The sequence below is a fragment of the Dermacentor variabilis genome, chromosome 5, assembly GCF_050947875.1.
Source record: "Dermacentor variabilis isolate Ectoservices chromosome 5, ASM5094787v1, whole genome shotgun sequence".
Classification (NCBI taxonomy): Eukaryota; Metazoa; Arthropoda; class Arachnida; order Ixodida; family Ixodidae; genus Dermacentor; species Dermacentor variabilis.
This window is the reverse complement of record NC_134572.1, coordinates 132,918,294-132,990,382: the sequence shown is the minus strand read 5'-3', so window position 1 is coordinate 132,990,382 and position 72,089 is coordinate 132,918,294. Positions and strand designations below refer to the sequence as shown.

Here is a 72,089-nt window from a genome sequence, read left to right as displayed (position 1 = left end):
GTAACCGGGCTTTCTTTAGGCGAAGACGGCGCCGAGACCAACCCCGCTGACGTCTGTATGTACCTCAGTTGCAGCAGACGGGTCGAAATGGCGAAGAATAGGTGGGGAGGTCAGAAGACGACGCAGCGTAGCAAAGGCGTAGTCACATGCAGGTGACCAGAAGGAGAGGGCGGCGTCACCGCGTAGAAACTGAGTCAATGGCGCCATGATTGATACGAAATTCCGAACAATGCGCCAGCAATATGAGCGTAGGCCCACAAAGCTTCGAAGTTCTTTGATGGTCTTAGCCTTCGGGAACTCGGTGCTGCTGGAAGTTTTGCAGGATCGGGTAAAATGCCATCTTGTACACAACGTGGCCTAAGATAGTGAGCTCTCGCACGCCGATGCGGCACTTTTTGATGTTGAGTTGGAGGACAGCGTTCGTTAGACAGGTCAAAACATGTCTGAGGCAGAGCAGGTGAATCGGAAAATTAGGCGAGAAAACCACGCCATCGTTGAGGTAACACAGACATACAGACCACTTGAGGCCACGCAGCGTGTTGTCCATGAGTCGTTCAAACATGACAGGGGCGTTAGAAAGCCCGAAAGGCATCACGTTAAATTCATATAAGCCCTCAGGCGTAATGAATGCGGTTTTCTGGCGATTCGCCGCCGCCATCGGGACCTGCCAGTAGCCTCAACGCAAGTGGAGGGACGAGAAGAATTCTGCTCCCTGAAGACTGTCGAGAGCGTCGTCGATGCGCGGCAAAAGATAGACGTCTTTGCGCGTTACCTTATTGAACCGAGGGTAGTTGATGCAAAAGCGAATAGACCCGTCCTTCTTGCGAAGGAGAACGACAGGAGATGCCCAGGGACTGTGCGATGGTTGAATAACATCACGGCGCAGCATATCTTCGACTTGGGTGGTATTGACACGACGCTCTTGGGCAGAGACGAGGTACGGTCGTTGACGTAACGGCTGATGCGAACCGGTGTCAATGTAGTGCTGCACTTCCGACGTGCGGCCCAGTTGAGGTTGTGAAACGTCGAATGAACTTCTAAAGTGGTGCAGGAGATCAAGAAGGTCGGTGCGTTCGGCAGGTGCGAGGGTAGCGGCGATGGCACTCGAGAACGCATCCCTGGACGTCTCCTCGAGCGCGGAAATCGAAGATGGTTGGCCGGAGTCGACATCAAAAAGAGTCACCGGGGACGTCAATCAAGGACGGAGAGTCGAGGAGTTCCACGAAGCCAAGGCATTCACGAACGAGCAACATAATATGCGCACTGAGGTGATTGTAGAAGTATATATTGCTGTAGCTCCCGGCGATTTCAAGCGTTGCGAAGGATAGTGGGAGATGTTTACGGCTCATGAAGACGTCGGACGGTGTGAAGAGGACCATTGCATCAGTGATGACATCGCGAGAGACGGGTACGAGGGCGAAGGAGCCAGACGGAATAGCTGTGTCCTCGCGCACGGTAAGTTTAGAAGGGCGATCACGATCTTCGTGCAATGGTGCGTCACACAGAGGGGAAAATTCAACTTCGGCGCGTGCGCCGTCGATCACGGCTCTATGACGGCATAAAAAGTCCCATTCGAGGATGACGTCATGTGAGCAGGCGGGGAGAACAATACACTCGACGATATACACTCCAGCGCAGAGTTGAGATTCGCGGCGCAGGCAGCTGATGGTGTGCGGAAGGGACAACTTGGGCGACATCTTCGGATATGAAGGTGCGGAGCGTGTTTGGAAGACGGAAGGTGGGCTCCTGTGTGAAGGGGTCTAAAGAAAGTTAGCGGGCAACTTCTTCACGTAGGAAGTCCTTGACCCGCTGAAAGAATCAGGATGGGTCGTACATGCTGTCAAGCCTCACCAACGAGTCGTCGCTTTCCGGAGCACGCCGAGTCGAAGCGCGTTGCTTCCTTAACTCATCATAACTTTGGTATAGGCTGAAGATTTCGGAAACGGTGCGCGGATTCCTGGCTAGGAGCATCTGGAACACGCCGTCATCGATGCGTTTCAGTATATGGTGAATTCGCTAAGCTTCGGGCATGACCGCGTTTACTCGTTTGCAAAGCTTCACGACGTCATCATAGTAGCTCGTGAACGTTTGTGCCGTCTGCTGTGCTCGGGCGCGCAAGCGTTGTTTAGCGCGCAGCTTGCGAACAGCGGGTCGACCGAACACTTCCGTAAAGGTTGTCTTGAAGACTGACCATGTGGGTACGTCACTTTCGTGGTTGTAAAACCAGAGTTGGCCAACACCAGCGAGATAAAAGATGACATGGGTTAACTTCGCTGGATCATCCCACTTGTGCGCGCTCACCCGTTCGTATGACGCAAACCAGACTTCTACGTCTTCGTCGTCTGCACCGCTGAAGATATTGGGATCCCGTTGTCGTGGAACGTCGGTGCAGGTGACGGACTGTGGCGTCGGCGCCGTTTCAGGGTTTCAAGCGACGGGGTTTGAATCCCAGCACCTCCACTAACTGAGAAGATATTTATTTGCGGCTCCTTATGCAAAGGCACAGCGACTGGGAACGGCTAGACAGCCCGAAGCGATGTCCAAAAAGCCGTCAGCAATCAACAGCGCGAGCCCAGCTGAACCGGGCGTTGGCGATGCGACTGTGCCGAGAGACGCGTCTTCTTTTTCACGCTCTCTTAAATATTTTGGTGGCGCTTCTGGGCTTCGCGCAAAACACTGCGACGGGCTTCCGAACAGGCGTCACGCTGTTGAAGAGTTTCTAAGCTATGCCATCTTGACTGATCCACCCACATTGTCGCAAGCCGCCTAGCGCATTTTCCGGGAATCTCGTGGGCACACCGAGCCCGCCCTGCGCCTTTTACCGCTCTTGTTCGGCTCGCACCCTGCGCTTGGCGACGACTTCGGGGTCGGTGGAGTCGCGCTCGGCCTGGCGCCGCCTGCATCGCTGCTCCGTCCTTTTCGCTCAGACTCTCAATCGAGAGACGAATAGGTACATCCATAGCGCACAAAGAACCTGTACCAACTGCCAGAGGAGGTCAACCCAGCGCACCTCCGCCTACCCTCTTCCTCCGCGACGCTTCGCCTCTTCTCTAATAACCCGCCTCGCACAGCGCCAGCTAGACTTTCCTCTAAGTGGTGTAGCTGTGCCGCGCGCGAGTCTCTTTTCCAGCTGCAGGCGCCTTCCTCCTCCGGTGCTCGCTTCTCTCGCGGCGAAGCACTCTCTAACCTTGGTGATTTCACGAACCGTGCATCTACGCTAGCGCGTAAAAATAATCCTCCATTCCACCCTGTAGAAACGGATGTACGGCGAAGCTGGTGCGGACGTCAGATAACTAACCCCACTTCCACTGACGTTAGACGACGTTAAACGACGTTACACAAGCACCACCACCATAAGCGACGTACGTCACGCACGCACGCAGGTGTGCGGAATCGCAGCATACATCTTCATTCTTCTAGGCCATCCGCCACGCGCAAGTGCCTTATTGAACAAACTAATATTTAAAAGTAAATTGCGTCAGAAAATGCATTAAGTGCGACTTACACACAAGCTGCCGACATGATACCTTCGGATTGTTATTCAAATATACGAAAAAACATAAACCTACTTTGCGGAAACTTAAAGACAAACCCTTTCCCAGCTGGCGTTCGAGGTTTCAGTTGGCCACGGCCGCTAGGTGGCGGTACCGTTAGCACAGCCAAAGCCCTCCTTCCTGTGGGCTCTCCGCCTAGCGCAAGTGCGCTATTAAAGGACTTCAATTTCTCAAAGTAGTGTTTGTCAGAAAATTCCTAAAGTATGACTTACACAAAACCTGCAGGCATGATAGCATCGGATTGTTATTCGAATATACGAGAAAACGCAATTCTGTTACCCGGGAACTCATACACAAACCTCTTTTACAGTTGGCAGTTTCTGGTTGAGCACGCCGCGAAAGATACCACCCAACTAGAGGCTAACAGTTTCGCTGTAGAAGAAGAGGAAAGCGACTCAGTATCTGCACTCACAGAAAAGTGTCTATATAAAAAATTTAAACGTAGGTGCTCGTGTCAGTTCAGCCATAACCATAAGACTTTGGTGAAGCTTAAGAAGCATACTAACGGATTCATTGCTTTCGGCTGCGACGATGTACAGAAGACGACAGCCGTTCAAAATAGGCTGCGCTAAAAACGGCCCCTCGTTAAGTTTAGGTAGAATGCGCGGTAGCGAGAGACTGCTTATAGACAATCGCAAAGGATATGTGCTAGCACATGGGCTCGTCATGACCACAATTGTCACGGCTACCGTTGGTCGTCGTACTGACATCTAACATGCCACAGACCAAGCAGACGCCAACGGCAATAAAGAGCCCAATGAAATAATCGGTGATCTCATAAGAACGGACAACAGACATTGATCATTCTGTCAAGGACGAAAAGTGCGAGTGCCTGCATGCGAACTCAGATTCTCCATGGTTACTTGACAGATTAACTTATATTCAAAGAACTTTTCCCTTATCCGTGCTGTCCCCTGCAAGTGAAAAAGGCTTCATCACGGACGACACCACCTGCCCCAACTGTCCCGGCTGTGGAGTTGCTCAGGCACTGGTAGATCACTGATAGTGGCCTCCATTGCTGTCCTCGTGTGGGCTACCTCCGAGCGAAGGGTTTGGTCTCCGCAGTGGCCGGCATGCTTACTTCAGTACGTGGGTTCAAGAGTATTGCAACCAGAGAGCATTATTAGTCTTCCTGTGCGGATTCCTGGCCGAAGCGGAGTGTTTTCAACAAGTGCATGCACTTACAGCGTATAGGCCCCTGTGATCATCTAGTGCCAAATTTATGTGATCTGCTTAAAGTGTCGAACTCAATTATTAGGTTTTAACCATAGCATTGTTCCAGATAACAGCGGCCCCAGGCCCCGCGTTTCCAGCCGTCTCTACCCATTCTACGTAGAATGAGTGAGTGATGTCGTTCAGGAGAGGAACCTGATGGTTTACCGCGTTACGTCACAAGGAATACTTGAAATATGCACCTCGAGTAAGCTTGTGTTTAACAGCATATGTGTACATAGTAATTTGTGGACATGTAACAATAAATACGCGCATGAAATAACTGTGAACGTTTCGACATGAACTCCGAGATAGCGGCAAATCAGTTCAGCGGAAGTGCGCAAGGGGGAAGAAAGTTCCTGAAAGGGAGGAATTGTCGTTCACCCGACTGTAGCATGAAACTACACAGGAAACAGGTAGGGCTTTTCAGAAACAAAGCTCCACGAAAAAAATCACCGACGATTACCATAGTCCTTAATGCGAAATTTGAGCGCAGCTGTATACGCGTGTTTTTATTTCGCGATATATTGGATGGCGCGGACAATCTATCTTGTGCGGCACGTTGCAAAAGAAGCGAAGTGTGGCGCGACTGCCTGGCTATCGGGAGGTGACGAGAGGCAGCACGTAGGGGACGCGTGGGCGCGATTCACAGCAGCCGCCTCAGACAGACCTGTACCAATGCAGCGCTTTGTTTCCATGCGGACGACACGCGCTACTATGGCGCCATCTCGTAGCCATCGTCGCCACAGAGCAATTCTTGCGCGGCACTACGCTTTTCTTCTCACGCTTTGGCCATACCCTCCACTTGCGCTTTCCGCCTCACGGTTCTCCTGTACCTTCCTCCTCCACTTTCCTTTTCGCTCTTCCTTCGCTATCGCAGTCTTTCAGCTGCATGCGCTTTCTTTCCTGCTCTATAGATGGTGACGTCTATCTGACATTTGTTCCTGCTCCTAGCGCCGCATGGAATGCTTGGATGATCCGGATGGATAGACGAATGTGTGGGAAAGCTGAGTTCGGACGTCCGGATCATCAATTTGTGGGAAGTGGCCGTAGCCACGGTTTATTTAATCCGACCAGCCTTGGTGCAGCGGGATCTCGAGAGCAGCTCACACCGCGGCCGCTCAGATCGGGCACGCTACCTGCCCGTGAACTCCTCTTTTTCACCTGATTTGGAGGAGACAGTCGCGCCGCTAGAAATGCTATAAGCGTCCCCTTTGAAACGGGGGTGTGGGTTGCCCCACCAAGCTCTTGCACTCCTCTAAATTCCACCTCTAGCCTAGCGCCCTTTCGCTTGATTTCCTTGTACTAAGCGCCCCTGCGGGGGCACACACAGTCCACTCGCAGATTTCGTCTCAGTCGGAGCGACGAGGTCCGTTGGTGATCCGGCCGAGCGCTCGCGATCTGCCATTGTAATTCAACCTGAGTCACTGACCTGAAAGTCGAGCGGGAGAAACTTCCTATCATAGATTACTTCTATTTTTTTACAGAAATGTAAATATATATTTTAAACAATTTTGGTCGGTGTCCGGACCTCTTCCTTTTAAGTTTCGTCTTATTGTGGTAGGCGAGCGAGTTCTTAACCGCAGTTTTCCTTGCTTCCTCAACAATTTCGGCTTATTCCTTCAATACGGCCGGATAAGATGGAATTATGTGCATCAGGTAGGAAGGTGCGCAACCATTAACCTTGTGAGGCGCCCTGTTGTCTTAGTCTGTGAGGCGCTTTGTCTAAAACTTCTGTGGCTCATCGTTGATCTTGCATTTAATTCTCGCGACTGCGGTTTAATTTGAACGCTCGTTCATATATGCCCTTGCATTATGGATCACAAGTTGATAGGAGCAGTTGGTGTATTGGGTTATGCTTTAGGAACTGCTTAAATTTTACTGCTGCGAAGCGTATTCCACGTTCTGAAAGGAACTTCCGCGGCTGTCCGGCAGCAAAAATACTTTTGAAGCACGATATCTAGGCGCCACAGTTTTCACTTTCGTGAGCCAGCCACCACGTATAGCGAGTGGTATGGTCGATAAACTAGTGGATGAATCTCTTTGCTGAACCATATACACATAATCCTCCAATAGTGTTTGTTCATCGCATGCAATGAAGTGAACGGTTCCTTCAGCTGGCGGGAGTGACTCAAGTCATCCTTACTTCTTTACATTGGTCTACTTGCATTTCTGGCATCTATCACAATGTCGAGTGAAGTTGGCGATTTCATTTATTTTATTAAGAATAGTATACTTTATTGAAACAGGAGTGATGATGTTTTCGCTGCGCCGACATGTCCAAAATGTCGATGAGCATTACTAAGAATGGTTAGACGCAGTTTATATGACATGTAGTACCTCTTCTCCAGTCTTTTCCTTTTAACGATGGCTATGTCGTCTTCTAGTGAGTACGTTAGTTTGGGGCGCTCGTTGTTCCATTCCTAAAGATCGGTAGGTAAGAGATGTTCAACTACTGGAACTCCAAAGAGTGCACCAGCTTCAACGTTGCTTATGGTCTTCTGGCGTTTGGTGTTCACCTCGTACATTTATAACTTTAACGACCACCTGAAGAGACAACTTTGAAGAGTCTTGACATTCTTCAGCCACTGTAGCGTAGAATGATTCGTTACAACAGTGAACGGTTTCCCATGGTGAGTAGTTTGCGAGAATAATAGGCAAAGGTGTGTTCACTGTCTTCATCACGTGGCTGCGTCAGCAGGGAACCAATCCCTTCGCCAGCGGAATCGCACTATGCAGCATGGACTGGTTCTTCAGTTATGCGATTCTTAATTCCAGAAAGGCTGATTCGCATGCTCTTGTATACATCCAATTATTGTCTTTGGGGAGCAGTTTTGTGAGAGGAAGAGTGACATCACTGAAATGAGGGATGCACTGTAGTGTTTACAGTGTCTAAGAGAAGCTGGAGGTCTGTCTCTCTTTCGTGCGCTGGGAAAGTGGGTATCGCAACAAGGTTGCTTTGCTTAAGTGTCACAGTTCCTTGTAAAATGTTGTGGCCCATACACTCAGTGCTAGAATTGACGAACTGACACCCACTGCATTTTAGTTTTATATTCTCGGCCTTAAAAGGTTTTTCAGCAGTGCCTCGAGGTGTCGCAGATGGTCATCAAATGTCTCTGAGTAAATAACTAGATCGCCAAATTATATGATTACATTACTAAGCTGATACTTTGCAGTCGGTCACTTCATGGCTCCTTCAAATGTAGCAGGCGCGTTCTTTAACCCGAATGGCATCACCATACCATTCATAATGGCCATTAGTCACGACAAATGCAGTTTTCTGAATGCTGTCGGGATGTATTCAGACATGCCAGTATCTGGGCGTTACTTCCTATGTTGTACAAATTTTTCCATTTCCCGATAGGTCAAAAACATCGTCAATATGTGGAATCGGTTGGTAGTCGGGCACCGTTACGGAATTCAGCTTGCGGCAGTCAATACACAAACAAGTTCATCCCTCACCTTTCCTTTCCTCCAGAATGACTGGTGCGGCATATAGGGGCCACTGAAAGCCTCACGACACCTTGTTTAACAAGGGTGTCACCTTGTTTGTTGATTTCTGCTTTGTCTGCTTGCGAACATGTGGATGGCGCTCGATGGATTAGAACAGTATTGGTGAGTGCGATGCCATTTGCTCAGCAGAACTGCATCCAATATCCGTTTGGGATTTGAAGAGGGTATCTTCATATTTACGTAAAACATATCCTAGCGCAGCTTCTTGCGGCTCTGCTATATCCTCCGTTTTCAGGGTCGGGATCAGAATGGTTTTAGAGCTTTCCTGGTGGTTCTGATCTTGTAAGCTCGACATCTCCTGTCCTTGTGTAACTGTCTTCCGCTTCAAGTTTGCGGAAAGGCTGAAGTATCAGACGCTCTCTATAGGCCAAAAATCAACTGTGTTCTCTTGCCTTGCAACACGTGCACGTCAATTTTCTTTGTGGTGTTCCCAATCTGCAACTGGATGATTACGCGACTGGAATTTTGGACGCTTAATGTCACTTGTCGAACTGTGATGTTGGATTTTCTCATCAACTGAACAGCTTTCTCTACACAGCCTCACTAATACAGGCGATCGTTGATTCTCTATCGAGAATTGCAGTGACTGGTCTCCAGTTGGTGAGAGCCCCAAAGCGTATGGAAACTCTGGGTCGCTCTCCTCGTTTCCCGATGCAGTATCAAGAGTAGACATGTTGCCGCGACGAGGACATTCACTGCATCGATTAAACTGTCGTGGGAAGCCAGCAGCAGAGCAGTAGCTACATTCATTCCGTGTAACGTGTGCTAGATGTCAAAGTTGACTGCTGCGGTATGCAGACTAGACGTGGAGCTCTTGTCATTCAAACGAGAGTTCGAGTAACGGAAAATCCTCTTGCCCGTTTTATACGATGCTGAACCTTACGGGCAGCGGCGAGCCACTCTGATTGTAGAGTTGAAAGACAGTCTGACTCTTATAACCCGGTTGTCGACGAGAAGCCGGAAGGCACCGCCATTGGACATCGCAAAGCGGTCCTCCATGCTGTGCTTTATGTCATCCCATGAGTCTCTATTACCAAATAGCTCTGTCAGGTACCACTTGAACGTGGCCCCTTTGACGTACTCATTGGCGCGGCTGACACGAACGCGCTGCGTGCATGATGCTTCAGCCGTTTTCATCTGGAAAAGACGGAAACGTCTTCGAGTGGCCCTTCGTGTATAGTGCTCCTGATGGTGATCAGCTCCGGACCACCGCCAGTTGCACTTCGCTCCTCGAACGAAGAGGCCGGACGTGTGTAGACTGAGTTCGTGAAGAACACTTAGCAATATGGTGAACGTGGCTGAAAATCATCAATGTAACGCTCACCTATTTTGCGAGCATTTACCGCTAAAGCGCCGCTGAATTTTCTTGGGCTTCAAAGAAATATGGTTCAAGGCCTCTTTAAGTGCGCCAGACCACTTGATGTCATGGAAATGAGCGAACCTAACTGGCTGGCGCATCTATGCAAATTGTGTTTGAGTTGGACAGAACATATTAACCTTGTTGTCCTTAGGTTGTCACCAAGAAGGTTCAGGTTGCCACCTTTTTGGTTGTCACCGACTGTTCGAAGGAAAAGAATAGGCTGCCTTTGATTCTTTTTTTAATTAGCTTTATTTGAAAAAAAATTATTACGTTGGCGATAGAGCGGGGCTATGTTAGCGTGCGAGTTGTGGTGGATGTGTATAGATAACTTGCGAGAAACTTACTATGTGCGAAGAGACGGCGTATACACAATTTGTCACCGTATAACGAGCGGTACTCATTAGTGCAGACGTTCCGGGGTGGAACGCCTTTCCTTGCAGATCAGCGCCAGAACGCCGGCGGATGAGTGAGCTTTTCTTTTTATCCTCGAGGGAAATCGTACGTCGCAAAGAGCCGGCCCCACAGGCAGTCCTGATCTAGCAGCAGTCCGTGAACTTGGTCACACGGATACATTACATTCCTTAATATGCCAGTCACTACTTTTGCAGCCAACTGCTGCGCACGTTCACTAAATCGTCGCATATCTTGCAGCCTGAATGGAGCACAGTGCGTTAACGAAAACCCAGTTGCATTTCCGGCAGCTGATCACATAGAAGCAAGGCAGAAGAGGCGAGGGTTTCGTGTCCGCGCGCTCTCGCAGAGACAACGTGTGGCGCACCTCCGAAAGCGCATCACGTTTCTCTAGAGCAAACTCTTTCGCGACAAGAGTAATACTTTACCTTACGTTTGGATATGTTAGCTTAAAAGATAAGAACGCAGCATAAATAAAGTATTCTTACATTGTTTTCATACGGATGCCATAATGTTAAGTATAGATACGCATACCAAATCTGCAGACTTACCCCGAGCAAGCACGGGGTCTTTTCAAGATAATATATCTTCGCCGTGTCCATACACATGGCTCCATCAGCAATTTGAAAGTCGTTTACGGGCTCCTTGCTTACCCTCCGTTCCGCACATATTTCACGCGCCCAGGTGGCTGCTTAGAGTGCATTTATTTAGCTTATGTAACAAGCGCATCTCCCAGAGACGGTATTGACGTGCTCTCAGCTTGGCTGTAAAACGATTACGAAAGCAAGTAGACGCAGACTGACGCCCCGCTAAATCGGGTTCCTAGCGGAACGTGGTCAGCGTTGTACGTTCCGCTGCCGCAATGTGCGGTGTGCGCGCACGCATCAGTGTTCCTGGTAGCGCTCTGCTGAACGGCTGTGCGCAAATTGTTGATACGCCGGTCCGAGTGGAGCGGGCCGTAAACGCCTTGCTAAAACTCTCTAAAGTAGACCATTGCGCTGGTCAGTGTCGTTGTACATATTGTTTTTCGAAGTGTGCGTTAATAACTATACTCCGTTCCATACATACCAGTCGGTGCTGTCGAGGCTAGAAAGACGTCTTGCAATGGCTTGGTTCGCACTCGGATATAGATCGATATTTTTTGACCGCAATTGTGCGCAACTATTGTTTACATAGGCTCAGTACTGAATGAAATAAGCTATAAGCCTTAGAATCAAGCACACTGTGGTACACGGCTGCTAATGCGTTGTTTTAGATCATTTTTATTTTTGTTGCTCTTTTTGGGTTTTCTTATTTGCAACCCGTCGCGAGGAGCCTCACGTGCATGCTTGCGCGAGCGAGCGCTGTTGGCGCGCAGCGAACCATGGAGGAAACGCGCGGAGTAATATAATTTTTCTTGACCGAACTACTTGCGTAGCTTCCACAGCGTTGGCTGCCATGTATGGAACAATAAGCTCAACAACATGGTTGAGCAATTAGGTGTCGAACACTGCGCTCACAAACACACACACTATATATATATATATATATATATATATATTTCGTTGTTGAGGCCAGGGTTTATTGAAAAAAAAGAACAATAATAATTCGTCTCCAGTCCATGCTATGAAGGTGGTTGGATACCAAAGCTGTAAACAACTAGAACGATTACCCATTGCGGCGTAGCTTGAAATTATTCACATGCACTTTACCTCAGTATTGGCCCAAGACGGCAATTTCAGTTCACCAAATGTTGCAGGCAACGCGGTCTGCCGCCTGCATGGTGTTTCGTCATTTTGTGAACCCCATCGTAGATTTCTTTTTTAGTTTCACCCGCCAAGTCAACTAGGAGCGGCAAGTACTCTTGCAATGGGTATTACCAACCTATACCGAGACCTCCATGCACGCTCGGGACAAGCAAGCAACCAAAACAATACGGCAGTGTTTACTATACGAGATAATGCTGCTGTCTTGTATATGAGTTGAGAACAGAGAGAGAGAGAGAGAAACTTCATTTATTCAAGTGGTTGGAATTTCAGAGGTCCTCGTCCAGAGTTTCGCTGGAGAATCTCGTCAAAGTCGATTCCACGAAGTCTGCCATACACCCTTGATCATCCGGGGTGGCTGCTTGAGTCAGCCACGCGGAATTATGGGTAGAGGAATCGCTGAAGACTGGTGTTTTATTACTCCGCTTCCAGAATACTTCTGGAAGACAATTAGCAGCCAGCATCACAAATGACAAATTATTTCACACGATAATTTTTGCACTCCTTTGTTACTATAACGCATAATTGGGCGACCATTTCCCCATGTTATGTTGTTTCGCATTACCAGTATTCGGCTGCACTTGCACCAGGTACGTAAGATAACCAAGACAGGCAATACGATGCTACTAATGCAGTCTCTGCTCGTGGTAATTGCTTTAGTGCAATCCTAATTCGTTCTATGCAGACAGCCTAACCTGGAGGTCTTTTTGTTGCTCGCATTGCTGGCATACTGGTTCCTTTAAAATGAATCCATCCCCTTGGGGATCAGCAGCACTAACGAAAGAAAACGCTGAACTTCTACAATGTCGTCCAGCGCTGACGTTTCTAACAACGTCGAGAGTTCAGCCGGAAAACTGGAACTGCCTCAATGTACCGCAACAGTTGTTCGCAACTCAACTTCCTGCGAGATCGGTTGTTTCGTCTCCTGAACGGCAAGGTCGTGGAGTCACTGCACACGTCATTCTGGACATCGGGGCAGGCTTGGCATGGTTTAAATATTTACTTTAACCGAGAATGCCAATATTTTCGGGACACTCTAGCTGAGGCGGTCACCTTGGCTTTGTAGCAGCCGCAAGCCACTGACGCTGCTGCATGGCGTAAAACGGGGTAGGTTTATTATTATTTATTTTAATCTCGCCGCAGACGCTCCGTAGCTTTGATGTTCTCAGCACAAAGTGGCAGGTTCGATTCCTAGACTCGGATGCCACATTTCGATAGCAACGAAATGAAGAAAAAAAAAAGCAGATAAACTGTCGTCTATTTAGGTTTAGATCCAGGTAAATCATTTCCAGATGGTAAAGCTTAATCCGGAGTCCCTCACTACGGCATCCTTATAACCCATGTGCCTCGCCCCCCCCCTCTCCGTTTTGGGGCGTTAAACTACACAACTTTAACGCGATACGTACAATTATATCGAAGTGCTTACAACCATGCTTGTAAATTTCAACGCATGTCACTTCTGCATAGTCACTGTTTATGGGCTGTGTCTACCATTGACCTATTTTCATGACGGAGTCGCTGATGAACACTCAAGAATTCATGTATATATGTAATTGAATGCTAGGCGAAGAATAACCCTGACCACATCTACGTGCGCTTGGTTATCTGGTCCACTAGCGTGGTAGTAAAATTCGTGCAAAGTCAAAATAATGTGCATGACAGAAATGCCAACATCAACGTAAACATAGCTTCCTCACACTTTGCAAGTTTTCGAAGACATCAATATTATGAAAGTGTGACCGCAGCGCGTCCATCTGCACACTGAGGCCCGTGTGGCGGCGGGTCATCCAACGAAGGCTGATCTTATTAGTCTGTTTGAAGAGATTTTTAACCCTTTAAGGACGGCACGCATAAATACACCCAAAAATATCTATTTGCTTTCTAAGTGCGCAAAATACATCGGTAGTCAGCATAAACAACGAAAAGAAAAAAATTTGCGGGAACTTTTTCAGCAATGAGGACGGGGAAACACAGGCATAAAACTGAAAGTGGGCTTCACCCCAAGCCACCTGTGCCTTCGTTTGGAAGTTGCACAGACAGCTGTCGTTATATGTGAACCATAGGAGTACATTTCGTTCGCTTTACCTCGCGTGCATGACACCACTACAGGCGGAGATCTTCCACCGGCCTGTCTGCTCTGACCGCGATTTCAAAAGAAAGCGGGTCGCGTGCCGAGCATTACCTTTCTGCATCCTTGCTCTAAACCAACAAACTATGATTGCTGCCTGTCATTCAGGGTCTGCAGCTGGCATTTAGGCAGAAACATTGTACTCAGTACGGCAACTCCGCAGTACGAAAAAGATAAATGTTTCCTTATATGTTACCTGTATGCAACATTGGTCAACAAAGGGTTAAGCTGTGATGCCAGGAGTCGCGGTGTCTTCAAGCATGAGGCCTAGGAGTTTCAGACTTTGGAGAGGGAGTAAAAAAAGGATCACCTTTGAAGGGTTCATCTAATGAGGTATAAGTTGTCACTACCTTACTGTCCAAGTGTCGCAAAGCGGAAGGAGAAAACGAGCTGGACTGCTTACGTGTCGTCTTCCTTTCGCGCCTTTTTTTTTGGAAACTTCATTTTTAATGCGCGAACGTACTACACGCTGGCTGAAGGTTCTAGTTCGCCGTATGGGAGCACATAAGGTGCGGACAGGCGCATCGCCCAGCCACTCGGTGCAGAAACGCCGACTGACCTTCCCACGCTGGCCGTCGCCGAGTTTGTTCTCGAGACTAGGGCACAAGTTCACCCAAGAAATAGCCGCTGTCGGAATCCTTACGTCGCCACTTCTCCTTGCGACAACGTGCGGAGACGTGATTGATGATGGCGAAAAAAAAAAAAAAGCTTTTCATTGGACGAACTTCTTCCCGCAAAACGTCAACTCAGCTGTTCTAGTGGCGGTGCTGACAGAAAGGACGGAACTCATTGGACCCAATGCCACGGCTAACGACCGGCCAACTATCGACACTGCCATGTTGCGAACAATCGGCACTGACGTTACCGAGGCCGCCATGTTCCAGCACAGTTGGCACAGCGAAAAGTCCCCTCATTTCCAGCAGCACGTTGGAAGCTGTGAATACGGATACAAAGTGGTGTACGGTGACGTCACATGACTACTCTCTGTACACGGGGAGCCGTTGTTGGCTCTATATATTGCACGCGATAATCGTAACAATTTATGAACTTTCTAACCGCATGGTACTGAGCAGAGGACTGAACCATGATAAAAACTGTACCACCGTCGCGACGTAATAGCCGTGATACTGAAAGCGCGTCAAGCTCAAGAAATGAAAATGTGACTGAAAAAAAGGGTAAATAACTGACATTGATGGAACATGACGACAATGAAGGCACATAGCATAAAGACAAAGTTCACGCTGGCGTTATGGATGAAGCTCAAAATCAGACTCGATATGTAGTTGCTTTACGTATGCAGTAAGATACACGCGGGGCCGAGCTCACAAAGATTTTGTTTCTAAGGGCGGTTTATCCTTGTCCGACCGCCTTTGCTATTATTATGCTCACCGTCACTGTTGAGAAGCACTTGTTCTTGCGAGCACATCTAGCGTAAGAAGTACTCCCTTAATACCAACCCTAAGGTCACGAAAGAAAGTCTGGGTCGGTCAACTAAAGGTATGCGGGATGCTGGTTCGGACATAAAGAAAAGGCGACAAACAATTAGTGCTAAGCGTTTGGCTGACGACAGCCTTCGACGACAGGTACCCTGTCGATGCATTGGCTGCATCTTGGCCGCGCTGTTGATCACAACACTGCATTTTCCGGTGAAAGTAGTAGTGACCAAATTCACGAAACATTTCATTCGTAAGTGTTACTTGCCATTGTCTGGTCGCATTCGGTAATGTCATGTCGAACGTCAGGTTTACCTGTAATTTTCGGACAAACAATTCTAGCGTAAATGCTTTTTTGTGGGACACAGGATATGGCCCGTATTCCCAAAAAGCACTTACGCTCAACTATACGCATGAGTAGGAGACAGTCGATCGCAATGTTGGACATATTAGGGAAGGAAACTGCCCTATATATGGCAACCTGCGCTTACGAACGAAAAGCATGGTGATGTTGGCCTCCTACTTCATTTCTTTCCCAACTCTTTCCCATTGTTGCTACACTGCGGTTCACTTAAAAGCTTATAAGTAGCAATTAAACACGATAACAGGACAGAGCTACTCAGTCACCACTTCCGTTGTCTGGTTCTTCGGGTCTACGACCATATGTTTTACACCTCCTTTTAGACTCGTGAATCTTTACCAACTTGTTGAGCCTTATGAAAATTAGGCAAAATCTAGATTTTTCGGAGAATGGCTCCCTACAGGCCCAGCGGAGTAAAACAGAACGAAGCAAAATTGCACACTGCGTGTCGAACTCAAGGCGACACGATTACGAAACCATCGACCACATGTAACAAAAACGAGTACATCGCTTACGATGCAGCCATGTGGTTTAAAAATGTGTTAAGGAGTGAACTCGAAAAATTTGCGAACTTTAGGAATATATTATACAGTGTCGTTTCAGTGCGTGAAAGGAGACAGCGCAAGAGAAGAGTGAGTATGGATTTGCAGTTTTTAATGATGTACGACATCTCCACCCCTTCCCCACTTTCCCGCAACCCCCGCCAGGCACGAACGCAAAAAGAAAAAGAACGGTTGAACCCCGTAGATGCATTTTCAATGAGTTGGCAATGCGAAGCTTTGGTGACATAAGTCGGCGAGTCGGAGTGAAGTTAGCGACTCCGCGTTTCTGTGAATGAGAGCCCACAGTCTGTCACACTGACTGAGTTCACCTTTCAATTAGCACAAGTCAGCCAGCCCGAGAGAGGTCGAGTCTGCGAAACCGCGCGAGTCTGAGTGGGCCTACTTAAGCATGGTATTGAAGAGTATGAGTTCGAGAGCTTCCTGCTGGCTCTGCTTCCTGCATGTCTGAGCCGGAGTGAACCAGGCTGCGTCTGATTTACGGGTTTTCTGTGTCCGAGTGCTTGGCATTGGCGACTGAGAGGCCGAGTGAAACAGGCCGAGTCTAATTTTGGCGAATATTATCCCAAGTGAGCACTAAGCTAGACAGACATTTTCAGGAGTGAGTGCCGTTTATTTGGCCAATCTTTCACGGCCGCTAAAACCAAGAACACGAGTCATTTCGATCCAATGAAGCGTTCCCTCACTTGCGAGCTATCAAGTCGCGCGGACTCGTATTGTTGAAAACGCTCAAGTCTCTTCTTCCTCGCAAATTTGATTTGTGATACGGCTCCGCTTGGCCTGTAATTTGTTAATCAGTGTTATGCAGGGAACAAAATATTAGAAGCGCCGCGAAATTCATTAATTTCTTTTTAGCCCTGTGATGTCCCAAAATATTTGAAATCATTTCTATTGGACAATAGCGCTGAGGACTCGCTTCGCGCTTCTAATCGTCGTCGTTCTTCACCTGTTACAACGAAAGTTAAATTTATTCTCTCAAAAAAGTTAGGACAATGTTATACAAATTCGTAGTTTATTGAGTTTCCGGTCGTCTACCTAACAGGGTTTTTCAATGGTAGTTCTGGCTCCTGTTTGCACATTCTTGGAGTGAAAGTCATCAGGCATGCCCTATAAAAGAAAAAAAAGCACTAATGAATTAGAACAAATCACTGCGCAAAGAAAGCGTGTAATACTTTACCATGTGTGCTTTCCACACTACAATCTACACATAAAACACAGCGTTGCCAAGGAAAAAGTAACTGTAAATAATTGGAGCGGACTAACACATTCAAATCAGCCACATCAGCAAATTTGATATTTTTAGATATGCAGATGTGGAGGTGGTGTCTAGTAATCGTCAAAAAAAAACAATGAGTTTTGTTTTATACGATTAAAGAGCGGTTTATTGTAATATATTTCTGAATAAGCTTCTATAATTGACAGAAATTTCGTTATTTACTGTTGAAATCAACGATTACAAAAGTGCGGATACAAGTAAAAAAAAAGCACACAGGTGAAACACTCGCTTTTGCTCGGTCGCTATGGACTTTGAACTAGGGAAAGAGCCTTTGGCAGCTTCTTCCCAGCCCCGGTGCCTGTGAATAAGCAGGAAATAGTCGGCCGTTACAGCGTAGTTTTCACACGAAGGGCTTATATGTTATTTGGGCTTGCGGACTGCGTGTGACGGATCATACCGGCCGTGGTGGCAAAGTCGCTTTGGCGTTGCACTGCTAAGCACGAGGTAGCGGGTTCGATACCCGGCCACGGCGGCCGCATTTCAATGAGGGGCGAAAACCGCCCGTTTGCCGTGCATTGGGGTGCACCAGGTTAACGAACTCCAGGTGGTCAAAATTATTCGGGAGCCCCCGACGACGGCGCGTCTCGACCGTAAGCCTATTGAGGTGTTGGTAATGACGCATCACGCCTCGCCTATCCACACTGCGCCCTTTCGGCCAGTGTCACGAGAACATTCGCGCTACACGTTTTGAGTAGTTACTGAAGCGTTCAAAACGTCTCCTGTGGCAATGACTTCGTTCCGTAAATTTGGATTCTTGACGTGTTTGCTCCTGTCGGCGTTTTCTTTTCTTTTTTTCTCAGTCACGCATAACATAAATATGCCTACTGCGTCTTTTTCAAGTGATTTTTTGCGAGCACCATATAGTGAGCATGCGCCACTCCCAATGGGGAACGAATAAGTACATATTCATTTCAAGTAAGGGATAGCCTGTGGCTTAACACTGGACTGAGCTTATTGAGTGGGGCAGGTCAAAGGCGAAATGAAATGAGATTAAAGGAATCGTGGAGCTACGCGGCTTCGCTCAGGACATATCACCACGAAGCAGTTGTGACACGCAGTCTGCGGCATGTAAGAAATAAAAACGAAAAATCAAACAATCAAGATGCACACGTTTAATGAAGTGCTCACGCAACCTCCACATCCATTCACGCAATATCCGCACGGCCCATATTTTGAAACTTTTTCGTTCGTAAGTGATTGTTGTCAATGGCTGGCCGCTAATCTTACGCAATCTTCCAGCATAAGAAGGTATTTGCCAATGCGGGTCCTGACCACTCCGAAAGCACACAGGATATTTTTTAGGACATACACACAAACACCAACAAAAATGTCAGAGCTAAGGTGTATATATACATATATATATCTGCAAATACCTAAACGGTTATTTACTGCGCCCTCATGGGTCAACATGCAACAGCTTGAGCGATGGGAGATCAAGTTACACAGCTCGACGCGACGCCGGCTCGATCGCCTGCATGAAGAAAACGCGCCACGTTGTTTGGCACTCAACGGAGAACAGAAGGCGCATAGATCAACCAGCTCACCTTGATGATTGCATTATGAATGCATGACATTACCTGGTGTCTCACGAACCCTGCCTTCCCAGGCGGTCGCAACAGCACGTGGAGTAAGCCGGCCTTGCCTGAAGGTCTAGCAGCGGTCAGCTAGTTTCGCAAGATACCTGTAGAAACGAGCTTCTGAAAGTACGACTAGTCTACAAAAGCCCGGTTCTACAGGGTAGGTTACGAACGGCTCGTGCAATCGTGTGCGTCGGTCCCTCAGATGGAGTCATCTGCACAAGAAAAAGAAAAAAGGAAGACAAAGTTAAGGCGGACTACAAAACAACAAAATGCGGGACATGCGATAGAGAACGGGGATTGCGAGCGCTGGCACCAGCAGCGGCGGCCGTAATTAGGTCCTCGTGTTCTCGTCGCCGGCGTTACACGTATACAGTACCCATAACAATATTTATATGCTTCATACCATACAAACCTTCTCGCATCATTTTTTTCACCCTTTCCCTTTCCCCGTCTACACAATGTAGCGAAAGGGACATGGCCTTGGTTAACCTCTTTGTCTGCCTAATTCTTTGTCTCGCTCTCTTCCTTGATAAAGACAGTTTCAGTGGGCGTTCGCCAAAGCATCCACGGCAGCAGAATGCACAAACGCTAGTATAATTTAATCTAGGTCGACGTCAAAGAGCTCCCTTTAGTCAATAGCTTTGCGCTACTGCACGTTTTCTATCCCCATGGCTTTATTTCTCCTACAGCAGTAAACTCCATCGATAAATAAATAATCGGCCAATTATGCTTCTATCTAAATGTAATGCTGCCGTTGCGGTCATATTGCGTGGGGTCCTGTGACCGCAATGCCCGAGTTCACTAAGGCTGTTGTTCTGTTCACTGACACTGTTCACTGTTTATTAATCACACGACTTCACTGACAACAATCTGGTAGATTTATTCCTTGTTATTATATTATGTTCTTTTTCTTCTTTTCCCTAGTGAATCGTGATCTAAATAATTCTTTTTTCATCTCAGTTGTACTTTGGTTGTAGGTTGTAAAGAGATACGGTTTATAGATGTCTTGTATTCAATGTATTTTCTATGTACTGCCCCCCTTACTCAATGCCCACTTTGAGGCCTGTAAGGTATTTTTAAATAAATAAATAAATAAATTTCTGGGGATAATTGCTGATCTTGCGACAAAGTAAACGCGTACGCGCATGGTTTTGTTTTCATGCATACCTTTTATTGCTCCCAATAATTTAGTCGTTATTGTTGAGTTTTTAAGTGTTTTCGATATTCGATTGATGCTATTTATCACGTCTCTGGTGACACTCTTACTGGCCCGAGAAGGACGCCGAATACTATTGCACCTCTGCATATTTTAACTTTTCATAGAAGATTTTCTGCACAGCCAGACATTAAAGTGGTACTTCTAGTTAAATTTATCGGTGCTCCTGATATTTAGGCGTGCTGATTGAGCAAATCAATAAGTTGATGAAAGCTTTATCTATTATTCAACAATACCGAAACGATGTCTGCGTTAACTGTACTCTCTCCTACTATAAGACGAAGCCTCGGATTCTTGTTTTCTTTTTTTTATGTATCTCTATGAAATGGGGTCTACGGATGAAATATTTATGATAGCGCCTTAAGGCGCATTCCTAGCACACTCCTCAGGTAGCTTGCTGAAGTTTCACAGCTTATCGCTATACTATTTTTAACATCCGTGTGCAACGTTTCCACTATGTTAACCCGGCAGGCGCGGTGTTTCAAAACGGAACAAAGGGTTGACAAGGAAACGGCAGGTACTAAGTGGAAATTTACTGGTATACTAGTAAAAACAGCAACGGTGACCGTGCCTTGGAAAACAGTGCACGTTGATACCTATAGGTAAAACACATAATTGTTCTAACCGTCCACACACGGTCACCGACCGTCACAGGCGCCAGTCATTCAACAGAAACGTAAATAACTATTATATATATAAAAAAAAACCTTGGTTCTGACATGGGTTGTCGGTTATAACTGGTATGTACTAATAGGCGCCGCGGACACACGTAATGTTGCCTCAATTTTCTTCTCAAGCTGCTCCATCACCTGTCGACACCGCTGTGAGATGCTCCAAGGATGCTCCGCCTACTTGCATGCCAATGCACCACATTGGATGGCAATGAACCATACTTTATGCATGCTCGTTTATACATACACCCTGGATCCTACGTTAACAGGAAGCTTTAGCTCGGGCCTAACTCGGGCTCGGCCTATTCAAATACATGTAAAACGCAAAAATGTTTTTCTGAGATAACCCCTGAATCGATTTTAATTAAATTTCTTGCAATTGAGAGAGAAAGCTACACTTATAGAGACTCTTGGAAGCGCAATTTCGATTTAGGGCCTGCATTTCGTTAAAGCGATTTTCAAAAATTTGAAAGTTTGAAAAAAAAAAAAAGAATAGAAGCCCGAAGTTTACAAATTAATAGCTCTGCGTCAAAGAATAGATATAGCGGTTCTGTAAATGGCATCCATGAGAGCATTCAAAGCGGACAAATTTGATATGTCAATTTATATCTTATGTGAATTTGTTAGGTTGTGTACGAGGGTTCTGCAAAAGCTGTATTTTCGTATTAATAATTTTTCTTGCGATTCATGTGTAATATATCAATTTTGTCCGCTTTAGATGTACTATTAGATGCGACTAACATAATGGTGATATAATTTTAATTGCCGAGTTAGAGTTGTCAACCTGATAGTTTCGTTTTCTGAAGATTTTCGATCTTTGCCACTTTTTCATAAAACATTTACGACCTAACAAAAAATTCTAGACCAACAGCCACTATAGATTTTAAGCTTTTCTTTTAAATGCAACAAACCGTGCCAAATTTGGTGCAGTGCTTGCCGAAAAAAGAATAATTCTCCTTTTACATGTATATATCTAGATAGGAGCACCCGAGCTAAAGCTTCCTCATAAGCATTCGACTTTCACCAAGTCTTCCGCTAAGAGAAGCAACCCTTTTTATGTAGGCTATGGTTGAGCGTCGCGCTTACCAATGCCCACGCGTTCCGCATGCGGATGGCCCACACTGCAGTATGTGGCCATTGCGGCGACGAGGAAACAATTCGTCATGTTCTATGCTAGTGCGTGTGACTACTTTATTAAATATCCTGCACATTGATGACCTGGGTCAAGGCCGCGTCGGTGGCAGCAGGGAGACCCTGTCTCACGGTAGCTTGCCGGGCTTCCTGGATGGCCCAAAGTTGGTCCTGAGGATCTGAGCTATTCAGTGCGCCTCTCCACCACGCCTCTAGTTCGTCAGGGGGGACTGCGATTCTCCTCTGAACTATTCACAATCCCAGGGTATATGCTCTAGGGTGGCCCCTCTAACATCATATAATTTACATTTGGCATTACGGTATAACTCCGGAAACATGTCGTTAAGATGTACCGGATTCCTGTAAGTTCTGGTTTGAAGATGGCTCAAGTCAACCGCATGAGACCTGTCCTATTTTGGGCTAGGAGATGGCGTGTGCAGTACACTGAAAAGAGACAATCGCTTTGTGCTCAACCAGTTGGACCACCAGCCACTGTCGAAAGAAAAAAAATTACTACATCGACAGGTCTTAACATCGCATCAGAAGGCCGTGCAAGCGCTACTGCCCTACTTGAGATCGACGACCTGTGCGAACGCCTGTAATTGGAACGTTTTTGTTAGGTCTCTCCCTCTCGTTGCCCTCTTTCCAATACCTATATACTCCACCTCAGTGCAGGATAGCAAACTAGAAACTACCATTTGGTTCACCTACCTGCCTTTCCTTTCTCTCTCTTTCTCTCTTTATTTGCATAGCTGTAATTCTTTAGGCTAAGCCATAGGGCTCTTCCCTTAGTGCCGCGAAAAGAGTGCTTGTAAAATGGCAACGCAACTCGGCCTAGGTGAGCGCCGGACGCTGGCGTAAAAAATAAAGTTTTTTTTTTCTCCCTATCTCTGTCCGGCACTTCCTCCCTAGAAAAAGAATGAGTATGCCACCTTGCGAGAAAGGCTTCTTCCACGTGTGCTGCGATGTGCTTGTTATAGGATACCGCACCGTGATTAAATTAATGCTATACAGCACCGAGTGGGTGGCTCGTTGCACCGCCGGCGTCGCAACATCAACAACACGACAGTAAAGACCAGCTGCGCGAATAAAAACCGCTTGGTTTGAACGCAAGAACTGAATTGAAATCTGGGGTCCTGCTTCTCAAAATTAGGATTTCATTATGAGGCACGCAGTAGTGGAAGACTCAGCATTAATTCTGACCACCAGGGGACCTGTCGCGCACACCGATTATCACAGTCCGCGAGATCAGCGTAATTTATTCCTGTTTTGATACAGTTGTGTCAGCGATCGTTTGGAATTACCCCCACTGCCCCCACTCGAGAAAAATATTTCTCGAGTGCCAAAGAAAAATCCAACGCATTTCATGTACTGGCAGATTGATCTTCTTTCGAGTCGACTGCGAGAAAAAAGAAAAAATCGAGATGCACGTACTTTTTTATTATTATACTGTAGAATAATGGCACGCAGTTTGAGGACAACGCCTTTAATTTGGCGCCGACGCCATAAATGCTGCGTGGAAGCGCGCATATGGCGGTTTAACCAAACAGGCACCCTAAGAATCGGCGTATAAGCGAAGCATCCTTGTGTTAATGCTAAATGTGTCGACGTTCTCTGATGTAAAAATCATGCAGACACTGTATTAATGAACCTCAGTTGCTACGTTTAGGTCGTGCACATCGTGACATTGCTTGTCACACGAGCACGAAAATTCGTGGAAATAAGTGAGCGATTCGCAGACGCGCTCGAAGCGATCTCCTTCCCGGAAAATAAAAACTTCAGTCATTACGAAGCTGCCGCCTCCCGGTGATAAAGGGAAGAGACACGGCTATATATATATATATATATATATATATATATATATATATATATATATATATATATATATATATATATATATATATATATATTGTGGCCTCAGTGATCGCAGGTGTGCACCCTCTTCCGGTGCTGCTTCGGATCTCACTATTTCTTCCCCCGCTTCCTTATTCTAGGTTTCACATAATACCAATCGCTTCATTTTAAGTTGTTTCTCCTCGCTGCTAACATATACGTAAGCTCAACAGCGTGGCGTCCGCCCATCACAGCAGCTATAGGGGCGTGAACACGCAATTAAGGCTCGGTATATTTCTCTGCTGCAGTATCGGCGGTATGGCTGACTGTGATTTTTTTTTTCTTTCGTGATATTTATTGCGGGGCACAAATTACTCTCGTGGCTAATTACAAATTCACAAACGAGCTAATGAGTCTCCCGCACTTGCACCACGACGTAGACGCACACAAAAGAACTCCGCTAAGCTCCTGTGCTACCTTGAGACGTGCTGCTCAGGTGACAGCCAAGCTTTATGAGAAACGCGAAAATGGTAGGGTTAAAAACCGCAGCAATGCCATAAAATACGGCCGCGAATGAAGTTCAATTTCATCGTATAGATCCGTCAGTTAAACAATCGCTCGACGGAAATGAATTGCCAAAAAAATGAAATCCACGGAATAGTTGAGAGGTAAACAACTACGACAGTCACTCTGCGAAGGCGAATCCAAGTCAGGCACAGCGTAATTTCTTCCCTTATTTCTTTATAAAAATCTCGCAAGCACTTGGAACTTCTGCAACGAACACCGGTGCCAATGGCGGCCACCAAAACGACACGGGGAGTGAGCCCATAACAGCTATGGGAGTAAAAATTGTGCAGGTACCATCGGTGATGTTTATCTATCTATCTATCTATCTATCTATCTATCTATCTATCTATCTATCTATCTATCTATCTATCTATCTATCTATCTATATATATATATATATATATATATATATATATATATATATATGTGTGTATGTGTGTGTGTGTGTGTGTGTGTGTGTGTGTGTGTGTGTGTGTGTGTGTGTGTGTGTGTGCATATACAACACACACGTTGCAATCTACGTGACCGCAAAGCTTTCCTGAAGGACTTAATGCTGGAAAACAATGATATGCGTACTAATATGCGGAATGATTGCAACGTGTAATCTCATGCAGTGTTTGTGTTTATGCACGCCACAGGTGACAACATTGACTTCATGCAATGTTTATGTCATCATCATCAGCAGCAGTAGCAGCAGCCTATTTTTGTGTCCACGGCAGGACGAAGGCCTCTCCCAGCGACCTCCAATTGCCTTGCCCCTGTCTTGAGCTAGCTGATTCCGACTTGCAGTTGCAACTTTTCTCATTTCATCAAATGCTATATCTACTACGTTAACAAAGGCTGTGCCGAAGTGCGAACATCACAGCATGCATGCGAACGCTCAGTGTGAGGCGTTCACGCACTGATATGACGAGGTCGACATCGGTGCTTGATGTTATTCGAAAAAAGAACGGTGAGTAAGGTTGACCATTATTTTGCGCGTTTCTTTCTTTGGTCGGCGGCCTTCGGGTAACTTGCGCGCGTGCATGTGATCTGGCGCGGTCCTTTCGCGCTCACGTGCGATGGAATGAGACGTACGAGCCAACCGTCCTGAAAAGCTACTTGGCGTCGACACGAAGGAAGTACGCGTGTAATTGTTGGCTAATTTTTAGATCCTCGTGATGCTACGCTGGGAGACTGAAGTTCTATCCCATCATCGGACTCGTAATCATTTCATTTTCTGTGTTATTCTAGCTATTTGGAAGGAAGCCACAAGCCGCGATCAGCGGAGTTCGCTAAGAAAACTTCAATTTATTATAGTATCTACATTAGCCTAATATAAAAAAACGCTGAGCCCATTTAGCTATAGTACAAGCAACTAGATCAAAGAAGCTTCGCTTCTCGCACACCCCATGCGCGCTTCAACGCACCATTTCTGGCGTCGCAGTTGAAGTAAGGACGATGTTATCAAACTCCGCGAGATTACTATCTATTACAAATGGAATGAAACAACTTTCTTTTTTTCAATTTCTGTAACGACACTAAAGGGTAGATTCGAAAGAAGATTTTCTCGGTCAGTGCATGAAGTAGTGTACATTTTTCAGCCGACGTACAGAAAGATTTTTACACAAACTGCGTGGCTCTCTTCAGCAAGCATGACCGTTCTTATATATGGCAAACACAGGCATGTGCTTCGCTGCTTATCACAACTCCAGCGTCACTCGGATTTCTTGATAAACTTTTTCTAAACGCTCTAGTCTATCAAATGTACTCACTGAATATGCACATATGTAGGTGCCAGTGATTTTTGTGTCCTCTCGTATGCATGATCATCTTTGTATATACACATCTCATAGCATCACTACAAAACTATGTAAAGTCACATCATCATTGGACATAACCCTTGTGTACACTGTACATATTGAACATCATTTTGCGTAATGTGACAGTTTATGTGTAACTGTGCGTTTCCGTGGGTCTACGTGGTTATATGGTAGTGTGTGTAGGCTCAGACATTCTTTCAAAACGTGACATGCATACAATACTTCGTATTTTGTACATGTTATCGTCCAGGTGGAATTGTGCCATGATTGTGACTGAGTTTTCGTATCGTCGCTTGTTGAAGTAAACTTTCTCTAAACACGAGCAACAATATTTGAGAGCGTGTGTGTAGCATCAGCTTTTTAAAGGATACGTTGCATCCGATGTTCGTGTCATCTGGTGTTTTCTGCACTCACTTCTACAAAAAGTTTGACTCGCTATCCCGGCCCTGCGAAAGTGGATCTGCAGCGACGCTGTTGAAAACCACCAGTAAAACTGCTGAGGGAGGGGGGGGGGGGGTATGTTATGTTTTATTGCTTTAGAGTAATGGTTGTAATGGGGGTCCACGCCGTAGTAGGCGCCGGAATGTCTCCACTCTGTGCTGAGTGGCGGGCGAGGAGGAATTCGAGACACCCTGACAGCCGCCGGAGAAGAACGTCCCTCCTCCCTCGCCAGAACCCCCTGCATCGCGCGCCACAGGAGAGGGCACGCATCCGGGCCGCGTTCGTCGCTCGCGCACGCGAGATTGAAGCGCGTTTGCCGGCTCACCCTCACACGCTTTCACTAATACGGAACCTCACGGAGACGCCGACAGCAGAAATGAGCCTGGAGTGTCCATATAGTTACTATCGCCATAAAAATCCGCCTCCCTTCCAAAGTTAGGCAAGAAAAACCAACGATAGGCGACGTTACACAGGCACCACCACCACAAGATACGTAGGTTATGCGTGCACGCACGTACAAGGAAGTGCCGCATGCGAATGCATCCTCATTGTTCTAGGCACTCCGCCGGGCGCAATTGTTGTATTTAACTCAATGAATGTTTAGAAGTAAATTGCGTCAGAAAATGCGTAAAGTACGACTGGTACTCGAGCTACAGACATGATGGCTTCGAATTTTAACGCGATAGCGTTAAGGAGCTCATGTCGCAGAAAAGCCGGTGTCGTCGGCGTCGGTGTCGGGTGTCGGCGTCCGCGGCGTTGGCCGTGAGCGATAAATCATGGCAGGCACTTCATAAATAACAAGCAACTTCCAAGATGGGCTGGGTGGGAATCGAACCAGGGTCTCCGGAGTGTGAGACGGAGACGCTACCACTCAGCCACGAGTTCGATGCTTGAAATCGGTACAAAAGCGCTTTTAGTGAACGCGGTGTTGCCTTAAAAACGTGCCGTAGAATGTTATACTGCGGTGTATATCGGTAATTATGAGCACGCAACTTACAGAAGTTGCATTTACACGAATAGCGAAGTACGTTACCGCTACATTTCTTCTGCGCTTACCGCACACGCAGAGCCATCTTGCGGCAAACACAGAAGACCCCTCCTCTCAATGTACGGCGCTGCCCCGACAGGTGGCGCGCCATGCGCGCATTGGGGCTGTGCTGTGCGCGGACCGGTGCCAGGCGCGTTGCGGCCCCGACTCCCTCTCCCCTGGCGACGCTTCGCCGTGCTCCCACGCGGGTTGCAGAATCAAGCGCCGTTCCTTTCTTTAGATTACTATCTGTCTATCTCTCTGCCCGTGCCGATCACGACGTTTGGCTGGCGTAGATCGTTTCTCCCTCCGAGACACCGAGTTCTTTGGTTAGTTCCGTTTGCTCAGGCGCACGTTTCGTTGCCGCGCAGAACGCTGCGTTGCTCGACGCTCTCCGTGTGATAGGTGGGCGCAAAGTTTGATGCGGGGCGCCTCGTAAGTGATCCCTGCGCCGTAGCGCTTTGTCTTACACCCCTTGGCGGGTCGATGGGAACGCTGTCGCGTTCCACTCTTGAAGGCGAAGCTTAAGCGTCCTCCAAATTTTTATTCAAATACACGAGCAAACATAAATCTGTAACGCGTAACCTGAAAGACAGCTGCCGCTTAAGGCATCTGGGCGGCCGCGGCCGCTAGGTGGCGGTACCGTTATCACAGCACACATCCTCATTATTGTAGGCCCTCCGCCTACAACAATAAAATTTCTCAAAGTAAAATGCGTCAGAAAATGCTTAAAATACGACTTACACACAACCTGCAAACATGACAGCATCGGACTGCAATTTCAATATGCGAGAAAAAATTCTGTTACGGGGAAACTCAAACACAGTCTTTCAGCTGCCGTTTGTTTTTATGTGAGCACCGCGTATACGGACACACAAAAAAAAGATGACACTCACTTTAGCATACGCCAAAGAGGGTGAAGGCAAAAGCCTGCGCACTCAAGAGACATTCATTAAATTACTTGACATTCTCATTCGAATGCGTTGTTACTTCTTATTACTTGTTTTCTACAACCAAAGGTCGTCGGTTCGAGTGCCTTAAATGACGGTACCTTAATTAACTTCGCCCTAATTAACATCAAGGGTCGTGGGTTCGTCTCCCACCAAAGGTCGTGGGTTTAAGGGCCTGAATTAACTCTATATTAATTCACTCTGCCTTCATTAACTTCGCCTTAACGCCAAACGTCGTGTATTCGACTTCTACATGCTCTTGGGGGTTCGAGTCCAATCAAAGGTCGTGCGTTAGAGTGCCTGAATTAACTCTATCTTAATTAACTTTGCCTCTTTTTTTATTTTTTTGGCATGATGAGCGGCATCGAAGCCGGCTGTGGAAGAAGACAACGCGACGAACGCGCTAGCAGTGGCACGAGCAGTGGTACGAGCATGTGTCTGCGCGAGGCGAGCTCACATTACTTTCTGTACAAGACGCCGCATTTTCCAGACCACCCGGGACGTATGAGCCGCTTAAGGCTTCGCCTTGAAATGCCGACCGACATAAACGCCCACGAGGCTAACAGCTTCGCTAAGAAAACGAGCTCCAATACTCGTTGTGAAGGTGGCTGGCCAGGGAAGCTGCAGTATCACCTGATCCGATAGACCAATATGACGTATAGCCCTAAACTGGGGTCCTGCCGAGCCTGAGCACGACGCCGTTGTGCGTACTGACGTTGCTGTTCCTTTCGTCGCTCATCGTATCGCTCTGCGCTTCAGTCGTCTCAACTGTGCGCGGCTTGGTTTGAGCAGGAACCGCTGCGTCCTGCCTAGCACGAGCACGACGCCGTTGTGCATACTGACGTTGCTGTGCCAGTCACCACTAATCGCGTTCAGACTGCTCTTCGGGAGTCCTGACTACCGTAGAGACTCGTGTAATGGCTGCATCCAGGACTTGGCAGCCCAAAAGTTCGAAATAAAAACTAATTTACACCGGAGAAGCAATCGCGTGACTTAACGCTCGAGGCACTCTGCGTGCATTCGCAGGCTTCTTTCAGGCTCGCAAAAACACTTTTATGTAGCGCGTATTGAGCAAGAGATATATCGCGAGTTCTTCATGTTGCGCTACAATTCTCTCATTCAAGCTTTTCATCTAACATAATATTTGAGAAACAGATTAATTAATTAGGCATAATTATCTAATTAGTCGGAATGAATAAGGTAATCTAAGTATCTCCAAGCGACGGCAAATAACATTACCGTGGTTCTGTCCAACAACGCGGCATTTGCATATTTTTAATGTTTGCCTCAAGTTACGTGGGACGCCTTGTATACCTAAATAAACATCCTATAAATAAGTTGCCTGGGAATGTATTAAACAGTTTTAAAGTGAACCTTTCTCTGCCTTTTCCGTGGGTTTCATTCGTTGGTATATATTGTGGTGTGGCGATATGTCATCCAGAATATGCGCGTATAGATAGTCATGAAGTCAACGGGTCCTTGCTTGCTGTACAAACGAATTTTAAGAAAGGGAGCATTGTTCATTTATACGTTTCTTTAGTCGGCGTTTCGGCCGTAGGACCTGTCATTATCAAGAGTGATATGTATCTCACTCACTATGGTATAGAGAGCTGACCATGAAATTTAGAGACCGACAATTTTCTCGGATTGCCTGATCCAATAGCGGAACAAGAACAAGATCGGTAGGCACTCGCACTTTTCCCTGCCAGCCTGCATCATGAACGTCTGTGCGTCCTGTTTCAAAGTTCCTGCACCATTGCCGCACTTTGCTGTCACTCGTGAAAGTTGTATCGCACATATTACTGATTCGTCGATGAATTTCGGCTGCACTTCACCGGTCAGCATGCAGAAATCGAACGACAGCACGCACTTCACACTTAGCGGGAGACCCTATTGTTCGAGGCACCTGCACGTGCTAATATGCGCGCTCAGCAATGTCAACTGCGACCTTACGCGGTCGACGGGTATACTAGACACACTGCGCGACACATCTGCGCACAGCGTCAGCGGATTTTCACTGTGGTTTTCATTTCCCGACCAATCAGACTTTCAATAATAATAGTAATAACCCTCTTAATATTAACGAGAAGAAAGGAAACCAAGGGGCCCGATTTCAATTAGCAAGAACGTAACAAGCCTACAAAAAATGGCACGAAGGACAGCATATGGCAAGCTATTATTAGTTATTCATTGCAATAGAGGAATGATAATTAAATGAAAATGAAAGTGGATGAAAAAGGAAGTGACCGGAGGTAGGATACGAACCCATGACTTCGCATTACGAGTGCGATGCGCTTACCAACTGAGCTACCGCGGCGCAGTTTCCGCATCCACTTTCCGGGGTATTTATGTCTGCCTACTCGAACTAGCCCTAGCAGTGTTGGCGAGTGCCATCACTCATCGTCATGGCCGTGGACGTAGAACACCCCATCTGTCGCATGCGCCACGCAGTACTTGAACGTTGTGGGTGAAAGCAAGTGGCCAATAAACCCACACGCGCTATCTGAAGACATCAAAGCTGCCGGATTCGAGACCCTGGCCATGTAACGACCAAGGAGAAAGTAAACCAAGGGGCCCGATTTATAACAACATAAGAAGCCGACAAACAAGAGCCTTCGCTGGACTTTAAATATATATACACACATAATGCCAAATACAATATTCTGCTGGAAATTAAAATCAGTTCTGATTCACTTGACAAAATACGGTAAAGTGGACGAAGTAATACACCTCAGAGAAAGACGCATCGCCGCCTCAACCGTAAAACGTGAGTTCACACCGGTCGAAAGTCGTGTTCAATCGAAGTCTATATGACTCCTCCTCTAGAAACTATAGATCAAGGAAATATGGCAGCTCATCAGAAGTAGCTCAATAAAGGACAAAATTTCAACCCGCCACCTCCCCCCTTTGAGATTCATCACATCGAGGTTGCCTTGGTACCGGCCGCAGGGTCCACGTTTCTCAATATACTGCTTCTTGTTCCCATACATACCGGTTTCAAAGAACGTAAAAATAAGAGGAGTTGAGGAGTCGCAGCTACATCGACGCGAAATAAACTAAAGAATAAAGCGAGCAGAACAGAAGCACAAAAGACTTTTAAAAAAAAGACAAAGCCCTCGGTTATGTCGGCATCAATTCCTGGGAAACACAGACGGGGCGACGGTCCTGAAATTAATTTTGCATGAACCGCTGCAGCTCCAGGAGGGGACCTTGCGAAGCTCTCTGCTCGCTCAGAGGAGTGCATTCATTGATTGCAAAGTTAGCGGAAGGGTGTGGCAAAATTTCTGTTATTAAAATGCGCCTCCAATGAAAGAACGAAGTTTATCTTTATTTCCTTTATTTTTGCTTGTACTTCGCGTATCTCCTTTCTCAGTGTGGTACGGCTCAGACAAATATATAAACGAGTTTGGGTGCCAGGCATATGTGGAGTAAGCTTTTCTTTCTCTCTTTTCTTTTTACTTTTTCTTCTTTCTTTTAATCTGTGCATTTGTGCTATAGGACCTTAGTGTTCAAAGCAAAATAAAATAAAATAAAAATGGCTCAGTGTCAAAGGTCGGCTTTTAATCAAGTTCTTTAATGATGGATCAAACGAAGCGCGAGGCGGACCAGAAATTACATTTTTATTTTTTCTACGCGCGCAATTCGGAAGAAATTGCGACTTCATATTTGATATCTGCGTATCTCCCTATGCATGTTTTTTTTTTTTTTAACTTTTCGCCTGAACGCAGCAATGATGTATAGGTTATAAAGGATTCGGACTGCTTTCAATCATTTCACGTTCTCGGCGCAGTTACTGCAAGATATAAAAGACGACCATGCGGAAGTCATAAGAGCCAGACCGTAGCCGAAGTGGAGCAGCGACTTTCACTTTTTTCTTCTTCTTTATGGACAAGAACTATCCGCCCGAGCCAGTCGCGCCACAAACGTGAGGCTTATTTATAGGAGATTACGGATGGAGCTTTCCTCGAAAAAAAAGAAAAGAAAAGCAGCAAACCAGCCCTCTTCACCGACAAGCATATGCGGTAAATGAATGCGGCAACAGTGCTTCAGAAAAATACTCGGTCTTTCTTTCTTAAGGCCGCTTAGTTTTTTAGCTACAGAACAGCAAAGTGGTTATTAATATAATTCCTGCATAAATCACCGATAAACAATGTCAAAGGACGGCGTTAGCTCCCTTTCAAGTCTGCTAGCATTCCGTTGAGCGGGATTTTGTAAAAATTACGCTAATTTAATTACGCACTACTACGTGCCAAAACGGCGATACAGTTATGAGGCACGCCGTAGTCGAAGACTCAGGATTAACTTTGGACACATGGGGTTGCTTAACGTGCACCTAAATCTAACTCACAAGCCTTTCTTTTCTTTTCTTTTTTTTTCTTTTTTTGCCGCAGTCGAAAGAAATGACGCCACGGCGACCGGTAGCTGACGGAGCACATGCGAGGTGGCACAAAGGCGACGACGTGCGGTGACCATTAGCAGCAGCAATCTATAATTTCTTCTTATTGCCCGCATTTTGTTGAAGCCCGCTGGGTAGCTCAGTGGCTCTCGAACTATGATGCTGAACCAGAGGTCGCGGGTACGATTCCGAGCCAAGGCTTCCGCACTGCCAAGCGGATGAGCACTCGTACACCGAAGGTAAGCTGAACGTATACAAACCTTGAAGTAATCTAAAACATACCGTGGTGAAAATTAGTCGGGAGCTCTTTCCTGTCTTTCAGTGCCGCTTGTCCATTTGGCAGCTTAATTAATCAATCAATCAATCCGCGGTGTTCTAAACGAGCGTAAATATTTGCTACAATTTCACCATAGCTAATGGTAACGTGTTCTCTGTTTTCTTTTGTTTCTAAACCGCTTGTAGAGACGCATCTGAAAGTTGTATTGTATACACAACAACTCCGTGCTTTACGGTTTTCAGTTTGCTTCGCTTCACAACACCGAACCTTCTGCCATGCACTCTGGTGCACGCAGGACCTGCCTTTCGCTTGTCTGTTAAATATAGATTAACGACGTGTGTAGGAGTTCTGACCGTGTTCATTTGTTTGCTGTGGAGGAAGAAATAAAATGTGATGATGACATGAAAATGGGAATGGATGGCTTCAAGTATTGTCCTTCAGGGGCTTTCTCCTCCTAAGCATACTATGACTCATGCTAACCGCTCTGCCTTTCCTATAACAAATTTTCTCTCTCCCTTCCGCTCCTGATTGTCTTTCTCTGTTATCGACTGAGCTGGGCTTAGCAGTCAACTCCAACATTGAAGAAAGAAGTCTACTTAAATTTGCAAGGCGTTAACTACTATGCGACTGTAGCTAGAACTTCAAAACATCGTCAGGAGTTCTGCGTACGGGAATTTGTCTGTTACACTACACGTATACTCAACGGCGCGGTCCGTATTCCTGAAAAGCACTTGTGCTAAATGTGTTCGTAACAGCAGATGGTAGCCATTGGTGAAGTTGGACATCTTATTAGTCAACGCGGCCGGCCAATGGCAAATACCACTTGGGAACTAAAAACTTCGAATATGGGTCAACGCATTTTAGATGATATTTTATTGCGTGATAAATCATAACACGTGGTCCAGACTTCAGCGGCATGCATATAAAACTGCGCTATCCCTTTTCCCAACGAGAGTGTCGTTTCTCTTAAGTTTCTACTATATGGACGAAGAAATAACAACAATAAAAAAAAGCAACATACACATGCTCTTGCCGAAACAACCGGCCTCTCTTCGGGGTCGAAAGCGCACTGTCAGAATTCTCCCTCACAAGCGAGAGAAGCGCAAGAGAAGCGGCGAGAAGAGGGCCGGCGTCGTGTCGACAGAGTGCACGCGTACGGACGCGTGCTCCGAGCAAAACGGATCACGCAGCAGAAATAGACGTCGAGCAGGAGGAACGAACCGAAACGGAGCAAGTAAGCCACGCCAGCGAGTCGCGAGTGAGCGAGCGGACTGGAAGTAAAAGCGGGAGCCGGGCGGCCGAGACCTGGGCCAAAGCCCAAATAGAGAGACAACGGACACCGGGGCGATCAACAGACTCGGCCGTCGCACAAAAACGAAGGCGCACAAAGATGCACTTTCTCTATCTGCTTTCTTCTTTCTTTCTTTCTTTGTACGTGTGTGTGTGTGTGTTTCACGAGCGCAGGCGAAGATTCGGCTACGAGAGGGTGGAGAAAGAGGGTTAAGGCTGGGGGGCGGGCTGGGGTTGCACAGTGTTTTATACTCAGCGCACAACTCGGGCAGCAAACAAACTGGCGAGCCGCTTGCGCACACAGGCCTGTCACTCGCGCCAGAAGTGCTCCCAAATTCGATTTCCCTGTTCCCTCCCAGGAATCTCTCTCGCAGTGTGAGCTACATAGGAACGGACGAAAGCTCGGCGGCAGCAGCGGGAGTACAACACGGGCAGGCCGGGCAGACTACACTAGACTCCGATGGAAAGCAAGGAGAAGAGCCGAGATCAGTGGGGAAGCTGAGGAGAAAGGGAGGGGGAGAGGGGGTTGTGGAGGACGAGCTGGCTGCTACTAAGACCGGGGTTTCTGTGCCAGCGCCAATCTAGGCGGCTGCGCGCGCACACACGCACGCACAAAGCGTCGCCCAACGCAGCAGTTAATAGAAGAAACGCCGCGTTTGGTTGAGTTCGCCTTCACCCAACTCCACGCTGCTTGTGCCCCTCCTCCCCCGCTTCCCTTCTCCAGCAGCGCGTCTTCTTCCCCAGACCCGACGCGTAGCGCTCTGCTCTTTCTTGTCCTCGCCCGGCCTTGTTTTATGTTTTACTCTTCGCTTCCCTGCTCTGGGCGAAGCAGAGCGCGACTAGGAGCGGATCAATAAAGTGCTTTCCAAACTTTCAACAACGCATCGGCTCCGCGCTCCCATTGATCAGTTCAGATACGACGAAGCCGGAGAGGGCGTCGAAGGAAGAGGGAAGGGGCGCTGAAGGGAAACGGCGAGGAGGGCACGCGGCGAACCGGCGAGCTGGGGGACTACATCGCGAACAACGCCCGCCGCGTTTGTTGGCAGCTTTGTAGCGAGCGTCACCCTCCTTGCGAAGAACCCCCCGCGGGCGACGAGACAGGCGAGCGCGGACGACTGCTCCCGCGAATCAACGTTCCCTGCAGCGCTCTCCTGCTTGGCAGGAAAAGCGCCCAGACGAGTCGTCCTTCACATGCACGGCGTGTGAAGAAGGGAGGACAGCGTGTTAACGTTATCTTAAAAGGAAAGTCTGAATACTGCTTAAATGCGGTTCACAGGTTGTCTACCAAGTTGACATTTCCAAATTCACTGAGTCTTCCAGGTTTTCCCTGAGTGCATTTGCAAGATTCCTGAGTGAGACAGAACTTTGTTTTATGTCAAGACAGGTTGAAACCATGTCGCTTGATGCAGTTAGCATGCTAAAAAATGACTTAATCCAGTTTCAATAATAAGGAATAGCATTTATTTTATTCAAAAAGAAATCAGAAAGGAGAGGTTTGTAAAATGCACAGCGAATAAGGTATCTTTGAAAAGAAAATGGTAACACTCATCGCGAATTAAGTTGAACATTCTCAAGTACGAACAAAAAAGGAGATGCATATAGAAACAAATATTTTCAAATATCCCCTTCAGTCACGAACTACGATCGACTGTCGATACATGTGTGAAACATAGATGGTGATTTAGACTCCACTGAAAGCAAATCAACGTGGCATAATGAGTCTTTGAGCATGTTATGATGGGTCATTATAATTACAGATTAACCAAATATTTAAATATAGTAAGGGTAGTCATGCTACGTTTCTTCACAAAAAGTATTAAATCCTCCGCCCGAATCAGATGCACAAGTTGTTCATTGGCCTCAAGCGTTTCAACAAAAATATATATATTTGCTAACGACGTCATGTAAAAGACGGTAGTGCCTTCACCAAAGTGGTACACTGTAACAATACACATCACTCAGAAGTGAAACGCAAGTAATTTAGGTTTTCAGAGTGTTCATTTTAGCTAAGCTTAATGGTTATGCTCTATTCCTTGCTACCACTGCACAGAAATGGCAAAAATAGGTAGCGTCCACAAATGCGGGCTCTCGTGATCGACGAGGATATGAGCTATTTCTAGCAATTGATAGGAAGCTCATTCGTATGACACCCGAACTGCGCCACAAGTAAGATTCTCTCAACTGCTGGTCAACTGTCCTGACATACTCTCAGCTCGCACACAACGCCTCAGTGCTGCGTTTCCCTGCTTTAAAGAGTTTATTTTGATTTGGATGAGGGACACCCATATCTCGTCTTCAGCCAAGAATTGTTTACTGAGGTGCATTAGCGCAAGCTCTTGGGCTAGTTGGTGCATGATGAACTGAGAAGCTCAAGCTCCTTGAAAGAAGCGGCGGCATGTATCCTTTCCAGTTCATTCCTCCCTGCGTAGGTTCTTCCCGTTCTTGTCCTCCTTCAAGCGCACGTTCGTCCCGTGGACCATTTGAAGCATTCTTTCGATCAGTTGTACAGTCAACGTCCAACTTTTCGAACTCCCTAGGGGGCCGCGAAAACGTTCGAAAACTCGGGCAGTTCGAAAAAAAAATGAATGCATGTCTTTAACTGCCCTTAAGGGCTCAAATCACCACACGCGCATCCGAAAAGGCCTGCCAGAATACTTATTAGTCATATCGGTGCTCGTACTATGACAGGAGATGGTGGGTGGACGCGTGTATAATTAAGGAATACATACTATGTCCCATTACCATTGTTGCCCCTTCCCACGCTTGTCGTGCTTCACCGCAATACATTTATTGAGGCGAAGCTGACTTTCAAAAATCGGCATTCTGCAACGCGTTGTGCTTTCCGAGTTTCGAAGCCAATCGCGAGGACCACAAAGGCGGAGTCTGTGTCATTACTGACAGCGGCGAATTCTGTCAATGAAAAACACGGCACCGAACGGCAAAAAACTTGATAGCGAACGTCGAAGCAGTAGGTATAGCGTTTGCCGCGGTGGTGAATACGGATGCCAGCGGATCTACGTGCTATTAGCCCCGAGATCGAACTACAGGGGCGCTGCGAGCGCCGCTCGCGTGACGTCAGGGCAGACTCGCGCCTGCCGTCTGCTAGAGTTCGGGTGGTATCTGGGCGCTTTCTGCTGTGTTTTCGTTTGTTCGCGCTCGTTCTCTCTGCTTGTATACTTATGGCGGTCGTCTCAAATATATTTTTACGTCCTCATTCGCGAAAGTTTATTCAAAGAGATGATTTCCTAGACGACAATGCAGCTCTCAAAAGCAACGCTACAGTGCCAGCCGAAGGAGCGCAGACCAGCTCATTGCGGGTTTTTCATGCGCGGATCCACAAACGCAAAAACATAGCATATAAGAATTCAGTTATGATACCATACCTGCCGCGGTGCAACAAATATGCCAGAAACGCTGGCTAGATATGACTTCTAGAACAGTTAGCTCGATTTTAATCCGCTTAGAAGGTTTGCTTACGACGAGTGGTTCATGGTACAATATCCAATTTTTGCATTTCTTCAAAGAAACGCTCGGAAGTAACACGAGCACTTGACTAACACTGCAGTTTAGATTCTGCAAGCACCACTTGCTTCTTTAACTGCTTCTCAAAATTAGGCGGTTCTTGCTTATTTTAGGTGCAGGTAACTTGACGTAAAACTAATGAAGGCTTAGAACTATTTGTAGAATACGAAAGCGAATGTACCAACATATATTCCCTTTTCCGTGCTACACGTTAGACTCACTTGAGAAATTTACTGCTGTTTGTTGCTAGAGGAATGTACATGACGAATCTGTTTGGTGAACTGACACAGGCTGCTCGGCCCAAATTTTTTAGTGAAATATGCCTTTTGGAGCGTATGGCTGCAGCCAAAAAGAAGACGAAGCATCAATCATTAGTAGTATGGGACATATTTAAGATATCGTAATTCCCCGGTGGAGGGCCAAAAATCAAGTGAGATATGTAAGGCTTGCAGTGTTTTCTTTATAAAGGTTTGCGAAGTTCTCTTTTATGTACCGACGTTGCGAATAGTTCCCCGTTTGTATAATTAAACGCTGGTTAGAGACCTGGTGAGACAGAAGGTGCTTGAATTTTCCTTTCCTAGGCAATCTAAGCTGCGCTGTAGTAATTCGAGAATACTTTAGGCATTCCAATTGGCGTTGCAAAAACGTTTTATGGTTTCAATTCGAAGTTGTAGTGATCTGATGGGTTTCGCGAACAATGCGTGCCTCGCCATACCGATAGTCGGTTGCTACCTTTGCGTGAGGGTGTGCCATATTGTCGATAAAGGCTACTGAGGGCTACCATGAAAAATTTCATCGCTTGCAATTGATTGGCTTTCGATCTTAACCACGAAACTTTTTTCTCACGTGATTGCTACTATGTATTTCTGAATTAACTATACAAATAGTCTACATGACGCGCCGTCGTGTTAGCAGTCATGAGCAATTCGTTTTTTGGAGGCCTGTTTCAGAGAGGTGTGAAAGTAGCAGCAAACGTTTCATAAGAAATGCGCGCCTAACTCTTTCTTCTACGTATTAATAAATGGCCATATTTGACTAGAAGAACTCACCAGAGTAATAAGAATCATGATGACAGCTTCGCTGGGCAGTGTCTAACACGGATAACATGTTTACGCCACGGCAATTAACAAGACTTTTCTTCCATGTAAAATGCAATGTCTCTCATAGCTAAATACTAAAGGAATGTTAAGTGTTTAGCGAAGCATCACACACAACTTCGCGTGTTGAATTCGCAGACATTCTTTATACGCAAAATTTGTGGTCAGACACGGCGTATCTATGCATTGTAAAACCAGTAGACCCCGTCAACGGTGCATAGCTTGCGATATCCAAGCCGCAAATTTTATCTACTCACGCGCTTTTGAAGATTTAACTGTGGTTCAGGCATGGAAGCAGAAATAAGCCGTCATACGCTTCAATAAGTACGGATCGAGCTACCCGTACCACAAGCACACACGAAGGGAACGAGTGCGCGCGGCAGTCGAGCAGCCGCAGCGAGCGGCGTCCTGGCCGTGACGTCACTCGCGAGAGGGCGCCACTCCAAGTTCTCGCCGCTAATAGAGCGCCGGTTCGAGGCAGCGAGATTATCAAAACGGCGGCAGTGGTGGCTTTGATTAATGCCGTTTCGGACCGGCGGTGACGGCAAAAAGTCCGGAAAATCGGACGGCGAAGGGTTCTTGGGTCCGAAATTGCAGACGTTCTTATGCCTTGACTGTGGTGGTGCAGCGAAGCCGTCCGAATATCGGGCGTCCGGAAAGTCGGTCGTTGACTGTACACTGGCAACTCCGCCAGCCGGCGACACGGCGTCAAAACACGATTCGTTACGATTTCTCTCAGTGACTCGAGCCAACATTACCGCGACTTTCTTTCCCTTTCAATTAAATTACAGCTAATTTTCCCTGATAGAAGTACAAATGTCCAAAGTTTTCCCTGAGTATTTCCAGACTATTCAGAATAGCTGAGAATTCCCGGTTTTCCAGGTTGGTAGACGCCCTGGATTTACCTGTTTACGGCGGTACGCGCAGATAAAGCTTAGTTATTTGCGTTTCTAATACTAGACTAAAATTATGTGTGACACAACACTGCGTAAACACATGGCAGAAGACGAAGCTGTAGGTCGAACAGCTTTGAAGGGATATTAGATGCAAATAGGTAAAGTGATAGATTAGTACTCGAGAAAATCTAAGGCGGCAATATTAACGCGAACAGAGCTTTAGTAATCGAGAAATTTAATTAAATGCGGGGCACGGTTAGAGACTCCCCCGGGAGCATTCAAGTACTTGCCCGATCACGATGGGACTCCGCATTATAATGCTCTCACTAGTGCTTAACCACTCGTAATAAAAAAGATGATTGTATTGCATTATAAGACGAAAGCAAATGCTACTTGCTCAGTTCTATTCGATCTTTAGAAAAAAAAAAAGAACTTATTGACATTACCTTTCACAACGCCGCGGGCGGTCAGAGGGTATCGTTTTCTCCACTCTGCACCGCCCGCACTTCCGCGTTTCAGTAGCTTCGTTATCGCGTAGTGATGGCCTAATTTTACTGGCTACCCGCCGTGGTTGCTCAGTGGCTATGGTGTTGGGCTGCTGAGCACGAGGTCGCGGGATCGAATCCCGGCCACGGCGGCCGCGTTTCGATGGGGGCGAAATGCGAAAACACCCGTGTGCTTAGATTTAGGTGCACGTTAAAGAACCCCAGGTGGTCAAACTTTCCGGAGTCCTCCACTACGGCGTGCCTCATAATCAGAAAGTGGTTTTGGCACGTAAAAACCCAAATATTGTTATTATTAATTTTACTGGCTCGCGAAAAACACACAGACTGAAAGTAGCAGAGAAGGCCACGTCCGTGTGATGTCGCGGGATTCCCGAACAGTCCACACCACTTGACCTCGAGCAGTTGCAGCGGCGAATCCAACGCTCTGTCTTGGTTCCACTTCTCAATGGCCGGGCGTTTGCGTATAGCGCAGAAAAAACATAGCGCCGTCTGTCGGACGCCGTTTGACTCACCGACGGTGATGGCCTATGCAACGTCACGGCTCCCCGCTCTGGGGCGGGAGATTTGAATTGCGCTAAACGTATGCGGACCATTCAGGTGCCATTTTCTCGTGAACTAAGTCTTGTCACGAAACAAGCGCTGCGAAGTTTCTGGACTGGTGTTTCAACAGTCCCCGTCAAATTAGCCTTTAGTGTCACTTTAAGTACCACATTATTCTTGATGTGTGGAGTATTTTCCTTGGAGTATTCTCAGGTCTTATGTTTCCTTCTGTGACCTCATTGTTGGCCTATCCCTCGTAGTGGGTGCGCACCATAATTTATCATCATAATCATACCACAGGCAGCACCTATGGCGTCGTCAAATCTGACTAAGAAAAAGAACACGTGGGCGTAGTTTGCTCAAGGAACTCAACGGCATGCTATTCGGCGTTTGCAGGAATAATTACACTTGCGTATCTGATCTGGATTGGGAAGAATTGGGGATAAGAGTTAATGGAGAATACCTTAGTAACTTGCGATTCGCTGATGATATTGCCTTGCTTAGTAACTCAGGGGACCAACAGCAATGCATGCTCACTGACATAGAGAGGCAAAGCCGAAGGGTGGGTCTAAAAATTAATCTGCAGAAAACTAAAGTAATGTTTAACAGTCTCGGAAGGGAACAGCAGTTTTCAATAGGTAGTGAGGCATTGGAAGTGGTAAGGGAATACATCTACTTAGGGCAGGTAGTGACTGCGGATCCGGATCATGAGGCTGAAATAATCAGAAGAATAAGAATGGGATGGGGTGCGTTTGGCAGGCATTCTCAGATCATGAACAGCAGGTTGCCATTATCCCTCAAGAGAAAAGTGTATGATAGCTGTGTCTTACCAGTACTCACCTACGGGGCAGAAACCTGGAGGCTTACGAAAAGGGTTCTACTCAAATTGAGGACGACGCAACGAGCTATGGAAAGAAGAATGATAGGTGTAACGTTAAGGGATAAGAAAAGAGCAGATTGGGTGAGGGAACAAACGCGAGTTAATGATATCTTAGTTGAAATCAAGAAAAAGAAATGGACATGGGCAGGACACGTAATGAGGAGGGAAGATAACCGATGGTCATTAAGAGTTACGGAATGGATTCCAAGGGAAGGAAAGCGTAGCAGAGGGCGGCAGAAAGTTAGGTGGGCGGATGAAATTAAGAAGTTTGCAGGGACAACGTGGCCACAATTAGCACATGACCGGGGTAGTTGGAGAAGTATGGGAGAGGCCTTTGCCCTGCAGTGGGCATAACCAGGCTGATGATGATGATGATGATCTGATCAGGGTCACAGAGAGAGAGAGAGAGAGAGAGAGAAACATTTATTCGGACCATCGATCAGATTGCAGATTACGTGAATGGAGACGTGAACTGCCCAAGAAACACAGTAACAGTAAGCTAACATTTGGAGCTCTTGGTCGCCACTGAAGACACTGTGCTTTCGAGCAACGAAAGTTGAAAATCATGCATGAATATTCCTGTTAATGATTTACAAAAATATAAATGAAATAATAAACTAAGACCAACTACCACAGTATTCTTCGTTTCCCCGAAGGCTGCAAGCAAGATCGTCTGCACTAGCTTTACAGCTGTAGATGAAATTTACAGGCATGAATTCCTACACGAATTCACTATTCGCACACGGATTAAAAAGACATATCGCTGTAGTGAAGCTCGAGCTTTATTTTCACTTATTTCTATTCATGACTTGCATTTGCTGACACGTTTTTTTCCATGTCAGCCTTTCCGACCAACCGCCTGCTTGTTTTCTCCGTTGTTAAATATTCGTTATAGCAGCGGTCGCCACTGTGCTTGAGGCCCCCTTTGATGACTGCAGCAGCTTAATCTTATTCTGCTCTTTTTCGCAGTAAAATGATACACATTTTCGTCAATCGTTTCCCGAAGTGCACTTACGTTACACTGGCACATACATTTTCATCACATTGCCACGCCTTAAAGCTACATTCCACTGCTCGGAGGACACTCGCATCTGCAGAGAATTTATGAGCCTCCATAACAAGCTCTGTACGAAACCTTTAGTTTTCTACACTGTCCAGAGTATTGTAGCGTCATGTGCTGCAATTATATCCCCGTCACCATTGTGGTGATTAAAACTGAAACCATTTTCATGAAAGGATTAGCACAGATTACATTAAATTACGGTGACGACGCGGCGCTAATCTAGCGCGCTCAGAGTTAATCTAGCACGATCAGAGGGAGTAATTCCCAAGGGCGGTAATTTAAATGGATATTTAAACTAGGAGAATATGAAGTGACCCATTGAAAAAAAAAAGCAGATCACTACATCATGCTTGCTATTTAGGAAAACAGGATGGTGACCTGTATGTAAAACCGGCAATCCTTTCGCTAGACCGATAGTCGTCCGGGGGACGGTTGTCAAGAAAATCTGCGAATACCTTGTAGAAACACGCCATTGGCATCGCTCGCACTTGCTGACTTAATATCTAGCGACGCTCGCAATAAATGTATGCATTCACGTGTAGCGAGCGAGGTAGCCGCAGCCTACGGAAGCTTTTTATATTGAATAACTCGAACAAATCTAAATAGAAAACGAGAAAAGGTGCTTGGCTATATATATAACTTGCCTTTCAACGCCGCTTGAGCGTCGTGCATTACAGTTTTTCAGCACCGGCCATCCAGCCGGTGCTGAGACCGGTGCTATTTTTCGTCTCTCTCTCCTCCTGTCGTTGTTACATTGCCTCATCGTCACGCTCAACTGTCGATAAGGAGAATGAATTGCTCATTTTTAACGCGCGTTGTGCAAGCCGGTCTACAGATACGATGCACAATACAGCTATATACAACTGTGATCAAACTTTAAAACTTTCTTATTTCCCAGAAGCTGCGTCAGTATCGGCGCGAAAACTTTCTCGCGAATCGCCTCTAGGCTTTCGGTCTGTACTCATACGTCGCGAAAGTAGGTAGAAACAAAAAAAGAAAGGCAGGAAACTTGAAAAACGAGAGACTGCTGCCGCAAGGCGCTGCAGTTAGATATGGCAGGACTCGAAGATAAATAGCGCAATATTGCCTAGGAAAAAAAAAAAATCGAGTCGAGAAAGAGAGAAAAGAAAAGAACGAAAAAAGGGAGAAAAAAAAAGAAGGCAACGAAATCCCCGGCTGCACCAAACCGGAACCCGAACACGTCGCGAACTTGCCACGGGCGTATCTGCGCAAGAACAAAGCGCCGCCGCCGCCGCGCATGCTCACGTCGCAGGAAGTGTATCCCGGTGCTGTCAGAAAGAAGGGGAAGCGTCGCGCTGCAAAGCCAACCCTTTTTCCCTCAATCCTTTTCCCCCCCTTCCCTGCTTTCCACATTTTTCGCCCCTGGGCACTCGGGCGCAGCTCCTGCTTCTGGCGCGCGGTGCGCGTATAGCGCGACCGCGTATTGACTACCGCGCGCGCCAGCGACGAGGGCGGATCGCACTGCCAGCCGCGTAACGAAGGGCCATTGTCTGCCCACGCCTATCATTTTTCAGGGCGCGTCGCGGGCTGGAACACGGGAGCGCTTATCAGGTTTTTAACTCCGCGCCGTTCTGTGTACGCTTCCCTCCTTTCCGCGGCCACGCGCGCTGGCTGTCTCTCTCTCTCGCGCGCGCGCTCTCCGTTTGTTTCTCAACTTTGCCTCGAGCAGCGAGTGACATTTTTGTTTTCTTTTTGTTTCGCCTTTCACTCCTGTTCGGTTTATCAAGGTTGTAACGGGTTGTGGAGCTAGCGCACGGCGAACGCGCGGGCTTGCAACTTCGACGCCGAACGATCTATCGCCGTATGGTAACATAATTATGATTATTTTTTTTATTTTTCGTTCAATATCCTTTGCTGCGCCTTTCCTCACTTTCGTCACTTTTTTTTTTTTGCTTTTGTTCGTTCTTGGCATTCTGGCAAGCGTTTCTGCATATACGGGTAGCGCATCGTTTGAACGACAGGTTGCGGTGCGAGAGACGACAGTACTCCCTCACCGTTCACTCGTTGGCTTCTTCCTCGTCTTCTTGCTTCGTCCGCTATACTGCAGCTGCCAATGCGATGCTAGCCGCGTCGTTAGAGAAATTGCGCTGGCTGGCCACAGGGTATCAAACATGCAGGGTCGGTTGCCATGTGCGTAGGTCATCTACAGCGGGTGACGCCGAGAAAGGAAGCGTGAATAATGACCGAGAGACGAACGACGTCGCTGCGTTGGCTAGTGGTGCGTGCCACGACTGAAGGTCTCACTGCTTGGCACACAAGATAGGCTAACTATTTTCCTTGCGCAAGCAGTATAAGCAGGCAGAGCGATTTTGCCCTTCGTCGCATATGTCGCTGCGTGTCGCTGCATGGGGCTCTGCAACATCGGCTTGTAAGGGTGTTTTCTAATATTGTCCTACTTACGCGAGCAAGTATACAGGAAGCACACAAACAAACTGCTCTTCCCGACAGCGCCAACAGTGTGGCTGCTACAATCAAGTCTTAACAGGGCCAAGCAGTTTTTCGGTGAAATACGCAACGTGGAAAAATCCTCATGGGAGGAATAATTCGTATCCCCCCGATCTTGCTATACTGTAGTGTGGATGACAATGACACTCGTTTCGTCAATCCCGTCCAGACAAACTTATTTAGTCGGTGAGCGGAACCTGCTAGAACACTTTACCAAACACATGCATTATATCCGCTGCGTGCAGCCCTTCTCATATCACATTAAACACCTTATTTGCAATTGAGAGTGTATGTCATTTCGATAGCATTTCGCTTCCGTCGGAATGCGGCCGAACACACTATATACAGCACCAGCAAGTGCGCTTTTCCACACACCTCGCTTGGCCTAAAAAAAAATCAAACCAATAATAATAATAATAATAATAATAATAATAATAATAATAATAATAATAACACGTGGGCTGGTGACATCGCTCCTGCCGCCCTCTTGTGTTCGCACCATGCAAGCTTCCAAAACGCATGTCTCAGCTACTAGAGTGCTCAGTGCTACTAGAGGGAACGCAGGCACCAAGCTCAGGGCAAGCTGCGTGCAGTGGGCAAGCCTCGTAATCGCATGTCCTCAATTAGATACAAAAGCTGCTGCACATCATAGACAACGCGCGTTACAGCTTAGCATAACAAATGAGCACCTCGTGCTCAGGTAATGAAGTGTCCGAGCGCGCCACCGGCAGCCGTTTAAATAAAAAAAAAAGTTAAAGTATAACGTTATTTAATGCGCTACTATAGATGCACCAGTGAAATACTTCCAGTGATAAACTCTAACAAAGTAAAAAAAAAACATTTTGCACCTAAAGCTGTTTTGTTTTCTCCCAAATTTCACACCAGAATCGCCCTTCCTGGTCCGTACTTCTGAATTATATACTTGGCACCTTCGAGTGCGTATCTTCACAGAAAATGGGATATATGCTGGCAACCAAAAGTCGGGCAAATTAGGCAATCAAGGGATGTCAGATGTTTCATAGAAAGAATATGACTAAAAAATTTTCACCTTTGGTGCGAAATGTTCGCGCAAACAAGAAAGTGGTGTGCACAAAGGCTTCCATCAAAAGGAACCAAATTCGGAAAGTTCTTAGTTTGTAAGTGCTCTTTGCCATTGGCCGCCCGTCTTCGCTAATGATATGTCCAGCGCCAGAATTTGCTGGTATTGGCTGTTGCGAACAATTCTAGCGTAAGAGCTTTTCGTGAATGCAGGACCTGGCCCCACTTTCGTAGCGATGTATTTGCTGCGGTGCAATTCCTTTTCAAAGTTTTCGCGTTTCTTCAGTGGTCATAGCGACGCTCCGCCCGCGTTCCGGCCATTGAACGGTGCATGATACGAGTCGTAGCGCACAATCGACCAGAAGGCATCGCTACAAAATCGCAGCTCCGATCCCGTATATAGATTTAGGATCAATGCAGAAGTGTTATCTTAGCGAACTTTAGAAACAGGTGAACCAGCATCAGTCGTACAAAAAGAAATGCATAAATAAGAGAAAGAAGAACGAAGCAGGGTTTCTGCTTTCTTTCGGACAAACCAAGCCGCTCGGCTAATCAATTGCAGAAATGCTCTACTGCGGAATTCTGGGATTTCAAAACCGTATTAATTAAGGCGGTGTCAATAAATGCGTACATAAATTATGCTCCAACCGAGGTGTCTCAATGGCCGGGCACGAAAGAGGATTGCGATACGGCTGCCACGGCAGGAGCTGCCGCAGTGATTGACAGCTAAATAGGGCGAGGTGGGGACTCGACACAACGGGGCTGCCAATCATACGAGCTGGGCGCAGCCGCGGAACGAATGCGCCACCGAGTAGGAAGCGACAAGGCGGTGAAGGTGGTCGCACGCGGTGTGTGTGCGTTTGCCTTTCTTCCGTGGTTCACGTAACCACGTGACTTGGCTTGGCTACAGCGAAAGGTCTGCTCACTTCTTCTCCAGCGAGTTATGTTCTCGGTCGCGTCATGTGCATACAAGTTTATGCCCTAGAGTTTTGTATACAGATAGTACTACACAAAAAAAAAAAAAAAAAAAACAGGCACTGCGATTGTTCAGCAACCCCGTCAACGATAGTTAGTACGTGGATTTGCTTAATTGTGGGTCCAAACATTCCGGTGACGTTCGCCATCACGCGTTTAGTTTTCTAAATTTACAAGCACGCGCAGTTTTCAACACACAGTCGGACAATTACTCTCTCTGCTAATGGATAACCATTGCGAATTTTTGCATGTGTCACGCCGTACTTTGTTGAAGTGATCAACCTGCAAAGTGACAAAGCCATTTGAAGCCAGAAGGACGAAGTTTAGGCAAATCCATGCACTGCCCATCAATTCCGCGTTGGACGAACAACTAATATATACTTGAAGCTCCCGTAGACACAAGCATCAGAATATCATCAAGCAATATTTGATGAAAAATCTACGGCGGGAGCGGCATGCAAGGACGTCCATATTACGACGCTTGGTAGATAACCTCAAGTAGTATATGTAGGCGCTAACCTATTACTAAAATACGCATTGCCAAATACGCGCTGCGTGCTTTCATTGGACAATTAGAACTAGGAACACAGCCCGTATTTAAGAAAAGTTCTTACTCAGTATATTCGTAACCGCAGCCTTATCAGCCAATCGTTAGGTTTGACATATTATTAGCGAAAGCAGTCAGCCAACGGCAAACAACTGTTACGAACGAACAGCTTCGTTAATTCGGCCCCAGGGCCAATATTTGCAAGCTGTGCTTGCGTTAGGTTAAGCACCTGCTAATAGTGACAGTGCCCGTATTGTTACCTCAGGCAGCTGACCAATGAAAAGCTGCTCTTGTGAACTGAAAGCGTTGTGAACTCAGCCCCAGAAGAACGCACCAAGCTTGGTCTAATTAATGCGATCACAGAAACGGGATACACGCCTCTCGGCTACCATATCAAGTAAAAATACAAATAGTCATACAGCAGAGGCATTAAACACATTCAATCGTGGTCACACGTCGGGCGCGCAAGAGAGAGAGAGAGAGAGAGAGAGAGAGAGAGAGAGAGAAAGGATGCATGGAAAGGCAGGCAGGTTAACTATTTCCGGTTGGCTACTCTGCATGGGGGAGAAAGGAGTATGGAGATAAAAATACGGAGAGAGTGGAACGGGGACAGAGGAATACAGAGCGAGAAAGAGAGACGAGCACAAGCTAACCACGTACACTATAGAGCGGTAAGGGGCGGCGTTCTTGAAGTCTATTGAGAAAGCCCTTAGACCACAGGAACCTTAGTAACGCGAGTTGGTCCTTCAGCGCGGATCAGCTGTTAGTTCTGATAGTGGACGATTATCCAAATGGTATACCGCACTCTGCACACTCTGGCGGGCACGGGCAATTTCAGCGATACGGTTATAGGGCACTCGAAAATAAGAGGCTGAATCAACAATATCCCATTTGAAGTTTAAGCAATGCTTTCTTTTGGCCAGCCGCGTTCATAGCATATTTAAGCTCGCGATTCCGATTGGCTGCTTTATTTTGCTCCCAGACACCTTGATCATGCGAACGGATGAGATTACAGGCCCGGAGGCCTCACATGGTTCGTCTAGGGATTCTATGTGCCAGTTGTGTGCTGAAGGTTACCAGAAATGTCAGCTTCGTCATGATGACAGCTGTCTGCATTTTACATGTGTGGCTTTCCACCGAATAGCTTATCCGTTCAATAACTGGTCTCCTCTGTGATTCATAAGTCACCTTGATCACGAAGAGATGTTCGGCGCTCTTACGATGGCAATACCACCATTTAAATGTAATGGTTACGGACAAGAACAAAGGCTTCACGATTCCTAACCAAAATAGTACTTTCATGCAGGGGCGACATAACAACGCGCGGGAGGCACATAAAGGAGAGATGAGGTGAAACGGTCACTGCCTGCTCAAGACAGGTGTGGATAAAAAAAGAAAAAAGGCGGAACAAAAATAGTGATAGGTGACTTGACAGCGCAGCAACCTATATATTCCTAAGGACTTTAATTACCTCTATAGGGGATTCTCGCGGCAGTTCGACATTATCTGTCTTTCAGACACCAAATTTTCTTAATGTCCACAACTTTAAGATGTTGTAGATTCAATAACCTTGCTAAACGCTTCCGTAGTAGCATAAATGACACCTGAATCTGCGTTGCAGGTGACATACGAAGCACGGCTTTTGTGTCGGTGAGGTGGTGAACAATAAGTAGATGTTCACTGATAGTGTGTTTTGCCTCTTTTTTTTTTCTTCTTCGCCTACCTAAATCTACTGAGTTGGTTGCAACCTCCTGCACACTATTTGCCTATTTTTTATGACGACAAACCCTGTGCTGTTTTAACTAGGGCAGTCGTAAGTACGTATACGTTAGTCACATTGAGACACATCGAACCTAACCTGCGCAGGTGAAACGTCACGTGCAGGAAAGAAGAGCGTCTCACTACTAATGTATTACTAAAACTACTACCACTATTACAAGCTTCCACAGAAACGCGGTAAAAGCCGCACAATACATACTCGCGTACACCTACTTTAAACGCAGATGGAAATAACGACTGCAGCAGCTCCTAAGTTTCCGAACGTGCGACCACGCATTCAGCAGCGCATGGATATTCAAATGCCTTACGATTGCAATGCGTGCCTCTCGTTGACAGCTGTGGCACAGAAACTGCCTTTGCGTGCGTTTTTCACATCAGCATGCAGATCTAGGGCCGAATTCATGAGCTATATTTACCTTCGCACTGAATCTCTCTCAGTGGTCATCCGACTTCGCTAAAAGTATGATCAATATCGTGATTGGCGGGTTACTGCTACGAAAATATCATGGACGGTATCCCGATTGGTTCAGCGCACGTGACTACAGAAATATATGCATAATTAGAGCATTTCGCATATAGGTGTACACGCTGCTCCTTGCGCGGGAGTATACGTCGTACAAGACGCAGAGACGTCCGAACGGAGGGGGTCACTTGGACGCCATAACGCGAGAGCAGCGAGAAACAAGTGAGCGAAATAGGTGTGCACACGAGCAAAACATCAACGAGAGGAGAGAGCATCCTGAAAGAGAAGACACGAAGCTCCGCGGCGGAATGTCGGTAAGCGCGAGAGAGAAGGAGAACGTGCCGCGCAGTTGCAAAGGAATCCCATCCGTGCCTGCTGCTGCTGCCACCACCACTGCCACGTGCAGACGCTCCAGCGCCAGCGCCACCTCCCCTGTAATTGTGCGCCTTCGCCGCACCGCGTTGCATCCATCACGAATGCCCCTTCGTCGTCGTCGTCGGGGGACCCCAAGGCACAAGCACGCATGCTGGCCCCTGCCGCCGCCGCAGGCATCGGTGTCCACCTCCACACGGCCTTGGCACCGCTTTCTTTTTTCGGCGGGCGGGCCCTAATTGTCGACGAGGCCGCGCTCCGAGAAGCGAACGCTCGATGCAGTCAAGATCATGGCGCGCGCGCGCGCCAAAGCGGCGGCAACAGGAGCCCTCACCTTGCCTTACCTACATGGCCGTGGGCTACTCTCTCTCCCTCTACTGCCCTTTCTTTCGCTCCTAATGGGCATCGGGCGCGCACCTGCACTCGGCTGCTTGCGCCTTCGGTGGTTCTGGTAGCGCGAAGAGTCACTTTTCACGTTACACGGGGACGAACGAGCAGCTCTTTCGAAGGACCGGTGTTCGTACAGCAGTGCTATACACCACAGACAAAACAAGTGTGCGATGCGAGTGAGTGAGGTGTGCGTACGTGCGATGTTTTCAAGGATGTTCCGGTCAGGTAAAGTTACATATAGTACCAGAGAACAAAAGGAATTCCGCATAAATTGCTTGTTATGCTAACGTTTAAGATCAAACTCCAGCATGAAGCAAAAATACCCCATACGTCCGCTATGACGGTACTATGAACTCTATGAATTCCTTGTACAAATAAAAAGAAAGCTTTTGCGTAATATTTTGCAGCCTGTATGTCTCTCGCTCGTTTCGGGTCCGAGACAATCCTATACAAATAAAGCTTTCAACCTTACGTATTTTGAAACCAATGCGATCAACATGCTGCATATGTATATTTAAGCGCCTCGGTTTCAATGTGCAAGATTCAAGAAGCACACACATTCGCCGGCTGAGCTGGTTCCCAATATTTACAAACGTGCAGACTCGAAAACTTGCAAGAAAGGCAGTATGCTTATAGCTTCTTTGTCACTGTGGTGCGGTTGAAAATGCCAGTTAATATATGTAACGCGTGGAGGCTCGTGTTTCACGCCATATGTTACGTTTTATACGTTCACACTTTTTTTTTGTTCTGCCAATGTCCAGCCTCGCACTCAAGAGGTGCCGAGTATTACTATATAGTGAGCTAGATTTCCCGCATTTGCTTTCCATACCACTGGAACAGCCGCAAGTAGATGCCAGCCTGCTTTCTGAGGCACCTCGTATAACCCTTCACAACTATATAGACGAAGAGACTGCTACAACGGACACCGATAGAAAGAGGGGGGGGGGGGGGGGGGGAAGCGGCTCACGCGCCATCTGGCGTCGCCCTGGCGCGCGAGAAGTCGTGAGCCAGCAGCAGCCGCTGCGCAGGCTACGCCCATCGCGGTGCAGTGGCGCACTCTCCGAAGCGGCCCGCGTACGTACGCCCCACGGCAACACCGCCTCGGCCAGGACAGCGGGCGCCAGTTGGTCGCCAGGCGTGGTTGTCGGCCACGCTCTGCCGGCACGACGACACTCCTCCTCACCGACAACGGACGACCGCGGTTAGCCAGAGAAATGGGAGAAAGAAAGACAGAAGAGAAAAGAACGACAACCTACTCCACCACTGAGGACATTATGTAAGCCGAGAGAGAGAGAGAGACCGCATCGACAGCGAACGAAATGCCACGAGAGAGAGAAACCCGCGCCCGTGCGCTTGTGTTTTATCTGTTTCCTTCTCGCTGTTTCTTCTTCTCCTGCGTCTGTACTGCTGTTCGCGCAGCCAGCTGCAGCACGGATGGCTACATTACTCTCTAGAGCGCGGCGTAGATATATGCATAATAATGTTCAAGGAACTCTCTCCTTCTTTCCTTCATCACCGATTGCACCTAGAGAAGAATACCAAGCTTGTAGCTATGGGCTAAGCTTCCCAGTTACCACTTATCTTTCTGTTTTCCCCCTCCTAAGTACACGTATGAAATTAACCAGTAACAGTAAATTGCGCTTCTGCAATAGCAGGGCAGCGAAACCACCCTTTGCGTGACAGGAGCCTTGATAAGTCAGGAATGACACGGACTGCACGGACTGCACCAGCCGCGCTAACTCTTCATGACGTCATGCATTTTACCAGCGTCTACTTGAGTCTAAGGATTTGCTTATCAGTAAAAAAAAAATAAAAGACTACACTGTATCCTAGAGAAACCGAAGACTGAACCTTGCAAGTTTCGAGAGCTTTCCCTGTTCAAAAATAACCCAAGAAGAAAGCTTGAACTCGCGCACTTTCCACAGAAACATACTCACGTAGGTGTTTGGCTTGATTGCTTGTTGTTGTTTGTTGTTGCTATAATTAATATAAGACAACCACGAGGGGGGGGGCAAGGGGGGGAGCAGGGAAATCGTAGAAGCTCAAAATGAATTTCTTTTTTTTTTCTGGAAAGATTTAGGGGTGTTCCAACCTTAGTATTTCTCTCATTTCTTAATTTTCTTTTTACGTTAGAAATCAACCGTTTCCCACCAAACGAGCTTAAACAAAATTCTAGGCAATTATTTTACCAGTCTAAAATTAGAGGCGTTCTTTCGTGTCTTTCGAAAAAGAAATATCACCTGACCGAGCGGCTCAGTTTAAGATCTGCTAGAAACGATGAGGCCCATATATCATGTGTCTGAGATGAATCAAGCGCGCGCGCATTCTTTCTAAGGCACAGACGCTCAACTGATATGTCAGCGCACAACTTTTGATCAGCACGCCGCTCGACTGCTCTTAGCAGAGGTGTTGCTATATGTATATAGTGGTTTTCAGTGTGCCAGCGCACACTGACGGAGCGCTACGCTTCGCCATAGTTCTATCTGCTGCTTCGTTATAGAGCGCGGCAAAAATATAAAGGATATCATTCATTTATCGAAAGAAACCAATATGCAATTCACGACCGAATATATGTCTAGCGAATAATTGTTGTTAGTAGTAATAGGATGCTCTCATATTTACGGCACTGTACGGCAGTAGAACGCGCCAGAGACCAAGTGATATTCGTTTTTACCAGTGCTGACAAAAATCGAAATATCTGCATTCATCATGCAAAACAAGTCCCACGCTAAATCTCTCGCTCACAAAAGCCAAGATACCCGTATCTTCGGCTCGATACAAGCTGAAGGCTACATTACTCTTTCAGGTTGTGGCGTTCCCCGCACAACGTCTTTTCATTTCCGAAAGGGCATGCTAGTCAGTATAGCTGCCACTTGTGCCGAATATAACGATACTGCAGTTATGGTGATCCAGGATGGCTGTCTGCAACAAGCTATACTTTGTCGTCGTTGCTGTTAAAATACAGAAGCGGATTTATGCATAAAATTCTACTACGTTTCCAACACTTCGAAACATGGGTTCGTCATAAAGCATCAGTAACCCTCTGTCTCCTTCCAAAGACTTTCTGTCCGCCAGTATTTTGGCAAGATGAGTGGGTTCTTAGTGACGGCATATGTATATATTCGTCGTATTCAACGCCAAACAAGGAAAGCTCATTTCCTTTATATATACTGTGCTCCGACTGTGTGTATATGTTGATGTGTGCGCATGTACAAAGAGTTATGTCACTGATCACGAAGGATTCATGGTGGGTCGACCCTAATGGGGTTAGACAGCTGGGCCCAGTTACATGCTGTCATTAGGCAACACTGACGATAAAGAAGGCGCCGCATGCTTATGTATACGGATGCGCTATTATGACCCGCCTTGCGCCGCGTAATTGTCCAATGACGGCTCGCACAGTGAGCGATCTAACCAACACCGCCTAGAGAGAACGGGATCCCTGCAATATCTGAGCTGTGACGTCAGAAAACTAGGCCAACAGTTCGTACAGTGAAGTAGGAGCGCTGGCAAGTGCACCCTGTCACTCTTGGTTCGTTTGCTTCATTGATTCGCAGCAGAGGCGTCGCTCCCTTACCGTGGCGCCACGACTGCCAACTTCCATGGTATCTGCTATCAGGTGTAGATCGAAGGAAGCAGGAATAGACGGAAAGACTGAGGCGCTTGCCGTGGCTAGGGGGTAAACGCACTGGTGAGTAAAGAGAAATTGGCAGAATTGACGGTACCCGTATTCACAAAAAACGCCTATACTCCAGAGCAGTTCATAGAAAAGCAGAGGTGCAAGCCAACCGTGATGTTAGACATATCATTAGCGAAGGCGGCCAACCAATGGCTAACAGCCCTTACGGACGAAAATACTGAATTAGGTTTTTCTACTGAGAAACGTTCGTAATTATTCGACCGGTGACACTATTGTCGTGTTCCCTATATATTGATTTTACGGCGCCCATTTTCACGAATCACTATAGCATATAGAAACTCCTTCGTGAGTACTTACACCGAGACGCTCCTTCGCCAGCTATTGCAGTACCCTTGCAAGGCACCGGGCTTCGATACTAACCAATCAAATGTTTGTATATCGATATGCTTTACTACAGCTTGTACGCCACAGCTTCATGCTAGTAATAAGGGAAGTCTGGCGCACTGCATTCCATCAGCCACTACAATTAAGGAACCATGGGTAGTACACGAATTTTTCTCCGCATTGACACAGCTTCACAGAGACAGTACATTGAGGACCCTTTTTATTGCTATCTGTGGCTTAGTCATGTAGCGTGCTAGAGTGAGAGCGTTTCTTTAGAGCCGTTGTGTACTTTACGTTTATGAATGATTCATCTCATTGTCTAATTACCTGCGCCTGCATAAGCCATGTCCTTTCCAAGTGCGAGTGCCACCAAATCTGTAGATGGTGTTTTATTAGTAACACTCATCATGTTTGAATATGTTCTGTGTTTCACAAACCGTTACTGTTTGCAAAGTTCTGAAAACCATCCAGTAGTAAAAATGAGAAGCTATATGAGACTCATTGTTCCCGTACAGCTAATTTGTGACGATAAGCTGAGCTTCAGAAACCTTAATATCAAAATACGCAAGATTGAAGCCAGAAGAACGAACTCTGGTAAACTGTTCTGCGTACTGTCAGTCATTGCTGTATTAGCCAAACTATAGACATATTATATACTGGCAGCCTACATAGGCGTTAGCACCGGATTTCCCACTGGTATTCTTAGCATGAATGTCTTTGGTTTGCCCCTCAGAAACAGGATGCGTATGTAGCCAATGGATGCGATAGTGCAAGTGGAAGCAAGCAGCCTGTAGCCTCAGTAAACAGGCACTAAAGACTCGCCTTCGCTTTTACGTCATCACAACAAAAGGAAATAAGTGATTCAAAAGCTAGACAAACTGTCCCTACAGATGTTCGTGCACCGCTTGCTTTTCTGTTTGCTAAAGAGGAAACTTTAGCAACAAGACGGAGTCAGGATCGATCTATGTCTTAGCTAAAAGCTCATTTAATATTTGATGGCAACGCCACAGTTACTCACGGATGCACTCCTTTCTCGAACACCAGAAAACAGGGACCTTGTTTCTTTTCGCTTTTTACTACAACGGCCAAGCGTGGTCCTATTAACGCACTCGACGTCGACGCAAACCTAAAGCGACGTGTCAATGTACCCTTGGTTCCTAAACAATGAAAGCATAAAGGAAAAGAAAGAGAAAGAAAATGGAAATAGCGCACGTCTCACACAGGCTAATTAGAATATATGGCCAACTTTTTTGACGGCATCTCTTTGAGCAAGTTTGCTTTGTGTCCCGCAGGCTCATGGTACCGCCTCTTGTTCTTGCTCCAAGTACCAAGCAGGAGTACGGGCACACAGTTCGAGCTTGTGCTATTATTGCTAAGCGCACCATCATTACACGGTTCTCTTATGCATGTGACCAAGCGTGTTTACAGTTCAACCTCCCTTGCTCATCACGCAAACTAGTTCTCTTTTTTTCCCTTTCCCTTTCTGTTTTTCTTTTATTGTGCCTTTCTTTCTTGCTTCTTCCTTTTTTGTCAGCAGATTTTACCGTTTAGCTTGCTTCAAAGCCTCGGCCGCAACACAGGCCCGAGTGCAGCCAACCTTTCGGAGGCCGATTTCCCGCATCGACAGCGCCCTCTGCATTCCACGCCGGCAACGCCCCCTAGGCCGGCACGAGCGCCGCACACGGCATTCTAATGGCAAAAACTTGTTTGGCGCTGCCCAGGTTTTGAATAATTAAAGCTGTTTAATTATAAGCTAAGTGGGTGGCGCCGAGCGTGGGGACCGCGCTTTCCGGGTGAAAAACCTCTCCCGTGGCACTGCAGAGGACCCGGGGTCCAGACTTCCTGGCCTCAAACCCCAGGTGTGAAGATCAGAACCGACGCCTCCTTTTTTATTCCTTTGCATTTCTTTTCTTTCGCTCGCTCCAGTCTGCCTTTCGAACCTCGTGGCTTCTTTTTCACGCGTACGCTTCGAATGCAGTGTGCAGCTTCCGTAACAAGTTTACGGTCGACACGACACAGCGTTCTCGCTCGACCCCGAGCCGCGTCAGCGTTTTTCCGGCAAGAAGCGAGAAGATTCGCGCGCCCGTAACGAGGGAAAGAGTTTCCCTATGAATAACAATTAGCGCTCGCCGGCCGAAAAGACCTAGCGGTGCGTGGACTTGACAACTCGCGTAATGAACATGGATGCGTCCAACTTTACTAGTTCCTGTTCGTCGTTCCTGTTTCGGTGCGTTTATCTCTTCTTGTCACGCTGTCAGGCTTAGAAGAGTTCGGTTTAATCATGTGACCAAGAATACAGAAGGTACTCGCGGCTGATTTTCTCTAGCGATGTACGCGTCTTTAAGAACATGCTTCTAAGGTGCCACCCACTATTATCATTCAGAGAGAAAAGAAGGCTGTTGTGTACTACCTTGGTATGGAGCTTTAAAACTGTTTTAAGTACAAGGTAAACTCGTTATATCCCAAATAATTCGGTGGCTAGCTATCTTTTTACCCAAGTATGTAGGCAAAGAAATTCGTAATTGAGCACTTGAAAACCGTTTGTTTGAGATATAATTTTCTAAATGCAGCGTTCTCTCTATACTATTACGCAAATTTGGAATAGTTGGTTCATACTACTAAAGAAGACCTCAAATGATGCAGCACGATTAAAATGACAGCTGTTGACTTGAAGCCCCTTGTTATTCCTTTCTTTTTCCATCTCCGGAGGAGAGACAAATAAACTAAAAGCAGAAACATATATTAAAAATGTAAACAATTAATGGCGTTGCTCTTCAATTGGGACATGTAATTAGGGGCAAGATCGCTTATGAATACAGGAATTTTCTCACATGAATCGATGTTCCTTAAGTGTAGTTTGGTGAGGAGACAAGCCGAAAGCAGATTATAAGTTGCACACGCACTATGATGCATTCCAAGAAAAGGGAGACAACGATAAGCACTTCAGGTATGGTAAAGAAACGGTTAGAAAAGAAATGTATGGACTATCCATACGCTACATGTACAAACTGATTTGATTTCTGAAATGTGTTTCCTTTCCTCTGCACACTCTCTCCGTGGACAAAGGTTGGTAACACGTCTACTTTATTTTGCCTGCATTTTAAGACAGTCTGATTACACAGAAAGCACCCAGAGAATGGCCGACAAAAAGCACAAGGTCTTTAGTTCACGGGCTGCATGTATGTATTCTATAGAAATGATAGCAAAAGTGCTGGCACTCTTTGCTCTACAGAAGTACTCCTTATAAACTGTGCGAATCAATACAAGCGATACTTTGTTAGAGTCTGCTCTTTGCCAACCAGCGGGCATATTTGTCTGGTTTCTCTATATGGCCTCTATGCACTCAGAAATATTGGCAACTGATGCCGTCAGCCTACATACGCATGCCAAAGTGGTAGCTTAATCGAATGAAGGCGCCGTGGCACGGTGTGAATATATTGCATTTCCAAGCAGGCTTTCCTAGATATTGATTTAATGTGAACAAAACGAAACGCGTTAACCAACATTGAAATATTCGATAACCGCAGCAAGAGCGAAAAAGTAAACAAGACAGGTCAGGCGAAACCTTTGACAGGTTCGGCAACATGCAAGAGAAGCAATGCTACCAAAATAATCGCAGAAATATAACATCAGAAGCAGGTGTCGTTTAAGTCCAGACAATCTGAGGCAGCACACGGCCATAACACACAAAAAATATCAATATGATAGCAAGAAAATGAAAAGACCGTCCCCTATCGTGTATAAGTTGTCCTGTCTCGAAGCGAACACATTACCGGCGCTCCACTGTACCTCCACCCATGCTTAGACTGGCCGACTACAAAATACACACAAACCATCCAAGCAGCGGCGCATTCCCTCCAGCGCGCTCACAGGTAAGCTTATTGAACGTGCGCAAACACCCTTCACGTGTCGAACAAGATTAACGTGGATTTCATCGAAAGGGGCGTTGAGCAGCGCGGTGGAGAAGTCCTTGACAGGGAATTACGCTTTCGCAAAGAACCAAGAACCGACAAAGCACTGCGTGTCGGTGCAGGTAGAAGCACGCAAGAGGCGGCCCCTACCGGCCCCTTAATGTACGCCCTCCTCCTCCCCCCCACCCCCAACCCCTTTTCATTTTTGCCATCTTCAGAATTTTTTTGCCCGCCTATCTATCTCTTACGGGTTGCGCAAATGAAGGCGCTGCTAAAGCCTGACTTAGTAGAGTGTCCTGAGAACAAAGTAACAGAAAGGCAGGGACTAAATGTGTGAAAAGGAACACGTCATTGACGCCTGGCGCTCCTAGGGACAGAGGGAAAGGAGGACACGTTAGTCTTCGCAAACGAGTCTTTCGGGTCGCCGGCGCGGCTTGAGAAGCACTTAGAGGGATCAAATGTAGTGAATCACGCTGTCGTGAAAAATAACACTCCGACGCTAAACGCCGCCTTCGCCCCCGCCGAGCTCACTTGCGAGCGCCATTTTGAAACGCGCAGAGAGGCGCGGGGAGCGCAAGACTGCGCCTCACGTGACTGAAAATGGTACCCATCGCGAAAATTATTGTGAGTTATCGAAAAGGGTTGCACGCAGACACTGTATGGATAAAGATTGCCACTCACTGTGGCTTACGCTATGTCTGTTGATGGTGTGAAAGAAGTGAAGTAAAGATCGCAGAAGAGAGAGAGAGAGACAAGGACAATGAAAACTAACTTTGTTGTCACACGGACACTTCTGATCACGATCAGGGCCGATTCGGATTGAACTAGATCCAAATCGAGTGTTGCTACCCGGTCATTTGCGATCGCAATCTTGTGATCCGGATCAGGAAAAATACGATCCGTGAATCGCGATCAAGTCAATTGATCGCGATGGCAGGCTGACGTCTGCGCCCTCTAGCGCAGTATTCTGAAAAAAGTGAGGGGAGCTCAATAAAAAGTGTTCAAAAACCGTTTTATCAGCAATAGTCAGCTGTAAAATTGAAATATCGTAGAAATTTAATGATATTTCGCAAATCTGAATTTGTAGCCAAGGCATTATTCAGTTCTGAGAGTTGCTGACCATCAGCAGACGATAATAACTCGATCCGGATCATTAGGACCGTGTAGCAGTGACCAGTGTTCGCAATCAATAAATCCGATTCGTATCTGCCCCGATCGTGATCAGAAGTATAAGTGTCACACCGATAGCAGAGAAACAGCTTATCGAAGAATTAAATATATATACATTGGATTTTCTAGGATCCTATGCATGATACATATGAATGAATTTGAAACGCATGGCAAAGTAAATGTTCGTAAACATTGAATCATTTCTTAGTTATTGTGCATATATTTCGTCTTAAATTGTGGTTATCAATGTCCAAACGCAACTTAGTTTAGAACAATTACCTCATGTTGTTACTGGATTGATGACCCGTGTTTTCCACCTCAGTCATATAACAATATAAGCTGTGAATTAAAGAACAAATTTTAATTATGTCTGTGCAATTACTGTAACTCTTGGACTCAATGACGCCAAACTATTGATTCTTTCTTAGTACATTTGTTTAATTACAATGAATACCTCCTATTATTACCCGATCTCTAGCACGTGTATCTCGATCATATTTGTTGGACAGGAAACTGTGAGTAATAGTAGAGCAATGCCCATTTTTCACTATATCGTTACAGTGAATTTCAAATGTTTTCGAACAAAATTGCGGGAAAATATTTTACTCTTACTTAATTCTTGTGTATAAATAGCATTTTCCTTCTCACTGCTGGTTTTCAAGGTCTGAATATTATTATAAATACCTCGCATTGTTATAAAATTCCTAACTCCCACATTTAACCACATTCATTGGACTAATAGCTACTGCAATGAAGAGGTCAGTATCCACATTCATTAAGTCTTTCCCTGCACTCCAAACTGTGTTTCAACTCACACTTCAGCCGAATGCTGCGCGCCGTCTGCACTGACGTCATTTGAAGGAGAGAAAACGTAAAGAATGCACAGCGAAGACTGTGATGTTCTTGTAAATTAATAAATATTCTCTTGTAGACGCATAACTGCATCTGGAAGGGTTACACAGAAAACTCTGGACAAATATCTGCACATATCTGTCACCAAGACGAAAATGTCGAGGCATGGCAGCTCGCTCCAACAGATCAATAAAACGACTCTCCTATTCACAACTTGCCGCTGTAGCCGAATTTACACCCCGTCTTCGTTATCAGTTTTTATTTGTTTGTTAGTTAAGAGGTTACGTAAGCGGCACGCGTTTACTTAAGTGTTCAAGGGCAAATTCTTACATTTATAATTTCTGAAGATTCTTGTATGAGTACCACAACTTGCGGGAAGCTTACTCGTTTTTATTAATCAAATAATAACGCCCGAGGTTTGCACGACTTCTCCCGTGGAGCTGCCCAATTAGGTTTTATTTATTTCTAAGCGTAGGCTAAAATGTAAAGATAATTTTGATTTCATCCGGATTCGCCCTTAAAGCTACTAGCATAGGGAACACTTAATCCTATATATTCCATTCCTTGTATGCCTGTCCTCGAAGTTTTGTTTACTTCAGCGGTCGTTGGCTGCAGTTGGAAGCAGAACGCACCGACTTGTTCATTGAAGTGGCGCTCCATGACTGAATCAAAATAAATGCGGCGATTCACTCCGGTCAAATAAAGCTATTGTTAGGGACTCCACACATTTTCACACTGTATGAAGCAACAATTACCGCTTTAGGTGCAAATTCGATTAAATGCGCCAGGTCCTTTGCTACGTAAAAGCCCAGGGAGCATTTAGCGTCGAACAACGCGACGAAGCGGGCCACTGATCGCGTCCGACGCACTCAATATAAAGACGGCCACACGAGGACGTAATAAGGGCCCAATCTGACACGCTCAGTCACGCGAGAGCAGGTGGGGGGGGGGGGGGGGAGGGGGGCTGTCGGCTGCGCCGCGTCTTCTGCTAACGTTCTCGACGCTCCCTGAGAAAACAAAACAGCAGCGTGGAGGCGGCGGCCTGCGCCGTCAAACAAGCCAACGGTCAGGCGAAGCGCGCGTGCGTGCGTGTGTGCGGCGCTCGATCAAAAAAGCACCGCATCCCAGTCGCTTCGCTCCCCTCTTGTGTCCCGCTAGGCCTAAATCTCGCAGACGGACTAGCAGACGCGCCGCTCGCGATTCTGCACGGCGCGCTCGAGCGCCGGACTCGGCGTCCGGCCGACGAATGCTCGGCGCCGGTCACGGGTAGTTCTCGTACCGCGACAGCGGCCACCCCAAGGAGCGACCGAGCACGTTTTACGATCTCCACTCACCGGAGTACGTGAGGCCGTCACCGCCGACGGAGGTGCCGGAGAACGCGGAGCCAGTGGTGCTGCCGACCATCCGCCATGTTGGGCCGTCCTTGCGCGCTTCCCCCGCCGCCGAGAGCCAGCGGCAGCCTGCGCGCTTTCCCTCGCTCTCTGCGCGCGCGCCTCCGCCTTCTCCTTCTTTCTTTCTCCCTTGCTCTCTTTCCCTCGGTTGCTGCAAGCCTTCTCTCACGCGCTCGCCCTCGCCAGTCGAGCCCCCGGCTCCCACTCCAAAGATGGCGGAGTTTGGGGATTTTTATGGTCCCTCCGCGAGAGGGGTTCCTTCGTCAGATTCGCAGCAATGGTCGCGCAGTCGGCCTCGCCGAATGGCCCCGTTGACCTTGATGAATTTTTACGTGCGTCGCTCACCCCTTCGCCCAGGGGCTCGCTCCCCTCCTTGAGAGCGGGCACGGAGGAAAAGCCTACGGGGACAGAGTTTCAGATTGCGCACTCTCTCCTGGAATGCACTGAGTGGACAAGCGGACGATATGAGGCAGGTTCGGTGTCTCGCACAAAGTTAATTCATCGATGTGAATATTTTTTCATTGTTTTCTCACATGCACTATGAACTAATGAACGTAACGTTCATTAGTTTGATTCTTTATTGATTTTCGGATTTATTGATTTATTAAATGATTTGGTGATTTATTTGTTTAATTCCAAACGTCTGCCCTGAAACACTGTAAATGGCTCAAGCAGGAGCGGCAGTAATTTCATCAACAGCAAATAACACAGCACCATCCCAAAATTTATGCAACCGAACAAAACGTTAGAGCAATGGCACGGAAACAGCGCTCAAATTGTCGATGAGAAACCGAAGACCTTTGACGATTTAATGGCTTCGACAGATGGTAACTAACGACTTGATGAATATACATGAATGCTAATTAATTGGTAGCGGTTACACATAGGTAAGCCCAGTTGATTAAGAAATTAGGTGACCCCGCGCGGTAGCTTCAAGTATCGCTGTAAGATTTCTACATCAAATTCTTTCAGGATACTGTTGCGTTTCGCCTGCGACACGTGGTATTGCCGGCGCGACTGCGGCGGGGCGGCAGACATTTTGGCCCGATCGTCGTCGCCGCAACACTCATCGGCAGGTGTTTCCAGGCGCGACTGCGGCGATGCGACCGCAAAGGATCATCCTCTCATTCCAGTCATTGTGCCCGAAACAGGCGATGCCAAAGCAGGGATCATCCTCTCATTCCAGTCATTGTGCCCGAAACAGGCGATGCCAAAGCAGGGACCATCCTCTCATTCCAGTCATTGTGCCCGAAACAGGCGATGCCAAAGCAGGGACCATCCTCTCATTACAGTCATTGTGCCCGACCGGCAGCGCTACAACAGGGTGCTACGAGATCGTGCTCGACAGGGTGCTACGAGATCGTGCTCGTCTTTTGAGGGGTTCCTTCTTGCCCTCAACTGCGAGAGTATAAAAACAGCTGCCCCCGGACGCAAAAGAGAGGGCTCCGATTTCTTCTGTTGAGTGAAGTGCTCTCCCGTCTCTCTACTTCGGTCAACCTGACCGCCAACTCTTTGCGATGTTAAAATAAACAAGTTGTTTCGTTGTTACCAGTCGACTCATGCTTTGCCGGGACCTTCGGATGCTTCCAGTTGTACCCCAGGCCGCCAGGCCAACGCTACCCTTGGGGATTGCGACCCAGATACAACCACGGGCGTCAGCGCCGAGTTCCCAACCGATCGTACCAGCAGTCCGATCCAAACATCTGGTTGGCAGCGGTGAGATCGCCTCCGACTTCAAACAACTGTCTGCCAGCGGTGAGATCGCGACAACGGAGGCCAGCAGCGAAGAGATGCAGTTGACTGTATGCTGAGCAGCTCAACGACGATCCGGGAGCAGTGCAACGAGCCCTGTGTGATGACTGGTTGCCTGCAGCGGAACGACTGCGCTGGACTCTTGGCTGCGAGGTTTGGTGAGTGCGGGACTTTCTTCTTCTGAGCTTTGCCAGGCTTTTGTTAGTGTCAGAAACAGAGCTGGTAATTGTGGTTGTCGTTGCTGCCGGGTTAGTTTGCGGCAAGACAATAGTAAGCAGTAGAGAAAGCAGCATTCAGAGCAGCCATGGATTTGAAGTCGTTGCGCAAACCGAAATTGTTGGAGCTTGCAAGAGAGTTGGGTCTGGATGTCTCAGACAAACTAAGAAAACCAGAACTGATAAAGGCTATTCTTGAGTTAGAGGCTGAGGATGACGAGCTGTCGGAATGCCTTGAGACCATTGAAGAGAGAGAGACTGCAAAAAGACAGGAGCGCGAACTTAAAGAGCAAAAAGAAAAAGAAGAGCGCGAACGTAAAGAACAGAAAGAGCGAGAGCAACAAGAGAAAAAAGAAGAGCGTGACCGTCAACACGCTTTGGAAATGAAGCGTCTCGAGATAGAGATGGAACGCGCTCGTAATGGAAGTCAGGCACACGGTGCAGGAGAACGAGTATTGTTCAAAATGACTGACCTGATGCGGCCGTTTAAGCTTGGAGAGGACATTGGTTTGTTCCTGGTTAACTTTGAGCGAACGTGCGAGAAGCAGGGGTTCTCTCGGGAAACGTGGCCACAGCGCTTGCTCACTTTGTTACCCGGCGAGGCGGCCGACGTAGTCGCTCGCTTGGATAGAGAGGAAGCAGAGGATTTCGACAAAGTAAAATCGAGTCTGCTAAAAAAGTACCGGCTGTCTGCGGAGGCGTTCCGTCGGAAGTTTCGGGAAAATGAGAAAGGCAAAAGTGAGTCATATACAGAGTTTGCGTATAGGCTTATGTCGAACATGCAGGAGTGGCTCAAAGAAGAGAAAGCGTTTGGTGACCACGATAAAGTTCTGCAGTGTTTCGGGCTAGAACAGTTTTATAGTCGGTTACCGGAGAACGTGCGATACTGGGTCTTGGATAGGCCAGACGTTTGTACGGTGGCTAAAGCCGCTGAGCTAGCCGAGGAGTTTGTGACGCGTCGGGCTCGCGGAGCTAAGGATGGTCAAAAGGGTGAATTTGGCTCGAAGTTCGAGAGGCCGAAGTTCACACCCATGAGAGTAAAGGGGGACACGCGTAGTGCGGATGCGAGTGAAAGCAGTCCGACCAGACGTAAAGAGACGGCGGCAGCCAAACGCAGAAAGCGGTTCGAGATGAGGCGAGCGGGCGTTTGTTATACGTGCCAGAAGCCGGGTCACTTTTCGGCGCAGTGTCCGGAAACAACACCAAAAGTTGTTTTTTTTTCAATAGGCAGCACTGACGAGAACATGAAGCTTCTCGAGCCTTACATGCGAGACCTCCTCGTGAACGGGAAAGAGTGCCGAGTGCTTCGCGATTCCGCAGCTACGATGGATGTAGTTCACCCGTCTTACGTAGAACCCCATATGTTCACGGGCGAGTGCGCATGGATCAAGCAAGCCGTGGAAGCTCATAGCGTGTGTCTGCCGGTAGCAAAGGTGCTTATTGAAGGACCTTTCGGAACGCTTGAGACAGAGGCGGCAGTGTCATCTATGCTGCCACCCCAGTACCCGTACCTATTTTCAAACAGGTCCGATCACCTCCTGCGCGAGAAGGGGCTTTTGTTTGGTGAAGCTAGTGTTCAGGCCTTAACCAGATCGAAGGTTCGGGAGCTCGCTGCAAAGGCGGTAGTTGCGGGGCCGACGTTATCAAACAACGAAAAAGGGTCAGAGGCGCAGCAAGCTGATATTCCGAGCACGCCCGAACTGAATAAACTTGAGTCTGTAACGTTAAAGGCGCCAGATACTGGAGAGGAAACGCCCGACACGGGAAAGTTAGAAGAGCTATCTACTGATTTGCTCATCGCGCCTACGTCAGACGGACTTGATAGGTTGCTAAAAGTCAGCCGGTCGGCTTTGATTGCCGAGCAAAAAAAGGATGGTAGCCTGGAAAACGTGCGCTGCAATGTCAAAGAAGGTATCGCCAGGAAAACTGCGCGTTTTGTGGAAAGAGGTGGAGTCCTGTACCGGAAGTATCTAGACCGCAGAGGAGTGGAGTTCGATCAGCTGGTCGTGCCTCAATGCTATCGTCAGGATCTGTTGCGCTTGTCGCATGGGGGTTCGTGGTCCGGACACCTAGGAGTTAAGAAAACTAAGGACCGTCTCTTGCAAGAGTACTATTGGCCAGGGTGTTTTCGGGACGCAGACCATTTCGTGAGGACATGTGACACTTGTCAGCGGGTGGGCAAACCAGGGGACAAATCGAGGGCGCCGTTGAAATTGGTACCTATCATTACGGAGCCTTTTAGACGGCTCGTTATTGATACTGTGGGACCTCTGCCGGTAACAGCCACGGGGTACAGACACATTTTGACTGTGATCTGCCCAGCGACCAAGTTCCCTGAAGCAGTGCCGCTTAAAGAACTCAGCTCAGTTGAGATAGTTAATGCACTACTGTCCATATTTGCGCGAGTTGGTTTCCCTGCGGAAATCCAATCAGATCAGGGCACAGTGTTTACTAGCGCTTTGACGACAACTTTTCTCGAAAGGTGTGGGGTAAAGCTGTTACACAGCTCAGTGTACCACCCACAGTCGAATTCCGTTGAGAAGCTCCACTCCGTCATGAAGCGCGTGTTGAGAGCGTTGTGTTTTGAACATCGAACTGACTGGGAGCTGTGTCTGCCTGGGGTGATGTTTGCTTTAAGGACCGCGCCGCACGCGGCTACGGGGTTTTCGCCAGCTGAACTGGTGTACGGTCGCTCGCTTCGATCTCCGCTTCGCATGCTTCGAGAATCGTGGGAAGGTAGGGGCGACGACCCAGTCGTGGTGGAGTACGTGCTTAAGCTCCTCGAACGCTTAAGAAGGGCACAGGAGTTGTCAGGTGAAGCAATGACAAAGGCCCAGCAGAGGGCCAAGGTTTATTATGATCGGACAGCCAGGGCCCGTCGTTTTGAGGTTGGCGATGAGGTCATGATATTGCGCACATCGCTAAACAACAAACTAGACGTGCAGTGGGAGGGCCCAGCGCGAATTGTTCAGAAACTGTCGGACGTTAACTACGTGGTAAGTCTGCCAGGAAAGCGGAAAGCACAGCAAGTTTACCACTGTAATCTGCTCAAACCTTATAGACAAAGGGAAGCAGTGGTGTGCATGATGGTAAACGTTCCTGAAGAGCTTCCGGTCGAGCTTCCGGGACTAGGCTCAGTGACGAACAGGGAAGACACCGGTCAAGTCATTAGTGACCTTATCAGTAAAGCACCGCTGTCGCCTGAGCAGAAAACCGAACTACACCAGCTATTACAAGAGTTTCAAGGTCTGTTCTCTGAGAGGCCTGGTAGGGCTTCGGTACTTACTCATGATATAGAACTTACCTCCACAGAGCCAGTACGATCCAAGGCGTATCGGGTGTCACCCCGCCAGAGCGATATTATGGAGGCTGAGGTAAAGAAAATGCTACAGCTCGGTGTTATTGAGGCAGGTGAGAGTGATTATACCTCCCCTTTGATTTTAGTTGAGGTACCGGGCAAGGAACCTCGTCCTTGCGTCGACTACCGCAGGCTTAATTCCATCACTAAGGATCAAATTTATCCGATCCCTAACATCGAGGAGCGCCTTGAGAAAGTTAGTAGCGCTCAGTTTATTTCCACCCTAGATCTTGTCAGGGGTTATTGGCAGGTTCCACTTACAGAAGAGGCTAGTAGGTATGCGGCGTTCATTTCACCAATGGGAACATTCCGTCCTAAAGTGTTGAGTTTTGGTTTGAAGAACGCGCCATACTGTTTTTCAAGTCTCATGGATAAAGTGTTGCGGGGACAGCAAGAATTCGCTTTACCGTATCTAGACGACGTAGCGATATTCTCCGCATCCTGGTCTGAGCATATGACACACTTGCGGGCAGTGCTAACCCGCCTGCGCGAAGCAGGCTTGACAGTAAAGGCTCCTAAGTGCCAGTTAGCACAGGCCGAGGTTGTCTACCTCGGTCACGTGATTGGTCAGGGTCGTCGCCGCCCCTCTGAAATAAAAGTGGCCGCTGTGCGAGACTTTCCGCAACCGCGCACAAAGACCGATATTCGGTCGTTCTTAGGTGTCGCCGGCTACTATCAGAGGTACATCCCTAGGTACTCTGATATCGCGGCTCCCCTGACGGATGCTCTAAGAAAGACAGAGCCTCAAACAGTCGTCTGGGACGAGACAAAGGAAAGAGCTTTTAGCGCCCTAAAGAGTGCCCTAACAAGCCAGCCTGTGCTACGATCGCCAGACTATACAAAAGGGTTCATTGTTCAGTGCGATGCTAGTGAGCGAGGCATGGGCGTTGTACTGTGCCAACGGGAAAATGGAGAAGTAGAACACCCCGTCCTGTATGCTAGTCGTAAGCTGACCAGTCGTGAGCAGGCGTATAGCGCCACCGAGAAAGAGTGTGCGTGTCTCGTGTGGGCCGTTCAGAAATTGTCATGCTATCTAGCCGGCTCGAGGTTTATCATTGAGACGGATCACTGCCCTCTCCAATGGCTGCAAACCATCTCTCCCAAAAATGGCCGCCTCCTGCGCTGGAGCCTCGCTTTACAACAATATTCCTTTGAGGTGCGTTACAAAAAGGGGAGTCTCAACGGTAACGCCGATGGCTTAAGTCGAAGCCCCTAACGTAGGAATCAGCCTCAAAATTGTTTGTTACTGATGTTTTTTTTCCTGAGGCAGGATTTTTTTTTTACATATTGCTTTTGTTTAGTGTTTCAAAGTGATGATATGCTTTCTAGTGCAATTTTTCAATTTGTGGACGCGTTCTGAGTGATGCTAGACTACTGTAAGGAACTAGGCAGTGGTATAAAAAGGGGAAAGAGCCTGGCAGGGCTTAGTGAGGGTTGTGCCGTGCTTGCTGACTGAGCGGTTGAGTTTCAGCGTAGTTCTAACGCTTGCCGGGAACGAGAACAAAAATGTGAACTCTCCCGAAGTCACTTTGCAGTGTCCCGTGCGAACCTGAACGAGAGAACGAGGCCTTCTCTGTGCGCTGCGCTCAAGAAACGTCGAGGGACGCCCGACTTCGGTTATGAGCATCATCGAGCGACATCCCTCCGGCCAGCGGATGCAGTCCCCTGTCCATCGGGATCTCCTTCCCCCGGCGGGGCGGTCTGTTGCGTTTCGCCTGCGACACGTGGTATTGCCGGCGCGACTGCGGCGGGGCGGCAGACATTTTGGCCCGATCGTCGTCGCCGCAACACTCATCGGCAGGTGTTTCCAGGCGCGACTGCGGCGATGCGACCGCAAAGGATCATCCTCTCATTCCAGTCATTGTGCCCGAAACAGGCGATGCCAAAGCAGGGATCATCCTCTCATTCCAGTCATTGTGCCCGAAACAGGCGATGCCAAAGCAGGGACCATCCTCTCATTCCAGTCATTGTGCCCGAAACAGGCGATGCCAAAGCAGGGACCATCCTCTCATTACAGTCATTGTGCCCGACCGGCAGCGCTACAACAGGGTGCTACGAGATCGTGCTCGACAGGGTGCTACGAGATCGTGCTCGTCTTTTGAGGGGTTCCTTCTTGCCCTCAACTGCGAGAGTATAAAAACAGCTGCCCCCGGACGCAAAAGAGAGGGCTCCGATTTCTTCTGTTGAGTGAAGTGCTCTCCCGTCTCTCTACTTCGGTCAACCTGACCGCCAACTCTTTGCGATGTTAAAATAAACAAGTTGTTTCGTTGTTACCAGTCGACTCATGCTTTGCCGGGACCTTCGGATGCTTCCAGTTGTACCCCAGGCCGCCAGGCCAACGCTACCCTTGGGGCTTGCGACCCAGGTACAACCACGGGCGTCAGCGCCGAGTTCCCAACAGATCGTACCAGCAGTCCGATCCAAACAATACGTAAGGAGATCACGTCAATCAGTCCCCAGTTCACCAGGCCAATGGCAAAGCAGACTAAAGTGTATGATTGATCGCAGGACAGCATTTACCGAAACCGAGCAGGGAAGAAGGCAGCACACATTTTTGTTCAAGAACATTGGCTATTACATGCAAGCAGTGGAACTTGAGTGATAATTACCGACGTGCTGTCGCATTGAAAGAAAAGAAAGTGGCTGCAACACAGCCTGCTCGCCAATCAGGCGGAAGTGCAGCTATTCAATATTTAAAATTTTTTCTGCATACCAGCACATGGAAAAATTTGTTTGTGATATCATTAGAACTGTGAGATTATTTAATTTTCAAGCTGAGTGTTATTACGCATAAGCTGCACAATATGTGCCTTCCGTCAGGGTGGGGAACCATATCACTTTAGACGGAAAATCAGTACTTCTGTATTCGTTAAACTGCTGTGAACATTTTTCTTTACTTTTTTTTTTGGTGACAATATTATGAGGCATAATTTGCGAAGTTTACCACGATGGGATGCCTGATGTGATGCCTGGGTACGTTTAGTGAACTGCGTTTAACATGTTAAAAATGAAATATTCATGGTAGCCGCACGAGATCCATGCTGAAGTCCTGCAAGTCGGAATAGTAAAGGTCGAAACACTAAGCCACATCAAGACGGAAACATATCCCGCAAGTATATACGTCTCTGTACGTCATATCAGGTAACAAGGGACAGTGCTTCATCCTGTGTAAGGAGCCTTACCGCCACGCAACGGTATGTAAAAAATAATAATGAAGAATATTCATAGTAATACCTGATTGGTACTTCCATCGTGCCATGATGAAGATTTATTATTAAGAAAGCAAAGATGAAAGCCGTAGCAGTGCAAGTGAAAAGAGGAAGATGAAGCGTTTGAGCTCATTATTCTTTCAACAGCGCTTCTGTAGATGCATAAAGTGGAACGGAGAAAAAGAAAGCGAAAGAATTACTAGCAGTGGTTCTCCAGAACCATCCTGTTGTTGAACTACTCGAAGATTTTCAAATTCATTTTTTCAATCAGGAGAGAACATAATTATGCATTATAGCAAGCAATTGTTTCTTTTACATGAGATGCTACAATATTTCCGTTGTGCTTTCCGAATCAAGTTAGGGGAAACGTATCCAAAGTAGCAACAATTAACGTGTTCGCTCACTTCATTTGGGCATTTTGTATACGGTGTACAACTGTATGCATCTCACTGAACGGCTCAAAACTAAATATCCTACATATTTTTACGATTTATTCCTTTCATTTTCACAGTTCTTAAATTAACTATCTTGGGCTACCCCTAGATGAGTTCCAAGAACGTTCCTTTACCTTTTGAAAACTCGTGTCAAGGTGCTCTAATCATTGCGATGACTTAAACAATACGGCTTCCAACAAACATATTTGTCAAAAAGATTTATGAAAAATACGAAGCCTAGTCATTTTTGTTCCATTGCGATCCATCTGTGCTCTCACTGCATAGTTCGAAGGCGCTTATCAAAAAAACCTTGTGAATGCTCGTTCATTCTGGCCATAAACACCCAAGGCTACGCCACTGATTGGGTGTCGTGCGAATGGCGCCTCTCTTAAATTGACCCTCAAACAAACCAAATAATGATTGCGTTAAACGTAATGCGAATAAAGTATTTTTCATGCTGATTCTGCACACTAAAGGCTATTATAATATTCTTCAAACAATATCC

At 47.1% G+C, this 72,089-nt stretch overlaps 1 long non-coding RNA gene across 1 annotated transcript; it reads right to left on the bottom strand.

The window, feature by feature from the left end:
• Positions 1-16,462: 16,462 nt before the first annotated feature.
• On the bottom strand, positions 16,463-62,642 carry LOC142581971 (uncharacterized). Its single transcript, XR_012828334.1, has 4 exons — positions 62,560-62,642; positions 19,131-19,345; positions 18,927-19,024; positions 16,463-17,384 (listed from the first exon to the last, which is right to left on the bottom strand). It is a non-coding gene; the product is annotated as an uncharacterized LOC142581971 (long non-coding RNA).
• Positions 62,643-72,089: the final 9,447 nt, after the last annotated feature.